This window comes from Chiloscyllium plagiosum, unplaced genomic scaffold (assembly GCF_037043375.1).
Source record: "Chiloscyllium plagiosum isolate Xiang-an unplaced genomic scaffold, Cpla_swu_hap1 HiC_scaffold_16, whole genome shotgun sequence".
Classification (NCBI taxonomy): domain Eukaryota; kingdom Metazoa; phylum Chordata; class Chondrichthyes; order Orectolobiformes; family Hemiscylliidae; genus Chiloscyllium; species Chiloscyllium plagiosum.
Window position 1 is genome coordinate 70,536,844 of NW_028270154.1, and position 71,817 is coordinate 70,608,660.

The window sequence follows — 71,817 nt, forward strand, 5'->3', positions numbered from 1 at the left end:
GCCTGTTTGTAACTAACCTCGACCCTTTCTAGTCTAATATCTCCTACCTAATTCTTCTCCTCTGCAATATTCTCCTTTTTCTGAGTGAAAACTGATGAGAAATGTTCGTTTAGCACCTCTCCGATCTCCACAGGGTCCACACTCAACTTTCCATTTCTGTCTTTGACTGGCCCTATTCCTATCCTAATCATCCTTTTATTCCTCACATACCCATAGAAAGCTTTAGGGTTCTTCTTTATTCTATTTGCTAAAGACTGCTCGTGTCCTCTCTTTGCTCTTCTTAACTCTCTCTCTTTAAATCCTTCCTAGCTGATCTATAACTCTCCATCATCTCATCTGAACTATCTTGCCTCATCAACACGTAAGCCTCCTTCTTTTGCTTAACAAGAGATGCAATTTCTGTAGTAAACCACGGTTCCCTTACCTTATCATTTCCTCCCTGCCTGACAGGGACATACCTATCAAGGACATGCAATATCTGTTCCTTAAACCAGCTGCACATTTCGATTGTCTGCATCCCCTGCATTTTGCTACCCCATTCTGTGTATCCTAATTCTGCCTAATTGCATTATAATTGCCCTTGCCCCATCGATAACTCTTGACCTGTGGCATGTACCTATCCCTTTCCATCACTAAATTAAATGTAACTGAATTATGGTCAAGTGCTCACCTACAACTATACCAAACACCTGGCCAGGTTCATTACCAAGCACTAGATCCAGTGTAGCCTCCCCTCTTGTTGGCCCTTCGACATACTGTGTCTAGAAACCCTCCTGTACACATTGGACAAAAACTGATCCATCCGACATACTAGACTTATAGCATTTCCAGTCAATGTTGGGGAAGTTAAAATCCCCCATAAAGACCACCCTGTTCCTTTCACTCCTACCCAGAATAATTTTGCCAATCCTCTCTTCCACCTCCCTGGAACTCTGTGGAGGCCTATAAAAAAACTCCAAGCACTGTAAAAACCTATCTTATTCACTCATGACCTTTAAGGAAGGGAATCTGTCATCCTTCGGCAGTCTGGACTACAAAGCATCAGCAATATGGTTGACTCTTAAATGCCTTCTGTGTACTTAGGGATGGACAATAAACGCTGGCATATGAATTAATGAAAAAAAAAGCTCAAAGTGCAAAATCTTCATCCTAGTCTTTAAATTCCTGTACAATTTTGACCATCCCTGTCTCTCTACTCCCTCCCCTCCAGCCCTATCATGTTCCAAGAACACTCTATCTCCCTTCTCCTGTTTGTGTGAGGTGATGAATTTTGGGAGGACTAACAAGGGAAGGGATTACCTGATGAAAGGGTGGACCCAGAGGATCAGAGGAACCTTGGAGAACATGTTCACTGATCATTGAAGGCAGCGTGTCCTGTTTCTAACCTAAGCCCACCATACCACACCATGGGCGGCACGGTGGCACAGTGGTTAGCACTGCTGCCTCACAGCGCCAGAGACCCGGGTTCAATTCCCGCCTCAGGCGACTGACTGTGTGGAGTTTGCACATTCTCCCCGTGTCTGCGTGGGTTTCCTCCGGGTGCTCCGGTTTCCTCCCACAGTCCAAAGATGTGCAGGTCAGGTGAATTGGCCATGCTAAATTGCCAGTAGTGTTAGGTAAGGGGTAGATGTAGAGGTATGGGTGGGTTGCGCTTCGGCGGGTCGATGTGGACTTGTTGGGCCGAAGGGCCTGTTTCCACACTGTAAGTAATCTAATCTAATCTAATCTAACCTCAGTAGACGAGTCCTCATCAAAAATTCTTTCAGCCATCGTTATACTGTCCTTGATTAACAAGACCACACCTCCCCCTCTTTTACCGCCTTGCCTGTTCTTAATGAAACATCTAAACCCTGGAACCTGCAACATCCATTCCTCGCCCTGTTTTATCCATGTCTCCGAAATGGCCGCAACATCGAAGTCCCAGGTACCTATCCATGCTGCAAGCTCACCTATCTTACTTCAGATACTTCTGGCGTTGAAGTAGACACACTTCAAACCAGTCTGCTGTCTGCCAGCATATTCCTGTGACCCTGAATCCTGTCCCTGTCCTTCCTACACTCATCCTCCTGTGCACTGTAACTACACCTCAGGTTCCCATCCCCCTGCTGAGCTAGTTTAAACCCACCCGAATAGCACTGTCAAATTTCCCACCCACGATATTAGTACTCCTCTGGTTCAAGTGAAAACCATCCTGTTTGTACAAGTCCCACCTTCCCCAGAATGAGCCCCAATTATCCAAGTACCTGAAACCCTCTCTCCTGCACCATCCTTGCAGCCATGTGTTTAGCTGATATCTCTCCCTATTCTTTGCCTCGCTATCACGTGGCACGGATAACAAACCAGAGATAACAACTCTGTTTGTTCTAGCTCTCAGCTCCCTGAAATCCTGCCTTACATCCCTAAATCTCTTTCTACCTATGTCGTTAGTACCTACATGGACAACGACCTGAGGCTGGTCACTCTCTCCCTTCAGGACCCCAAAGATACGATTTGAGACATCATGGACCCTGGCACCCGGGAGGCAACACTCCAACCGCGAGTCTCCTTTGTTCCCAACAAACCTCCTATCTGAGCCTCTAACTATTGAGTCCCCAAAGACTAACACTCTCCTCCTTTCCGTCCTTCCCTTCTGTGCAACAGGGAGACGCTCGTTCCCCTCAACAGTATCCAAAACAGTATACATGTTTTTCAAGGGTTCCCTCCACTGACTGTTTTTTTTCCCCCTTTGAACAGTCACCCAGCTTTCTTCGTGCCTAGGAGAAACTACTTCCCTGTAACTCTTAACCTGTCACAGACTCTGCCTCCTGAATGATCCGAAGTTCATCCAGCTCCCGCTCCAGTTCCCTAACACAGTCTTGGAGGAGCGAGAGTTGGGTGCACTTCCTGCAGATGTACTTGGATGGGACACTAATGGCATCCCTCACCTCAAACTTCATGCAGGAGAAACATTGCTCTCCCTGGGGCACTGCCATTCCTGCTAGTCCCCTTATCATAAAGTGAAAAAGAAGAGACGCTTAGCTGATGTGTCCTAGTGTTTAAGATTAGAGGAGGTGGTTGGGTGGAGGCCCTACAAAGGTAGGATCTCGGGATGAGGAAACACTGACTTATGTAGCTGGATGGAAATAAAAATTTCCAATTTAGGTTAGATCCATCCATTTTGAATATGTCTTTTCTATCCCAAAATACATTCCAATTGTCCAAAAACCTGAATCCCTGAACAATATGCTAGCTGTTCAGCCATTGATTTAGCTCCTTTAACCTTTTGTTCCTTCCCTCATTTGAGTTTGTCATTGGGAGTAAATCAGAATTTACTACTTCCAAGGTTTTATTTTTTAATCTTCTACCTAACCTCTTAAATTGACTCTGTACCGCTTTAATCTTTTCCCTAAAATGTCATTCCTACTAAAGTGTACAATAATTTCCATATCCTGAATCTCATCTTTAATAATACACTTGAAATGCTCAGCAATGTCCTTAATCCCAACACTAGGAAAGCAGCAAAGCATTCTAAACTTACACTCACTGCCACAGAATCTCCTGCCTATGCACCTGACAGAAAGTCCCTTATAACAATAATTCTATTAAATATTGTCAAACGCTGCCTAACATAAGAATCATTCCGGGTCCAATAACTGACTGGCCCTTCCATTTTCCTCTGAGAGACAATCACCTTCAACTGTTCCAAAAACTGCATATCTGTTTGATAGAGGAATAGCCAACGGAGACTTTTGAACTACCTTCTTACCTTTCCTGACATTCACCCATCTATTTGATTAATCCTGCTGCGTAATAACTTTTCTAAATCTACTGGCCATCTTACTCTGTACCTTATATATGGCCTTAATAACATTAAGTCTGAAAAAAGGATGTTTCAATAAGACCTTAATATATTAAAATAAACTACTTTAATTATCTACAGAAAATAATGTTAAAGTGGAAATAAAATATATATATATATATATATATCAAACATATAAAACTTAAATAAAATCAACCACTTAGCTGATTAACTGAATAAAAATGATTCTGTTTCAATAAATTTCTCAAAGAAAAAAAATTTCGCCAAAGCTGACCAGGTCTAAGACACTCTGGAGTGAAAACACAGTTCTTTATTTTCAAAAAAAAACCTTCTAAAACATGTATAGATTTCTAAAATGTCTGAATTAAGAATAAAGTAAACCTCTGCTGAACTCTGTCGACTCTTAAAATGCTTGTTTTTAAAAAAGTCCATCTGAGAAAAATAAAACGCAATTCTTTTGTTTGGTGTTTGAAAGTTAAAAAACCAAAATGAAAAATGAAACTTATTATTAAATTATAATAACTAATAAAAATTGTAATAATAGTTTTACTAATGTTATGACGGAGGTAAACCCTTCTGCTAATTTAAACCAAACACACAGAAAAGCTCACCTCACCCCGTAATCTTTAACATATGAATGACAGAGAATTACCCAAATTCGGGTGTTTAAAGAAAAAATTAACAATTTATTCTTTAACTCTAAAAGAGAACATTAAACAACAACTATCTACACTGTAAGCCTCCTTTCTCTTAAAATTTGTTATCTACCTCCCACACTGTAACAATATACTGATCCAATAAAGCCCCTACAGAATTTACAGCAACTGAATTTTCAAAACCAGTTGTCGTCTTCGGGTGTTGAAGTTCCTCTATCTGTAGATTCCCCTTGGGTTGTCTTAGATCTTCTGCTGCATAGATTTTTCATATGAGAAAGGTACCTTTTAGAGAGAGGGTCTGCGGGGAGCCTATTGATGGCAAGAGATACTCTTTGTCTCTCTTGCTAACTGTTCAAAATGCCTGCCTTTTATACCCCAAAACATTGGACTGTCCGATTAGTTTGATGTTAAAACAGTAAAATTCTAATTCAATTGGGTTTTTGTATCTTAGGATATAATTTTAAACTGGTTGACAGGAGAAATTGTATGAATAGCCAAGAGGAAAAGGGAAGCGTACACAAGGTCTAGGCAGCTTAGAACAGAACGGGCCCTGGAGGAATATTGGAAGAGTAGGACAAGTCTTAAACAAGGAATCAAGCTGGCTAAAAGGGGTCCTGAAATAGCTTTGGCAAGCAGAATTAAGGAAAATCCCAAAGCATTTTATTCTTATATAAGAAGCAAGCGGGTAATTAGAGAAAGAATTGGCCCACTAAAAGATAACGAAGGAAGGCTGTGTGTCGAATCTGAGAGAATGGGTGAGATTCTGAATGATTACTTTGCATCAGTGCTCACTGAGGAGAGGAACATGATGAATCTTGAGATCAGAGATAGAAGTTTGATTAGTCTGGATTAGTTGGCATAAGTAGGGAAGATAGGAAATCATGTCTCACAAACTTGATTGAGCTTTTTGAAGAAGTAACAAAGAAGATTGATGAGGGCAGAGCAGTAGATGTGATCTATATGGACTTCAGTAAGGCGTTTGACAAGGTTCCCCATGGGAGACCGATTAGCAAGGTTGGATAGAACAGTAGCACAGAACAGGCCCTTCAGCCCACGATGTTGTGCCGACCATTGACCTCATGTATGCACCCTATAGAACATAGATCTCATGGAATATAGGGAGAACTAGCCATTTGGATACAGAACTGGCTCAAAGGTAGAAGACGGAGGGTGGTGGTGGAGGGTTGTTTTTCAGACTGGAGGCCTGTGACCAGTGGAGTGCCACAAGGACCGGTGCTGGGTCCTCTACTTTTTGTCATTTACATAAATGATTTGGATGCGAGCATAAGAGGTACAGTTAGTAAGTTTGCAGATGACACCAAAATTGGAGGTGTAGTGGACAGCGAAGAGGGTTACCTATGATTACAACAGGATCTGGACCAGATGGGCTGAGAAGTGGTAGATGGAGTTTAATTCAGATAAATGCAAGGTGCTGCATTTTGGGAAAGCAAATCTTAGCAGGACTTATACACTTAATGGTAAGGTGCTAGGGAGTGTTTGCTGACCAAAGAGACATTGGAGTGCAGGTTCATAGCTCCTTGAAAGTGGAATCGCAGGTAGACAGGATAGTGAAGAAGGCGTTTGGTATGCTTTCCTTTATTGGTCAAAGCGTATTGAGTACAGGAGTTGGGAAGTCATGTTGCGGCTGTACAGGACATTGGTTAGGCCACTGTTGGAATATTGCGTGCAGTTCTGGTCTCCTTCCTATCGGAAAGATGTTGTGAAACTTGAAAGGGTTCAGAAAAGATTTACAAGGATGTTGCCAGGGTTGAAGGATCTGAGCTACAGGGAGAGGCTGAACAGGGTGGGGCTGTTTTACCTGGAGCGTCGGAGGCTGAGGGGTGACCTTATAGAGGTTTACAAAATTATGAGAGGCATGGATAGAATAAATAGACAAAGTCTTTTCCCTGGGGTGGGGCAGTCCAGAACTAGAGGGCATAGGTTTAGGGTGAGAGGGGGAAGATATAAAAGAGACCTAAGGGGCAACGTTTTCACACAGAGGGCGGTAACTGTATGGAATGAGCTGCCAGAGGATGTGGTGGAGGGTGGTACAATTGCAACATTTAAGAGGCATTTGGATGGGTATATGAATAGGAAGGGTTTGGAGGGATATGGGCCGGTTGCTGGCAGGTGGGACTAGATTGGGTTGGGATGTCTGGTCGGCATGGACGGGTTGGACCAAAAGGTCTGTTTCCATGCTGTACATCTCTATGACTCTATGTGTTAGGTATGCTAGAGGTTATTTAGGTAGACAAATTCCCAGGGCCGGATGGGATCTATCCCAGGTCGCTGAGGGAGGCGAGTGAGGAAATAGTTGGGGCCCTGACAGATATCTTTGTGGCATCCTTAAGTACAGGGGAGGTGCCGGAGGACTGGAAGGTTGCTCATGTTGTCCCCCTGTATGAGAAGGGTAGTAGGGATATTTCGGGTAACTACAGACCAGTGAGCCTGACGTCACTGGTGAGGAAGTTGCTGGAGGGGGTACTGAAAGATAGGATCTATTTATATTTAGAAAAGAATGAGCTTATCAGTGATAGGCAACATGGTTTTGTGCGGGGGAGATCGTGCCTTACCGACTTAATAGAGTTCTTCGAGGAAGTGACCAAGTTGTTAGATGAGGGAAGGGCTGTTGATGTCATATACATGGACTTTAGTAAGGCGTTTGATAAGGTTGCCCATTGTAGACTAATGGAGAAAGTGAAGTCACATGGTGTGCAGGGTGTTCTAGCTCGGTGGATAAAGAACTGGTAGAGCAACAGGAGACAGAGAGTAGTAGTTGAAGGGAGTTTCTCGAAATGGAGAAAGATGACCAGTGGTGTTCCACAGGCGTCAGTATTGTGGCCACTGTTGTTTGTAATATACATAAATGTTCTAGAAGAGGGCACTGTTGGTATGATCAGCAAGTTTGCAGATGACACAAAGATTGGTGGAGTAGCAGAAAGCATAAGGGACTGTCAGAGAATACAGGAGGATATAGCTAGACTGGAGAGTTGGGCGGAAAAGTGGCAGATGGCTTTCAATCCAGACAAATGTGAGGTGATGCATTTAGGCAAGTCTAATTGTAGAGCGAATTATACAATTAATGGAAGAGCCTTGGGAAAAGTTGATGGGCAGAGAGATCTGAGAGTGCAGGTCCATTGTACCCTGAAGGTTGCTGCACAGGTGGGTAGAGTGGTCAAGAAGACATATAGTATGCTTGCCTTCATTGGATGGGGTATTGAGTCTAAGAGCTAGCAAGTCATGTTACAATTGTACAAGACATTGGTTCGGCCGCATTTAGAATACTGTGTACAGTTCTGGTCGCCACATTACCAAAAGGTTTTGGAGAGGGTGCAGAGAGGGTTTACGAGGATGTTGCCTGGTATGGAAGATGCTAGCTATGAAGAGAGGTTGAGTAGGTTAGGTTTATTTTCACTAGAAAAATGGAGATTGAGGGGGGACCTGATTGAGGTTTACAAAATCATGAAGGGTATAGACAGGGTGGATAGAGACAAGCTTTTTCCCAGGGTGAAGGATTCAGTAACGAGAGGCCATGCTTTCCAGGTGAGAGGTGGAAAGTTTAAGGGGGATACATACGGCAAGTACTTCACGCAGAGGGTGGTGGGCGTCTGGAATGCGTTGCCAGCAGAGGTGGTATAGGCAGGCATGGTAGATTCATTTAAGATGCGTCTGGACAGATGCATGAGTAGGTGGGGAGCACAGGGATACAAATGCTTAGGAATTGACGGTCAGGTTTAGACAGTACATTTGGATCGGCTCAGACTTGGAGGGCCAAAGGGCCTGTTCCTGGGCTGTAAATTTTCTTTCTTTGTTCTTTGGTTGAATTTGAATTGTTGTGTAAACAGCGCCAGAGACCCGGGTTCAATTCCCGCCTCAGGCGACTGACTGTGTGGAGTTTGCACGTTCTCCCCGTGTCTGCGTGGGTTTCCTCCGGGTGCTCCGGTTTCCTCCCACAGTCCAAAGATGTGCAGGTCAGGTGAATTGGCCATGCTAAATTGCCCGTAGTGTTAGGTAAGGGGTAAATGTAGCGGTAGGGGTATGGGTGGGTTGCGCTTCGGCGGGTCGGTGTGGACTTGTTGGGCTGAAGGGCCTGTTTCCACATTGTAATGTAATGTAATGTAATCTAAAAAAAAACTCGGTATCTGAGTTACAGCTCAAATATTACATCTTCAAATTATCCAGTACACTTTGTGCCTGCAGTCAGCCACATGACAGACTTGCCAGCTTTTCAACTTTAACTCTATCTTAAAGGTACAGTACACACCATCAACTCCACAACACTAAGCCTGCAATCCCAGGAGCAGGTGCAAGATCCATGCTGCTCCCCTGCAAGAGTATTTCTGGAGATCTAAAAGGTAAGAGAGATTGGACTACTGGAAAATGAGGCTGGAGAAGTATGGGGAACAAAACAATGGTGGAACTGAATAAGTACTGTGCATCAGGTTTCGCAGTGGAAGACACCAGCAGCACACCAGAACTTCAAAAGAGTGAGTGTAGTAGCCATCACAGAGGAGAAGGTGCTGGGGAAGCTGAAAGATCTGAAAGTGGATAAATCACTTGGAGCGGAAGGACTATGCCCCAGGGTTCTGAAGGAGATATCTAAGGAGATTACAGAGGCAATGATGGTGATCTCTCAGGGATAACTGGAGTCAGGAAGGGTCCCAGAGCTCTGAAAAATGGCTTATGTCAAAGCTTGTTTGGGAAGGATGGGCGGTAGAAGACAGAACTGTAGGCCGAATAGCCCGATCTTGATCATTGGTAAGATTTTAGAGTCCCTTATTAAGGATGAGATTGAAGAGTACTTGAAAGTGAATGATAAAATAAGGCTTTCATCAAGGGAAGATCATACCTGATAAATCCATTAGAATTATTTGAGGTGGTAATGAATAATGAATAAGGAAAGCCAGTGGACATGATCTTTTTGGATTTCCAAACGGCCTTTGACAAATGCTGAACAGGAGGATGCTAAATAAGAGAAGAGATCATGGTATTAGGGGCAATGTACTGGATAGAGGATTGGCTGACTGGTAGAAGAGTAGGAATAAATGGGTTTTTTGAGGATGGCAGCTGGTGACTAGTGGGATTCTGTAGGGGTCCATGTTGGGACCACAACAATTCACATTGTCCATTAATGATCGAGATGAAGGAACTGAGGGCAATGTTGCTAAATTTGAGAGGGTGATGTACTATCATTGAGTGTGAGAGACTGATGTAACTAACTCAATGAGTGTCATAGACTAACTTTCTGTCACTGTAACACAGTGAGCATCAGTGATTGATGTATAGTGTGAGAGATTGATATAGATTAGATTGTGGAAACAGGCCCTTCGGCCCAACAAGTCCATACCGACCCACCGAAGTGCAACCCACCCAGACCTATTCCCCTACATTACGGGCAGTTTAGCATGGCCAATTCACCTAACCTGCACATTTTTTGGACTTTTGGAGGAAACCGGAGCACCGGGAGGAAACCCACGCAGACACGGGGAGAATATGCAAACTCCACACAGACAGTCGCCTGAGGTGGGAATTGAACCTGAATCTCTGGTGCTGTGAGGCAGCAGTGCTAACCACTGTGCCACCATGCCACCCATACTATAACTGTAAAACACAGTGAGTATTACAGATTCCCCAAAGCCTGTCCGCCATCTAGCAGTGACAGCAGTGTGTTCTATCTATAAGACACACTACAGAAATTCACCAAAGATCCTTAGACAACGCCTTCCAAATTCACAACCTCTTCCATCTAGAAGGACAAGGGCAGCAGATACATGGGAATACCACCAAGTTCCCCTCCAACACGCTCACTTTGCTGACCTGGAAATATATCGCCCATGCCTTTGCTGTCGCTGAGTCAAATTCCTGGAATTACTTCCTTAGGGACATTGTAGGTCAACCTCCATGAAGGACTGCAACTCCAGAAGGCACCCACCACTGCCTCGTCAAAAACAATGGGGGACAAGCTGCTCCAGCCAGTGATGCCTAAGTCCCATGAGTGAGTAGTAAAATTCCTCAATACGCGCTATGTAATCTTTTCCAATCTCATTAATAACCCCCATACAACCACCTCCATCCCCACATAGTCCTGTACGACCAGCTCTGTTCACCTCCCCTCTGCTCCTGTACAACCAAATTGTTTTGCTTGGAGCAAAGGAAATTGAGGGGAAAGTCATTGGAAGTTCCTGAGATAATGACAGGTTTAGATAAGGTAACAATAAGAAATGGTAGTGATGCATCTGTGGATTGTACAGGAATTTGTCAACACAGAATGTAAAGTCTGAAATGCTGTGAGAATCTACAGTGAGTGGCAACAGCTACAGTGAGTGGCAATGTCCTGGAATTTTTGCCTGGCAGCAGAATGGAGGAAAAGAAACATTAATAATTTGAAAGGGAATTTGAATAGGGTCTTTGGTGAACTTAAGTCGCATAGTTGCAGTGGTTGACTGGAGGAGTGGAACTACATTGCTGTACAGGGATTGCTCAAGTTCTGAAGGCTTACAAGAGCCAAAACATTAACTCTGCTTTCCCACTCCAGATGCTGCCAGGTTTGCTGAGTTTCTTCAGCAGTTTCTGGTTTTGTTACTCTACAGAGAGCCAGTATGCAAGTGATAGACTTAATAAGGCCATAAGACATAGAAGCAGAAATTAGGCCATTCAGCCCATCGGGTCTGCTTCGCCATTCAATCATTGCTGATAAATTTCTTAACCCCATTCACCCACTTCCTCTCCGTAACCCTCGATCCCCTTGACAATCAAGAACCTATCTATCTCAGTCTTAAATATACTCAATGATCTGGCCTTCATAGCCTTCTACGGCAGTGAATTCCATAGATTCACAATTGTAGGCTGAAGACGTTTCTCCTTATCTCTATTCTAAAAGGTCTTCCCTTTACTCCGAGGCTGTGCCCTCGAGTCCCAGTCTCTCCTCCCAATGGAAACATCTTCCCAATATCTACTCTGTCCAGGCCACTCAGTATTTTGTAAGTTTCAATTAGATCCCCCCTTATCCTTCTAAACTCGAACGAATATAGATTCAAAGTCCTCAAACGTGCCTCATATGTTAAGCTTTTCATTCCTGGGACCATTCTTGTGAACCTACTCTGAACATGTTCCAGGGCCAGTACACCCTTCCTATACGGTCCAAAATTGCAATCAGTACTCCAAATGTGGCCTGACCAAAGCCTTCTCGAGCCTCAGAAGGACATCCCTGCTTTTATATTCAAGTCCTCTCAAAATAAATGCCAACATTGCATTTGCCTTCCGAATAACTGACTGAACTGGAACTCTCAAGTCTCTTTGCATTTCACACTTCTGAAACTTTACCCCATTTAGAAAACAGTTCATGCTTCTATTCTTCTTACCAAAGTGCATGACCTCACACTTTCCCACATTGCACTGCATCTGCCACTTCTTTGCCCATTCTCCTAACCTGTCCAAATATTTCTGCAGCCTCCCTGCCTCCTCAATACTACCTGTCCTTCTACCTATCTTTCTATTGTTTGCAAGTTTGGTCAGAATGCCCTCAATTCCTTTAACTTGATCATTAATGTATAGAGTGAAAAGTTGCCCCAACACTGACCTGTGTGGAACACTACTTGTCACTGGCTGTCATGCTAAGAAAGACCCTCTTATTCCCACTCTGCTTTCTGCCAGACAGCCATTCTTCTATCCATGGTAACACCTTGCCTCTAACAGCATGAGCTCTTACCTTACTCAACAGCCTCCTGTAACATCTTATCAAAGGCCTTCATAATTACCTCCTCAGCACCATGAATGACTGTATCAGTGTGTTGTAAAGTTGAAATACATTGAGAATGTTTGTGTCTTAGCCAGACACGAGGTGTGTCCTCAGATTGACCTGAGCTGAGACTTTCCCTAACCTTGTATGTAGGCTGCCTTTTTAAAAATGATCAGCAGTCCAGTTTTATGTTTAAACCAGGAGCAAGTTTAGCATATTCACAACTATTCTGGAAGATATTTAATCCAAAAGTGAGAAACCTATTTGCTAAAATACAAATGCACAGGTTTAAAACAAATTATAAAGATAAAAGTGAGATCAGTCTCCACTATACTTGCAAACCTGGTTTGCTTGCAGATTCACTTTCTAGACTGAAAGGTTCAAAAACTTGGAGGCTGCTTTGTTTCACTTTTGCGGGTCAGCAGACTGTTGTTCTTTGTACAAAAACAGAAAATGCTGGAGAATCTCAGTAGGCCTGGCAGCATCTCTATTGAGAAAACAGAGCTAGAAAACGCTCACCAGAGTCAAAATGTTAACTCTTGTTTTCTGCCCTCAGGTGGTGCCAGACCAGCAGATCTCCAGCATGTGTAGTTCTTTGTTTAATTTTTTTTTGTTGATTTTTGTTCTGGAAGCCTCTCTGTGTCTCCCTTTGGTGTTTCAAAATCTGTCTCCCATATGCTCATGGTATTCAGATGATTCTCCTCAAAATGGCTGTTTTTCCGGCCACCTTTATCACAATAAACCAACATTGTTACATTCATTTTGAATCATTGCAGCACAAAGGTAAGAGAGTTCAAAGAACTGAAATGTATCATAGAATTCCTACAGTGTGGAAAGAGGCCATTCAGTCCATCGAGTCTGCACTAACGCTCCAATGAGTGTCCCACCCAGACCCAGCCCCCACCCTATTGCTGTAATCCCACATTTACCATGGAGAACCCACGTACCCTGGACATCCCTGGGGCAATTTATATGCCAATCTTCCTAAAGTATTCTTTAAACTGTGGGAGGAAATCAGAACACCCAGCGGGATCCCATGCAGATGCTGGGAGAGCAGTCACCCGAGGCTGGAATCAAACCCAAGTCCCTAGCACTGAGACAGTAGTGCTAACCACTGAGCCACAATGCCACCCTAAGTCGAAACACAAGCTAGTGCAAACATCCAACCAGTCAGTTGCAGTGGAATTCCCTCATGCTGCCCCTCCTATCTTCTGTTCAATGCTGCTGCAGGTTTTGTTGTTTCACACTTATGAGAGATCAGTGGTAGTCTTGGAAGTCTTGAATTATTCAATAACTTTGTGATTGATTCTTAAGATAGTTTGAGTGGCTGAAATTGAATCCATAAGAGAAGGTACGTTGCTTTAATGAGGCAATGTAAGGCTCCCTTTGTCCATTTAAAGACAGATTAGCTTTCTTTACAAAACATGTATATTATAACTACACCATCATCCTTGTTCATGATGTTCAAGATGAATCTGGTTTAATTAGAGCATGTATTTAATTAGAGGTTTTATTTGAGCATTTTACATGGTGGAAATGTCTTTGTAATTCATTTATACCATTGTGTCTTAACAATGTGCCTTCTTTAAAACTTCTTCAGGAACAAGCAGCGCACCAGATGATGTTAAGAGGATCTATCTTCAAAGTGAGTTCACCATTTAATTAATTATTCATTATGACTTCTTTGGGTTTGATTGTGCCAGATAGTTTGGATCAAAGTCTGTCTTCTGATTGTTTATTTGTGTCTTGGCACAGTGGACAGATTGTATTGATCAGTCCATCAGCTGAGGTAACAGTGAGACTTACTGAAGGCAGTTTATTGGGCGTGAAGTATATTGACTTTCATAAGGTGCTCAGTAAAGTGCCACATCATAAACTTGCTAGAATAATTGAAGCCTGTGCAATAACAAGGAATTGGTCCAAGCCACTAAAATGAGAGAAATATGAAGGCTGCGGGAAAGGGCAGGTGATTGGGAGTAACTGAGTTGATCTTGCAGGTGGACAGCACGGATGGAGTGAATGGCCACTTGCTGTGTTATAACCATTCTTAGACGGTTGGTTACCAGCCTGTCAGTCAGGCATTTCAGACCTTGATATCGGATTACATTATGAAATGGTGTTCCTCCTCACTGGGAATCAAGTCCCACTATTCCCAGAGTTTTCATAAAAATTATGATTTCATCAAACTGTACAAAATGTCCCCAGTTTAGTTGTCAATTTAAACAAAGTCCCTCTGATTGAACAAAGCAGCCATATAAGCAACACTTAGGATGAATTTCAGTAATTTGCTTTTAAAAATGCAGCAATCCCATCACACTGCTTGGTTTCCATACTTCAGTCCACAATCAAAAATACAGAAAAGTAAAAAGATATGATACTTACCACCATTCAGTGAGACTAGTCTGACTGTTCTCCTGGCTCCGGACATGTTAGTCTGAGTGTATTTTATACTGCTCTGTTAGACTGCCTGTTCAGGATTAGTCTGGTTGGACCACCTGTTCGGGATCAGACTGGTTGGTCTGACTGCCTGTTCAGCATTATACTTGTCGGTCTGATTGCAGGTTCATGACTGGATCTCGACTGTTATGGTTATGTTGATTATGACTGGTTATGACTGGTTATGTTGATATTCCTTCAGGTAATCCATCAGCAAGTGAGACATCGAGTCACTGATGCCTCTTCTCTTATATTGGAGAGATGTGAGTACACTGATTTTCTTTACTCAATATTTAATTTGCATTCAGACCTGCTTCCACTACCCTCTCCCTCCCTCCATTTCCCCCAACTACCCGTCTCTCCACCCTCTCTCCTACCCCTCTATAGTTCCACCATCTCTGCTAGGTGATATAGAATGTGCATACCATTGAAGTGGAGGTGCTGGTATTGGACTGGGGTGGATAAAGTTAAAAATCACTCAACACTAGGTTATAGTGCAACCAGGGTTATTTGAAAGTACAAGCTTTCAGAGTGCTGCTTCCCCGTCAGATAGCTAGTGTGGCAGGATCTTGGGACCAGAATTTATAAGTAATAGATCAACTGATGCAATGTTTTAGACAAACCAGGTAGCTGTTAAGTCTTTAATCACTTAGAATGGGGATGCAGGTTTCGATGGATTCATATGTAAATCCCAGAATTTCTTTCAAGTCACTGCCCCAAGATAACTTTAAGTTCTATCAGTGGTGACGTCTCAGTTCAGACAATGCATTAAAGATGTGAGGTTAGAGTCTGCCTATATCCCAACCTGGAGTCAGACTGGTTTTATTTCCAAAGTAGGAATTCATAAAATCTCACACAGACTGATTGATTGCCTACAGATTGTGTGCTTTTTGAACAAAATAGAATTTATCTGCAAATACAAATTCACCCCATAGACTTTTATATATGTGTGTGTGTGTGTATGAGAGAGAGAGAGAGGGGGGGTCTCTGCGAGAGTGTGGGTGTGTAAGTGTGTGTAGTGCAGTAGAGTCACTTATAGTGTGATATGAACCCAAGATCCCGGTTGAGGCCATCCTCATGGGTACTGTACTTGGCTATCAGCCTCTGATGGCAACCCTGCGTTGTTGCATATCCCAAAGTCCACCTTGGAGGACAGTCACCTGAAGATCCAAGGCCAAATGTCCTTGACCACTATTTTGTTCGAAACACACACAGTCGGGAGACAATCAGTCAACGTGGCATTTATAAATTCCTACTTTGGAAATAAAACCAGCCTGATTCCAGGTTAGGATACAGACAGACTCTAACCTCACACCTTTAATACATTGACTAAGCTGAGATATCACCTTCTTTACCCACTGTTAGAACCTTAAGTTATCTTGGAGCTGTGACTTGAAAGAAATTCTGGGATTTACATATGAATCCATCGAAACCTGCATCCCCATTCTAAGTGATTAAAGACTTAACAGCTGTCTAGTAAGATGCTTTTGACTGTATGCCAGTCAAATAGTTGAACAAACTGCATTTGGACAAATTTCTACCCACCTTTTTAAAAGTTGTTCATGGGATGTAAGTGTTGCTGGCTAGACCAGCATTTATTGTACATCCTTAATTGCCTAGACAGAAATTAAGTGTCAACCCAACTGCTGTGGATCTTGCATCATGTAGACTGGACTTGGTAAAGATGGCACATTTACTTTCCTAAAGGATGTTCGTGAACCAGATGTTTTTATGACAATTGACACTTGTTACATGTTGCTGTTTTGTCAGCTCTATTCCAGATTTCTGTTTAATTCAAATTTCACTATCTGTCATTGTGAGTCTAATGACAGTACCACTATGCTACCACCGACCCATCTGTTATTTCTCACTTAATAATTCCCAATATCTGTATATGAAATGGAATTCAATTTTGTAACATTGTGCATTTATGGTGTCTTTAAAGTAAAGCTTACTGCAAATCCTCTTGCAAGGATGCCTACCTTGAAGTTCTCCTCCACTCTCCACAAGAATCTCAGTGAGTCTCTACTCTTTGCCACCTTCCCCCACCCTCCTCTCTGACCTATACCTTCATCTCCACCCCCTTTCACCTATTGTACTCTTTGCTACTTTCTCCCCACCCTCATCCCCCATTTATCTCTCCACCCTAGGGGCTCCCTGCCTCCATTCCTGATGGAGGGCTTTTGCCTGAAACGTCGATTTTCCTGCTTCTCGGGTGCTGCCTGACCTGCTGTGCTTTTCCAGCACCACTCTAATCTAGACAGTCTAGGTTTATTTAATACATGGCATCAGTTGTATGACACTTTGATCTTTTACTTACAAATTCTGTGTCCTATGTACCTGTCGCACTAGCTACCGGACGGAGGAACAGCACTTCAAAAGTTTGTATTTTCAAATAACCCTGTTGCACTATAATCTGGTGTTGTATGATTTCAACTCTTACCGTTGGAGTCCTGCTGTCTGCTTAGTACCCATCAGGACAAAATTGTAAGAATACCAAATCTTAAACAGGAGCAACTATTCCAATTGCTCATGAAATGGGTACAATTGATTGAAAAAATGCCTCTGATTGAGTTGTTGCCATGCACAAAGCCCAAGAAACTATAATCCCTATTAACATTTCACAAAAGCACAATGCTTGGGGTTGGCGGTGGGTGAGGATCCATTTCGCACTGCTTGAGTATATCCTCTTGCCCCACCTGTTCGATCTTATTCTCCAATCCGATGCTTTGTGAAGGTATTAGCATTGGCCCCAGCTATGCCTGCCTCTTTGTCAGCTACATCAAACAGTTCCTCTTCAGTGCATTCACAAGCACTGATGCCCAACACTTCTGCCGTTGCATCGATGACTGCATCGGTGTTGCATCCTGCACCCAGGCTGAACTACAGCAATTCATCGACTTTGTCAACAACTTCCACCCACCCTTAAATTAATGTGGTATATCTCGGACACCTCCCTTCCCTTTCTTGACCTCTTTGTTTCCATCTCCAGTGAATATACACAGACAGACATCTACTATAAATCCACAGACTCCCATAACTATTTGGACTACACCTCCTCCCACCTAGTATCCTGCAAGAACTCCAACCCAATATCCCAATTCCTTTGTCTCTGTTGCATCTGCTTTGCCAAGGAGACATTCCACTCCAAAGCATCCCAGATGTCCACCTATTTTCGACAACGTGCTTTCTTCCCTCTGTCATCCAGACAGCCTCCACTGCACCGTCTCCATTCCCCGTACCACTGCTCTAAACCACCCCCCAAATGCAGTGAAGACAGGATTCTTCTTGTCCTCACCTTCCACTCCATCAGTCTCTGCATCCAACAGATCCTTTGTACTTTCATTCTCTGCACCCGTAAGCACTTCCACAAACTCCAACTAGACCACACGACCAAGAACATCTTCCCCTCCCCTTTCTGCCTTCCGCAAGCACTGTTTCCTTTGTCACTGCTTGGTTCATGCCACTCTCCCCGGCAACCCTCCCCATACCCCTGGCATCTTCCCCTGCCAACATAAAAAATGCAAAACCTGCCAGCACACCAGCCCTGTCACCTCCATTCAGGGTCGCAAACAGTTCTTCCAGGTGCGACAGAGGTTCATCTGCCAATCTACTTTACTGTATCTGGTGCTCCCAAACTGGTCTTCTCTACATCGGGGAGACAAAACATAAACTCGGCATGTTTCGCTGAGCATCTCAGCCAGGTCCACAGGGGCTGACCGAACCTTCCAGTTACTGCCCATTTCAATTCCCCTTCCCATTTCCTCTCAGACATGACATCCTCAGCCTCCTTGAGGAGAAAGTGAGGTCTGCAGATGCTGGAGATCAGAGATGGAAATGTGTTGCTGGAAAAGCGCAGCAGGTCAGGCAGCATCTAGGGAACAGGAGAATCGACGTTTCGGGCATTAGCCTGAAGAAGGCTTCAGGATTCCTGAAGAAGGGCTAATGCCCGAAACGTCGATTCTCCTGTTCCCTAGATGCTGCCTGACCTGCTGCGCTTTTCCAGCAACACATTTCCATCTCATCCTCAGCCGCCTCCATTGGCACAGTGAATGAGACCTCAAATTGGAGGAACAACACCTCATCTTCTGTCTGGGCAGTCTACAGCCCGTAGGACTAAACATTGAGTTCTCCAATTTCAAATAATCTCCCTTTCCATCCCTGACACCCTTCCCATCTCCTCCCCCTCCCTTCCACTCCTCTGACCGACCCTTCCTTCCAACCACCAAACGGATTAATTCCTTCCATCAACCAACCAGGTCGTACCTTCTACCTGTGTTTATCTGTCACTACCTCACCGTTCTGCCCCTCTCCCACCCTCTTTTTATCTGCAGGTCTCCTTACCCCCCCACCCCCAGATCTGATGAAGGGTTATACCTGAAACGTTAATTTCTCGATCTCCTAATGCTACCTGGCATGCTGTGTTCTTCCAACCTCCTGCTTGTCTACTTGTGAAGATATTACAACATGGTTTCTGATGCACACTGGGATTGCTTAGAGAGTGTTGGCATTCTGCATGTTTCTTTCTCTCCAGCCCTGAACCGGGTTCAGCTGCTTGGCCGAGTTGGGCAGGACCCTGTGATGCGACAGGTGGATGGCAAGAATCCTGTGACAATTTTCTCCTTGGCAACCAATGAAATGTGGCGGTCAGGGGACAGTGATACATTTGCATCAGGTAATGGTACTGGACAGCAAAGACTTAGCAATGCTGTCTGAATATATGCTGCTGAGAAGTTGTTTGAAGTTTTATTTATTCCTGTGCTGTGAGCGTCTCTAGCCCAGCATCATTGCAAATCACTAACTGCCCTTGAGAAGATGCTACAGTGAGTTTCACAATGTCCAACTTGTGAATCTCAGTGGCCAACCATTATAACATGTTATTTGACTGGATTTGTTAAAATATCAGAAAAATATTAACATCTTAGCACACGCTTTTCTCCACCGTGTTTCATGTCCCTTTTTCAAGTTACCCTCATCTTTCTTGATTAGTGATTTCCATTCTATGAACATGCTCATGTCAGTACTTTAGACTAGAATTACATTCTTGCATCAGTGATTGAATTCTGGTGCATTATTTTACAAAACAAGTATACATTCACGACATGTGGGCATTGTTGGTGTGATCTGCGTTTATTGCCCATTCCTAATTGCCCAGAGGGCAGTCAAGAGTCAATCGCATTGATGTCACATGTAGGCCAGACTGAGTTATGGTGGCAGTTTCTTTCCCTAATGGACATTAGTAAACCAGATCGATTTTTTTCCAACAATCAGCAATAGTTCCATGGTCATCGTTAGATCTTTAATTGCAGATTTTAATTGAATTAAATTCCACTACCTGTCATGACAGGATTTTAAACTGAGTTCCCAGGGTGGTGAAGAAGGCATATGGGATATTTACGTTCATTATCTGAAGACAGAAAAACTGCAGATACTGAAATCCAAGGTAGACAAGCAGGAGGCTGGAAGAACACAGTAAGCCACGCAGCATCAGGAGGTGGAGATGTTAACGTTTCAGGTGTAACCCTTCTTCAGTTAGGGTATAGAGTGTAGCGGTTTGGAGGTGTTGTCACAACTGTATAAAACATTGGTAAGACCACAGATGGAGCATTATATGCAGTTTGGGGTCACCACACTATTGGAAAGACATGATTACACTGAAGAAGGTACAGACGAGTTATGAAAAGACAGTGGATAGGCTGGATTTGTTTTCCTTGGAGCAAAAAAGGCAGAGATGCGGATTGAGATATATAAAATTATGAGGCATAGACAGAGTTAGTTGTGAGAATCTCTTCCCCGTGTCTAAGACCAGAGTGCACGAATTTAAGGTAAGGAGTAAATGGTTTAGAGGAGATCTGAGGAAATAATCTTTTCACCTAGAGGTTGGTAAATATATGAAAGATGCTGCCTGAGAGGGTGGTGGAGGCAGATACTCTCGCAACATGTACGAAGCATCTGGGTGAATACTTAAAGTGCAGGCTCTGCACCAAGTGCAACTAAATGGGATTAGAGTTTTGTTGTTTATTGGTCGGCATAGATATGGTGAGCCGAGGTTTCCGTGTTGTTTAATGGAATTAAAAAAGCAATTGTCATTAATTGTCATTAAAATGGCAATTGCCATTAAAATACCACTTGGTTCACTAATGTCCATTAGGGAAGTATATCAAAGGAGTTGTAATCTAACGCATGCTACATATCTATGGCCCTTTGGGACAAATTGAGAGTTTCCAAAACATGAACCGCCTATAAAAATAGGAGGTGCTGGAGGTCTTAAAATATATAAAGGGTGATAAATCCCCAGGACTTGAATCATGTGCACCTTAGGTCATCATGTGAAGCTAGAGAAGAAATTACGGGACCACTGACAGTGACATTTATATCATTGACAGCCATGAGTGAGGTGCCTGAAGTCTGGAGGATGGCTAACGTTTTTTCATTATTTAAGAAATGCTGCAAAGAAAGCCAGGGAGCTACACACTGGTGAGCCTAGTATGTCAGTAATGTAAGGGTTCTTATAGATAAGGCTGATGTACTCAGGGCATGTTTAAGAACATGGGATTGGGAATTGATAGCTATTACAGAAACTTACATGAGAGATGGACAAGACTGGCAGCTCAATGTTCCAGATTTTAGAAGCCATAGCAATGATAAGAAAGGAGGCAAGAAAGGAAGGTGGGAGTGGCGATTTTGATTTAAGGACATTACTGTTGTAACTAGAGATATTTCTGAAAAATGGTCCAGTGAAAATACAAGAGGGGGAAAAAAGAAATAAGAAAGGAAAGATCGTCTTGATGGGATTGTACTGTAGGCCCCTCCTCATAGTCAGCAGGAAATTGAGAAACAAATGGGCAGCATGGGTGGCTCAAGGGTTGGCTCTGCTGTCTCACAACACCACAGACCTGGGTTCGATTCCCGCCTTGGGCCACTCTGCGTGGAGTTTCCACATTCTCCCCATGTCTGCGTGGGTTTCTAGCGGGTGCTCAGGTTTACTCTCCTGTCCAAACCTGTGCAGATCAGGTAAATTGGCCATACTAAATTGCCCATAGTGTTAGGTCCATTAGTCAGGAGTAAATATAGGGTAATAGGTAGCGGAATGGGTCTGGGTGGGTTACTCTTCGGGGGGTCGGTGTGGACTTGTTGGGACAAATAGCCTGTTTCTACACTGTAGGGAATTAATCTAATCACTCTATGTAAGCATAATAAGGTTGTAATAATGGGGGTTTTAATTTTCCACACATTGGCAACCTGGGGTAGATATCATCAAGCCCTGGCGACCTATCCACCTTCCTGATCATTAAGAGAACCAACATCTTTCTTTGTCTCAAAGTGCCCAAGATTATTAGCGTGCTGTACACCAATCTCCATATCCATCTGGGTGAATACCAATGCAAAGTACTCATTTAGGATCTCCCACATCCTCTGCCTCAAAGCACAAGTTTCCTCCTTTATCATTGAGTGGTCCTACCTTCTCCTTAGTTATCCTCTTGCTTTTAATCTTTGTATAGAATACCTTGTGATTCTCTTTAACCTACTTGCCAAAGTCAGTTCATGGCCCCTTCTTGCTCTCTAATTCCCTGTCTGAGTTCTTTCCTGCTTTCCTTGTATCCCTATCCGATTTTAGCTTCCGAAACCTTATGTACGCTTCTTTTTCCATTTTGACTAAAATCACAACCTCCTTTGTTATCCAAGGGTCCCTTACCTTGCCATTCTTGTCTTTTCTCCTTACTGCAACATGCTGATCCTGAACATTGACCAGTAGGTCAGGGAACCTGAGTTCAAATCCTTCGTGGCAGAAATTTCGTGTGAATGGAATTCAATTTTTGAAAGTCTGGATTTAGAAGTTAATGAATATGTTGTCGATTGTCAGGAAAATATCCATCTGGTTCACTAATATCCTGCAGAGAAGGAAATCTGCTCTCCTGATCTGCTCACCTGACTGATGTTTGGGGTTGAAAAATAAAATGCTGCCCTAGCCAGTGATGTCCTCATCCTGTGAATGAATAAAAGAAGTTTCTTAGTTTCTCACATTCTCACACCAACAACACAGGTAAAAAGGGGAGCACAGGACAAGATCCTACAAGCTGAGTTTATGGAGTTAGGAGTTAAACTGAAAAGTAGGACCTCAAAGATAGTAATCATAGGATTACCAGTGCCACATGCTAGCCAGAGCAGGAATGGCAGGATAGCTAAGATAAATTTGTGGCTTGCAGGATTGTGCAAGAGGGAGGCATTAAACTTCCTGGAACAATGGAACCAGTTCTGGTGAAGGTGGGACCAGTACAAACCCGTCTGCACCGGGACAGGTGGGACCAGTACAAACCGGTCTGCACCGGGACAGGTGGGACCAGTACAAGCCGGTCTGCGCCTGGACAGGTGGCACCAGTACAAACGGGTCTGTGCCTGGACTGGTGGCACCAGTACAAACTGGTCTGCGCCTGGACTGGTGGCACCAGTACAAACGAGTCTGCGCCTGGAATGGTGGCACCAGTACAAACGGGTCTGCGCCTGGACTGGTGGCACCAGTACAAACGAGTCTGCGCCTGGACAGGTGGCACCAGTAGATTAGATTAGATTACAGTGTGGAAACAGGCCCTTCGGCCCAACAAGTCCACACCGACCCGCCGAAGCGCAACCCACCCATACCCCTACATTGACCCCTTACCTAACACTACGGGCAATTTAGTATGGCCAATTCACCTGCCCCTGCACATCTTTGGACTGTGGGAGGAAACCGGAGCACCCGGAGGAAACCCACGCAGACACGGGGAGAACGTGCAAACTCCACACAGTCAGTCGCCTGAGGCGGGAATTGAACCGGGTCTCAGGCGCTGTGAGGCAGCAGTGCTAACCACTGTGCCACCGTGCTGCCAGTACAAACGGGTCTGCGCCTGGACAGGTGGCACCAGTACACACTGGTCTGCGCCTGGACAGGTGGCACCAGTACACGCCGGTCTGCACCTGGACAGGTGGGACCAGTATAAACCCGTCTGCACCTGGACAGGTGGCACCAGTACAAGCCGGTCTGCGCCTGGACAGGTGGTACCAGTACAAGCCGGTCTGCGCCTGGACAGGTGGCACCAGTACAAGCTGGTCTGCGCCTGGACAGGTGGCACCAGTACAAGCCGGTCTGCACCTGGACAGGTGGTACCAGTACAAGCTGGTCTGCGCCTGGACAGGTGGGACTAGTACAAACCGGTCTGCGCCTGGACAGATGGTACCAGTATAAATCGGTCTGCACCCGGACAGGACTGGAACCGAAGTCCTCGGGGGAATGTTTGCCAGTGCTGTTGGGGAGGGTTTAAACCACTATGGCAGGGCGATGGGAACCAGTGCATGAAGTCAGAGGGAAGTGAAGTGAGGACTGATACAAAGGACAGTAAGGGGGGAAAAGTGAAAGTGGAAGGCAGAGAAACCAAAGACAAAAATAATAAAGGGCTACGTTTCACAATGATTCTAAATGTCAAAAATATCAGCATACAGGCTCTGTCTCTCAATGCAAGGAACATTTGTAATAAGATGGATGAATTAACTGCACAAACAGTTATTAATTGGGATCACGGAGACCTGTCTCCAGGGTGACCACGGATGGGAACTCAATGTCTGAGGGTTTCCCATTTTCAGGAAAGACAGACAGGAAAGTGAGGTGGGGTACTGTTGCTGATTAAGGAGGAGATTAACACAATAGTAAGGAAGGGCATTAGCCGGGACAATGGAGAATCTGTATGGAAGGAGCTGCAGAACACCAAAGGGAAAATGATGTTAATGGGAGTTGTGTACAAACCAGCAAAGAGTAGTTTTGAGGTTGGGGATGGCATCAAACAAGACTTAGAGATGTGTACTATAAGGCTTTAGCAGTTATGGGTGATTTCAATCTACATGTTGATTGGACTAACCAAACTTGTTGCAATGCAATGGAGGAGGATTTTGTGGAATGTATGAGGGTTGGCTTCCTCAACCAATATGTCAAGAAACCAACTGGAGAAAAGTCATCCTAGACTGGGTATTGTGTAACAAGAGAGGATAAATTTGCAATATTACAGTGCAAGATCTTTTGGGGAAGGGTGACCATAACATGGTAGAATTCTTCAGTAAGATATAGAGACTCAATTAAATCTGAGACTAGAGTCTTGAACTTAAAGAAAGCTAACTTTGGTGGTATGAGGCATGCATTGGCTGAGATAAACTGGTTTAAGGGATTGACGGTGGATAGGCAATGGCAGACATTTATAGAACACATGGATGAACTTCAACAATTGGACATGCCTGTCTGGCGTAAGAGTAAAACAGGGAAGGTGACCCAACCATGGCTAACAAGGGATATCAGGAACAGTGGTAAAGCCAAAGAGGAGGCATATAAATTGGCCAGAAGAAGCAGCTAACACAATGACTGGAAGAAATTAAAAATTCAGCAGAGGAAGACAAAGGGTTTAATTCAGAAAAGAGAAATAGAATATGAAAATAAGCTTGCAAGAAACGTAAAATCTGACTGCAAAAGCTTCGAAAGATATGTGAGGAGAAAAAGACTGGTGAAGACAAATGTGGGTCCCTTGCAGTTAGAATCAGATGAATCCATAATGGCCAACAAAGAGATGGCAGACCAGTTGAACAAATACTTTGTATCTATCTTGACTGAGGAAGTAACCTTCAGGAAATGCAAGGGGACAGAGGGTCAAGTATGAAGGAGGAGCTGAGGAAATCCTTATAAGTCAGGAAATGGTATTTGGGAGATTGATGGGATTAAAAACCAATAAGTTCCCAGAGCCCGATGCTTTGCATCTGAGAGTATTTCAAGAAGTGGCCGTAGAAATAGTTGGTGGTCATTTTCCAGCATTGTGTAGACTCTGGAAGAGTTCCAATGGACTGGAGGGTAGCTCAAAAAAAGGAGACAGAGAGAAAAATGACGAATTGTAGGCCAGTTAGCCTGACATCAATGGTGGCGTCAATCATTAAGGATATAATAGCTGAGCATTTAGAAAATGGTGACAAAATCGGTCCTAGTCAGTTAAAGGGAAATCAAGCTTGACAAATCGACTGGAATTTTTTGAGAATGTGGCCTGTAGAGTCTACAAGAGTGAATCTGTATATCTGGACTTTCAGTGGAGAAAATGCCTGTCAACAACTGCCTTCTTAACCCTTTCCTTTAAATCCATTGACTCCCCATATCTCTACCCCGCCTGTCCCAGCGCTCCATCTATTTCCTATCACCTCCTTTCCTTTGAACTAACCATTCTACACGAAGCCCGCTTGCAGAAGCGATTGACAAGAATGAGAAACTTTGGTTATGAGGATGGATTGAAAAGGAGAGCTGTCCTCTGAGGAGCAAAGAAGCATGAGCAAAGATTTGATGGAGCGAGTTGATCAGGGTAGATGGAAAGAAGTTCCTGCTCAGAAAAGGAACAAGAACGAGAGGGCATAGATTTTAAAAATGATATGTGATGAAGTAAGGGCGATGTGAGAGAATTTTTTTTCCCCAGATCTGCCTTAAAGGAACCAATTAGGCGGGTCTTTCACTGAGCGGGAACCTTCATGAGAATCGGCACGATTCTGAGACTTAAATTATGACCAGTTTGAGAATCAGCTCAGTATGACGATGTGTATCAGTCTGTACATTGAAGAACCGCGTACTAAAATTCTTAATGAATTATTGCAGGTGACATCAGTCAGAAGACAACGTGGCACCGAGTTTCTATATTCCGACCCGGTTTGAGGGACTTGGCTTATCAGTACGTGAAGAAAGGGTAGGTGCAGTCACATTACACTTGGTCATTTGGTCTCACTTCCCTGGTGAGCTGAGGTTGATTATCAGATGTTGGAAGGTGTATAGAGTCTGCTTGCCACTAAGCAATCACAGAACAATCATAGTGTAGAAGTAGGTTACTCGGCTTATTGTGTTTCTACTGGCTGTTTGCACGAGCTACTCCCCCAGTCCCAAGTCTTCCCTCTGGCCTTGCAGATTTTTTTCTTTTCAATGAGTTGCCCCATCAATTTTGAATGCATCTCTTGTGCACCACACTCTCAGTTCAGATCTGGAACACTCAGTAGAAAACCTCTTTCCTGGTGCTGCTGTCACTTCTTATGGGACGTGTGCCAGTGTTGGGAGCGCTGTCTCATTGATTAGTCAAGCAACGCCCTGCAATAGCCATGCTCACGGAATCATACCTCACACCTAATGCAGACAACACCATTACTATCCATTACCACTGGAAGGACAAAGCCAGCAAAGGCGGAGGAACAGAGATGTACAGCCAGGAGGAAGCTGCCATGGGAGTTCTCAACATTGACTTCACATTCCATGAAGTCTCATGGCATTGGGCCAAATACAAGAACGAAACCTCTTGATCTTACACCCAGCTGAAGAATCATTTTGAACAACACTTCGAGGGAACACTAAGGGAGGCAAGGGCACAAAATGTTCTCTGGTGGAGACCTTCAGAGTCCACCCAAGGCAGCAGCACTACTGACCAAGCCGCTCGAATTTGAAAGCACATGGCTACTAGACTACGGAGCTATTGAGGGAGCCAGCAGAAAAGAAAAGCATACCATGATTTAATGTAGAGTGCAGGTGGGCATATCAGGAGCAGAATCAAGCATACCTAAAATCTCAGGTGTCAAAACTGGCGAAGTTACAACACAGCTCAGCCAAACAATGAAAGCAACAGAAGTTAGGGATTCCCCAGTGAAGGTCAGACATCTCAGCTCCAGCACATCTCTGAAGGAATTTCTCAGGATAATGTCCTAGGGCCAACTATCTTCAGCTGCTTCATCAATGACCTTCACTCCATCATAAGGTTTAAAGTGGGATGTTCATCAATGATTGCATCATTCATGACTCCTCAGTTATGGAAGAAGTCCATATCCAAATGTGGAAAGACCTGGACGATATTTAGGTTTGCTGGAAAAGCGCAGCAGGTTAGGTAGCATCCAAGGAGCAGGAGAATCGACATTTCGGGCATGAGCCCTTCTTCAGGAATGAGGAGAGTGTGCCAAGCAGGTGACGATAAAAGGTAGGGAGGAGGGACTTGGCGGAGGGGCGTTGGAAATGCGATAGGTGGAAGGAGGTTAAGGTGAGGGTGATAGGCCGGAGTGGGGGTGGGGGCGGAGAGGTCAAGAAGAAGATTGCAGGTTAGGAAGATGGTGCTGAGTTCGAGGGTTGGGACTGAGACAAGGTGGGGGGAGGGGAAATGAGGAAACTGAAGAAATCGGAGTTCATCCCTTGTGGTTGGAGGGTTCCTAGGCGGAAGATGCGCTCTTCCTCCAGCCATCGTGTTGCTATGGTCTGGCGATGGAGGAGTCCAAGGACCTGCATGTCCTTGGTGGAGTGGGAGGGGGAGTTGAAGTGTTGAGCCACGGGGTGGTTGGGTTGGTTGGTCGGGGTGTCCCAGAGGTGTTCTCTGAAACGTTCCGCAAGTAGGCGGCCTGTCTCCCCAAGAAAGAGGAGGCCACATCAGGTGCAGTGGATGCAGTAAATGATGTGTGTGGAGGTGCAGGTGAATTTGTGGCGGATATGGAAGGATCCCTTGGGGCCTTGGAGGGAAGTAAGGGGGGAGGTGTGGGCGCAAGTTTTGCATTTTTTGCGGATGCAGGGGAAGGTGCCGGGAGTGGAGGTTGCGTTGGTGGGGGGTGTGGACCTGACAAGGGAGTCACGGAGGGAGTGGTCTTTTCGGAACTCTGATAGGGGAGGGGAGGGAAATAGGTGGCGGAAATGACGATGGATGATACAATGTATATGGAGGTTGGTGGGGTGGTAGGTGAGGACCAGTGGGGTTCTATCCTGGTGGTGATTGGAGAGGCGGGGCTGAAGGGTGGAGGAGCGGGAAGTGGAGCAGATGCGGTGGAGAGCATCGTCGATCACGTCTGGGGGGAAATTGTGGTCTTTGAAGAAGGAGGCTATCTGGGTTGTTCGGTATTGGAACTGGGAGCAGATGCGGCGGAGACGAAGGAATTGGGAATATGGGATGGCGTTTTTACAGGAGGCAGGGTGGGAGGAGGTGTGGTCTAGGTAGCTGTGGGAGTCGGTCGGTTTATAGTAAATGTCCGTGTTGATTCGGTCGCCCGAGATAGAAATGGAGAGGGCTAGGAAGGGGAGGGAGGAGTCTGAGACGGTCCAGGCAAAATTGAGGTCGGGATGGAAGGTGTTGGTAAAGTGGATGAACTGTTCAACCTCCTCGTGGGAGCACGAGGCAGCACCGATACAATCATCGATGTAGCGGAGGAAAAGGTGGGGGGTGGTGCCAGTGTAGCTGCGGAAGATGGACTGTTCCACATATCCTACGAAGAAGCAGGCATAACTGGGGCCCATGCGGGTGCCCATGGCTACTCCTTTGGTTTAGAGGAAGTGGGAGGATTGGAAAGAGAAGTTGTTCAGAGTGAGGACCAGTTCAGTCAGTCGAAGGAGGGTGTCAGTGGAAGGATACTGGTTGGTACGGCGGGAAAGGAAGAAGTGGAGGGCTTTGAGTCCTTCGTGATGGGGGATGGAGGTGTACATGGACTGGATGTCCATGGTGAAGAAAAGGCGTTGGGGACCGGGGAAGCGAAAATCATGGAGGAGGTGGAGGGCGTGGGTGGTGTCCTGAACGTAGGTGAGGAGTTCTTGGACTAAAGGGGACCGGACCATGTTGAGGTATGCAGAGATGAGTACAGTGGGGCAGGCGATCGCCAAGAAGACCATCGCCGACTGATTTGCAGCCTCCGCGGGGGTCCACGGCTATTGGGAACAACACCGTTTCTGCTGTCGCCACAGCCGCTGTCGCCACAGCCACTTGCGCCCCCTGGGTTGCCATTGCTCATTCTGCCCACTCTTGGCCTCCTCACCCCTCCCTCTTTCCCTCTATCTCTCTGCATATGTTGCTCCCAGCCTCTCACTATCTGCCTGCTCCAAGCCTTGCACTGTCTCTCCTGACTCAGCTCCAAGTCTCATTCTCTTACCTTGACTGTGGGCATGAGTCAGACACACTCATCATCTTGTTACATACTCAAAAAATTCTCATCAGTTTATCAGTCACGTTTTCCCTTTCAGGGCCAGGTTGATTCTATCTTATTGTGTTCTGATTTCTGAAATGCCGTTCTAATACCAGCTCATTATTGGATTCTAGCAGTTTTCCAATGACTGATGTTAAAGTAACTGGCCAAACGTTTCCTATGTTCTCTCCATCCTTGCGTGAAGGTATTACATTTACAGTTTTCCAATTCACTGGAACCTTCCCAGAATGTAGGGCATTTTGAGAACTATTGATTCCAATGCCTCTCTAGCCCATTTCTTTAAGACTTTAGGAAATCAGCCATTTCATCAGGAGAACTTGTCAGTCATTGAGTTTCCCATGACTTGTTCTGTAGTGATTGTGATTACTTAGCTCCCTTCGTCCCTTTTGTTTCTTGATTTTCTACAAGTTTTGGGATTCTTTTTGTGATGTCTGCTTTGAAGACTGACGCAAAATACTTATTCAAAGCCTTTGTTGTTTTCTCAATTTCCCCTTATTAATTCCTCAACCAAAACCTCTAAAGGACTCCACGCTCACTTTAGCCACTTTTATCCTTTTTATACACTTGAAGAAGCTATTACTTTTTTTTTGTTTATGTTTCTTGCTAGGTTACTCTCATACTCCAATTTCTCCCTTTTTTCACTCCTTATTTGCTGTTTTCCATCATTTTCCCAATCCTTTGGCCAACCACTGACCTTTGCAACATTGTATATCTTTAATGTTCACCTTGATTTAGCCACATTTGATTCATCTTTGGTATATACATTTTGATTTTTCAAGCCAAGATAATTTCTCATTTTGGTACTGATATCATCATTTATTAACAAAGCTACCTCACCTCCTCTTCATTGTTTCCGGTTCTTCTGAAATGCCAGGTACCTTAAATAAGGAGATTCCAGCCATGATCTCTTTGCCATGACACAGATGTGGTTGAGTCAAAAGAAACAGGTTTTTAATCAGAAACAGAATGATGGATAATGGTGGAAAGGCAGGAATGTGGAGTTAAAAAGTTACCAGATGAGTCAAAATTGAATGGCAGGATAGAATCAGTGGGCTGAATAGGATACTGCTGTTCCTAGGTCTTGTGTGTCAGGTGTCATTGGGTAGTGTACTAAAAATCACAACTTGAGGGATAGTAGAGCTTGATGAGTTAAAGTTTGTGAGAAGTATGCAGAGTTTCCCAATTTACCTACCATTTACACCAAGGTTGACAGAAAGAATGGACCAGGTTTTTGAACTTAGGAGGAATTGCTTTTTTTTACAAATAGATTGCAATTACAGGGAAACAATAATGAACTGTCCATTTAAGACTAACCCATTTTTAAGTCTCCCTCTGTACAAACAGACGCAAAGAAACATCGGTGTCATGGATGGAAAGGAAGTCTGGGAATTTGCAGATCAGAATGCTGCTTCTCGATCTTCCTTATCATCTCCAGATGCTTTTGTTTGCTTGCAGGAGGCACAGAGTGACTGGTTTGCACTTCTAAATGTCTCGGTGTTATTCCTTTAAAATTACATGTTACAACAACTGATGAGGGAAGAAAAAACTAGCTATCTTCAGATTTGAGATGCTTTTTAATGCAGAGCAAGAACAGGCAGCTGCCTCCTTCCTGGATGTCTGATGGCTTCTAAATCAAACATTCACAGACGCAAACCATTCAGTTATTCGTGAGTCAAACATGTGGTAGTTGGCAAGAAAAAGACCTTTGTCATCAATAACAAGTCACTAGTGTGCAGACCAATCAATGATCTGTTCCATTCCTACACTCCCCCCTGGGTCCAGCTTGTAGAGATTGTGACTTTGAACTGCATGCACAGAGAAACAGCTGCACTTACAATAAGTGCAGCAATCCTTCAACTAGCCTTGGACTGGAAAACAATCTTTTTCTCATTTCAAACCAACATAACAAAGATAAAAAGAAATGGTATTTGCAGTTATAAGCATCATTTCTATTTGGACTCGGAATTCATTTATCTTGTTACTCAATCAGTGAATGTTCAGATGAGGAGCCTTTAATTTTGTCTTTTTGTAATTTTTCCCAAACTGACCATACTTACTCATACCCCCTTCTGTCTGTACGCTGTGTCCTTTCCTGTAGCACTCTGGTTACCATAATGCATACACTCAGCACTGTTAGATTGCCCTTTCTCTTTAGCTTTCCTGTTCACTGTGCCATCCCACCCCCCACATCCCCCTCGATCATTTACCCACTCCACCATCCACACAGCCCTCTCTGCATTCTGTTCTACCATTTGCCAGGTCTCAGCATGGTCTGTGAGCCATACATTCAATTCTGTGAACTTTATTTCCACTTTGCCAATTTGCCAGGGTTGAGTTAGTAATCTAGAAGTTATTTACCTTTTGAAGTTCTACTGATTAGTTTAGCCCCTAGCTGTCTGTACCTAATCGTAGAACCTCATTTTTACAACCGACCCCTTTGTTGCACTCCCCTGGACCATGACCACTTTAATCATTTCTCAGCCACTGCCAGTTCCTCTCGGGCTCCGGGGAAACGTCCACAACCCTTGCGCTGGACAGACCACATAGCCTTGGATAGCGATGTTCAGCCAAAGCTCTGAATAATAAGTTGCCTGTTAAGACAAAGCACTCAATAAAAAGTTTCCTTTCCAAATAGAGCTCTGATAATTCCTAAACCCAGCTGGGGGATTTTCCCCATTGGAGATTTGTTGAAGAACACCATCTTTAACTCCAGCATTTGAGTCAACAGAAATAAGTTGACAAGTAGTCTCATGCTCAGGAGATCCGTGCTGCTGCTTCTGGAATTATTTATCATTTTCGTTTACTGAACAGGGCCAGAATTTATGTAGAGGGGAAACTAGACTATGGTGAATATGTGGACAAGAGCAATGTTCGAAGACAAGCAACGACAGTGGTGGCAGGTAAGTCTCTCCCTGTGACCTGGCTTTAATCTCTTACACGAGGTAAAAAAGAACAGAAATGGCAAATGGGTTTTCAAAGGGCAAGTCATGTTACTTCATGACAAGTCCGGAAATCTTGTGAATGTTGAGGTGCTAAATCATGGGATCTTACAGCAATGAAGGAGAATGTTCTTTGAAAGCATTGTCCAATAATTCTCCATACTCTGTCTTTTCTCCACAGTTCTGCAGATTTTTATCCTATTCTTTTTGAAAATATACATTGTTTTGTTTTTATGACTATTTGATGTAATATATTTAATTTTTTCTGCAACAGTCTGACTCATAGAATGCTTGCAGTGCAGAGGTGGCCTTTCAACCCATTGTGTCTCTGCTGGCTCTCTAAAAGATCAATTCAGTTCTTGCCCCTCCTTAGGCTTCTCGCCTGTATCCCTGCACATTCTTGCTCTTCAGATAAAAACCCTGAAGCCTGGTTTAGGACTCAGTGCCTTCAGTTCCTAACCACTTGAGTGAGCCTGCCTCCATTATATCTTCAGACAGTACATTTAAGATCCCAACCACTGAAGTGCACCCATCTCCACAGGACTTTGGGAGAAAGTGAGGACTGCAGATGCTGGAGATCGGAGTCAAACAGTGTGGTGCTGGAAAAGCACAGCCAGTCAGGCAGCATCCAAGGAGCAGGAGAGTTGATGTTTTGAGCAGAAGTTCTTCATGAGGATGAAGAGCCTTTGCTCAAAACATCGACACTCCTGCTCCTGACTGGCTATGCTTTTCTAGCACCACACTTTTCAACTCCGCAGGACATTGCAGACCCAACCATTCGTGTGAACCTGCCTCCATCATACACGCTCATGCCGTGCAATCCAGACCCTAACCACTCCTTGCAGAAGTTCTCCTCATGTCCATTTTGTTTCTCTTGTCAGTTGCTTTAACTCTGTGGTCTATAGATGAGAGTTGCTGGCCAGTCCAAACCACATCACTGTTCAGTGTGTTAAGACGGACCCGCAGGGTCCCGTCTTTGCGTGTTCTTTTGGAAGGAGAGACTCACACTGGCAACTGTGATTAGACGCAGACAGCAGTTTATTCACAGAATCTTAACTGATACAACGAATCTACAAGCATGCATTCGTTGGAGAAGGCGTTCTGCCTTCCCGTTCAAAGTTGACACAATTATACTTCGCGCTGCCTGGAGTCCCCGGTCAGTTCGCCTTCCCCATTGGTCCATTCATCTGCGCGCGCTGGGGATCCGTCCTCCTATTGGCCGCATCGAAGTGCCTGTCCAGCTCCTGCTGTGCTTGACAATGGCTCAGCCATCCCTGGGAGCGGTTCCGATCCCGTATTCAATAGTCCATTGTGTCAAGGAATTACTATGCGTCTGACAGGCTAGCCATTTTCAATAGTTTTAGTTTAACTAAATTGTCAATTACACTTATCAACTTTAGACTTAAATAGAGCCATTCACACTCACTAGTTACAGGTTCCCATAGAGCAATTCACACTTGTCTAACAGTTACAGATTCCGACCAGTTTCTTTATTAATCCCGAGTTTCGATGGGGCAATTGATACTGGCTGGTATTTACAGGCTCCAAGATTTAATTAACATTATGCATATCCCTTACAAGCTCCAGCAGTCATGCAATCGCCTGCAGCAGCTCGCTTGGCTGTTGTTAACCATTTCAGGGCTGGAAGTGTCACCCTCCCTAGCCCTACATTAAACACCGCAGTGAAATCTCCCCAACATTCCCTCCCTTGGCCTCTACTGAGGCCACACCAACCCATGTAAACAGTAACGAACGTAAGAGGGCCGGAAGGGGGAAAGTAAACCACATAGGGTGCCACGTCTGCTGTCCAAGAAAAGAAGTGCAAATGCCCATCCGCTACGGTGGCGTGTGGTTTGTCTCGTGTTTCCTTGTACAACAAGCGAGAAGGTGTAAGGGCATACTGCCCGCAGTCAGGTATACGCCAGTGACCGGAAACCCAATGGAACAGTGTACTGTGCCCCGGCCTTCCTGCCGGCCAGAATGGTTCACAGGCCTGCAGGCCCGTCCAGGCGTCTGATGTGTGTACTGCAGGCCATGTGGTTGGAGGCAATCTCCTCCCAGTGCACAGCGCAATTGCACCTGTGCCAGGCTGACCCGTGCCCGAGGAGAGTCTTCTGCCACTGGACAACCTCCAGTCAGTAACGGACAGCAACCTCCATCCAGGTGCCGCTGAGGACAGAGCCGGGCAGTGGCAACCCGGTCAAAACCCACGTAGAGCCTCCGATTGCAGGGTAGTAGTTACTGGTGTGACCAGCAGTTGGATCCCGGGGCATACAGTACTTCTCGGCCCTTGACTGCAGCGTACAGTATAGGTTAAAGTGCTGCCAATGTAGGTGGGCAAAACTAACACAGAAGGGGTTTATTATATTCTTCGAACAGCAGATGCTACATTGAGGGAGAAGGAATAGTATTGGGTAGAAGTAGGGGAAAAACGAAAACATAAGCACACCTATTGGAACCCCGTACCCTACGGAAATAGATGACCCTCAAATAGGCCTGTCACCGTGAGCAGTGTGAATTGCCGTACATTAATAATAATCCCCCGTCTACCGGGAACGGCCATGCGCGCAAACTGTAGCATCTGTATCTATCCAAGAGAGAGAAAAAAATAATCATTATAAACCGCAAGCATCGAGAAAAATCATTATAAACCACAGGCACCAGTAGACAAATCATTATAAACCGCAAGCATCGAGAAAAAAATCATTATAAACCACAGGCACCATTAGACAAATCATTATAAACCGCAAGCATCGAAAAAAAAATCATTATAAACCACAGGCACCATTAGACAAATCATTATAAACCGCAAGCATCGAAAAAAAAATCATTATAAACCACAGGCACCATTAGACAAATCATTATAAACCGCAAGCATCGAGAAAAAAATCATTATAAACCACAGGCACCATTAGACAAATCATTATAAACCGCAAGCACCGAGACAAGCAATCACCCCCACGCAGAGGCAATCCGGCTGTCAGCTGGGTAAGCTTTCTAGGATTTAAGTACTCGAATCAGCAGGAGATCCCCCCAGCCCGCCAGCTGTGTAAATATATTAAAGGCACTTGAAAAGTGATTACCTAGAACTCTAGCAATTTCACCACAGGCCGTTGGCTGTGTAAACAGCAAGGACCCTTTGAGGTAAAAGCTGGGTGAGTTTCCGATTTAAACGGACAGATGACCCAGCGCTGGGTCTGTGGAAGACAGCACCCACATCCGGATGAAAGTGAGGGAATCGGGCACTAGGGTTAACTGTACATCTGAGCGGCTGGAGGCACCAGCTCCAGCGCGGCGGTCTTTGCCCCCACCTGCTCTAGAATCTTCCCAAACTGTTCTAAGATATGTGTAGCCGTCTTGGAGGCCTGCCCTTCGACTTTCATCTTTAGGGAACCAGTTCTTAACCCGCCACAGCTTGAGACTATTCTCTAGGTTTCGGACCTTTCGTTTAGCCTCCATAGCAGTATTATTCTCCCTTAACTGGGTCCTGATCTCCCCCAATATCTCCCCTGTTGGTGGCTGCGAGTCGGGGTTTTTCGGGACTGGGGTGGACTCGTCAGTGTACGCATCAGTGGGTAAAGTAACAGTCGCGGCTAAATAGTCTAGCTCGGGGGTGCCCACCCCGCGGGGGGCTTGCCTAGCACAATTGTTTGGAGAGCCGAATAATGTGGCGACCTGTAGAGACCGTCCAGAATCTTGATCATTAATGTGGGATTTTTAAATGTTTCTCTCAATCTTGTCAGGATAATTCCCTTTTGTTCTGGTGCTTGGGCAATCACCAGGTCCAACCTTTCCTTATGCAGGGCTACGCTATCCAGCAGTAACTGACTGTGAATAGGCATGTCCCCACCGTCCCTGCAGTGCCACCAGGGCACTCCGGGACATGCTGTCCTGAGGTGAGTCAACTTAGGTGGTCCGAAAATTCAGGTCCCCCATGTCGGATCTCCCCTGAAGGGAACCGCTTCAAAAACAGTACGTCTTTCAAAACCTGACCTTCGCGTGGCAGATCTCTGCTCTTAACAACCGGTCTAAGGCAGACGTCTGTACGGTTACACCCTCTTCATAAGAAGAGCTCCGACCTCTGTCACCCCGGGTATGTTCGGTGGTCACAACAAATATACAAACCAAAAGTCCGTCAGGTTTAAGTGCTCAGTAACATGGATCCAGGAAGTCGAATATGGTCAGCGCTCAGGTAGGAAATGTCAGGTAATCGTCAGGCAGAACTATCTGCAAAATCGGGCAAAACAGATATGCGCTCCGGCTCCGAAAGCCACGCTAGAGATTCAGGGAAAAAAAAAACACACGCGCTCCGGCTCCGAAAGCCACGCTAGTGATTCACACTCTGGGTAAAAATATATATGCGCTCCGGCTCCGAAAGCCACGCTAGAGATTCAGGGAAAAAAAACACACGCGCTCCGGCTCCGAAAGCCACGCTAGTGATTCACACTCTGGGTAAAAATATATATGCGCTCCGGCTCCGAAAGCCACGCTAGAGATTCAGGGAAAAAAAACACACGCGCTCCGGCTCCGAAAGCCACGCTAGTGATTCACACTCTGGGTAAAAATATATATGCGCTCCGGCTCCGAAAGCCACGCTAGAGATTCAGGGAAAAAAAACACACGCGCTCCGGCTCCGAAAGCCACGCTAGTGATTCACACTCTGGGTAAAAATATATATGCGCTCCGGCTCCGAAAGCCACGCTAGAGATTCAGGGAAAAAAAAACACACGCGCTCCGGCTCCGAAAGCCACGCTAGTGATTCACACTCTGGGTAAAAATATACATGCGCTCCGGCTCCGAAAGCCACGCTAGAGATTCAGGGAAAAAAAAAACACACGCGCTCCGGCTCCGAAAGCCACGCTAGTGATTCACACTCTGGGTACGTCAAAAGGTTAGTAAAAGCTTACCAGTCAGGACTCTGCGATGCTGCTGTCAAATTGATCAGGTTTTTTTGGGTTGGTGAGGGTCGGAGAGCAGACAAGAAACTAACTGAGAGTAAATCTAACTACTGGAAGCCTTGGATTTAACAGGCGCTTCCCCACCTTTAGAAAACTTCGGCCGAAGGTTGTCTGCTCCCTGATCCGCCAACGTTGCCAACTTGCCGTTGTCTCTTTCCCTTCCCGCGTCAGGCTCACCAAATGTTAAGACGGACCCGCAGGGTCCCGTCTTTGCGTGTTCTTTTGGAAGGAGAGACTCACACTGGCAACTGTGATTAGACGCAGACAGCAGTTTATTCACAGAATCTTAACTGATACAACGAATCTACAAGCATGCATTCGTTGGAGAAGGCGTTCTGCCTTCCCGTTCAAAGTTGACACAATTATACTTCGCGCTGCCTGGAGTCCCCGGTCAGTTCGCCTTCCCCATTGGTCCATTCATCTGCGCACGCTGGGGATCCGTCCTCCTATTGGCCGCATCGAAGTGCCTGTCCAGCTCCTGCTGTGCTTGACAATGGCTCAGCCATCCCTGGGAGCGGTTCCGATCCCGTATTCAATAGTCCATTGTGTCAAGGAATTACTATGCGTCTGACAGGCTAGCCATTTTCAATAGTTTTAGTTTAACTAAATTGTCAATTACACTTATCAACTTTAGACTTAAATAGAGCCATTCACACTCACTAGTTACAGGTTCCGATAGAGCAATTCACACTTGTCTAACAGTTACAGATTCCGACCAGTTTCTTTATTAATCCCGAGTTTCGATGGGGCAATTGATACTGGCTGGTATTTACAGGCTCCAAGATTTAATTAACATTATGCATATCCCTTACAAGCTCCAGCAGTCATGCAATCGCCTGCAGCAGCTCGCTTGGCTGTTGTTAACCATTTCAGGGCTGGAAGTGTCACCCTCCCTAGCCCTACATTAAACACCGCAGTGAAATCTCCCCAACAAGTGCTAGGCATTGCTGGGACAATATGTGGCAATCCATGAGGAAATCAGCATGGGTCCCCCAAAGGCATGCAAGGTGCAGCTTTTTGGACAGGGATGTGTTTGGAATTGTCTGGGTAGGAGGTTGGGACTAGTATTGGAAGCTAGGTCAACATTGGATACATTTGTCAGGGGGTGCCTCTAATACCCACCTTGTATCCTGTGAATACCCACCTTGTATCCTCCTTGCCTTCTCAGCAGTGAGCAAATGGTGAGGAATAGGTTTTGCCACTCTCACCCATCTGTCATTGCGAATGGGATTAAATATCGGATGTGGACAGTGGTTGGCCATCTAAGGCGCACAGTGGGCATAAGGTCAAGCAACAAGGGAAGGGATGCCAAACAGTGATTGCACAGGTCCCTATTGAAGCTAAACTGTCTCACAGATGTACAACTGACTATTCGGATCTGCATTTAATAATGATCTAAAATGTGAAATAATCTAAAGTTTAGAATATACCATAAAATCAAAGTAATGTGTTACTATTCACCAAATTTCCTTGTTGAACCTATTTGTTATTTTCCTTTACAGATAATATAATATTTCTAAGCGACTCTGGCAAGGATAAAGTCTAGCCAGCGCCTTCCCCAATGGTGGTTTTTGATTGTTTTTCTGTATCTTTGTTTATGAGTGTGAATTAGACTCCAGCAATGGGCCATAGCAATGTTACTTTCTGAATGGATCATGTAATTTTGATAATTGTTCAATGTGCTAAGATTAAAATAAAGTAATGGCTGATCATAGTAACCTGTCTGTTGCCTTCAGTCACATACTGAGGTAATGAAGGAGCAGTGCTCCAAAAGCTAATGCTTCCAATTAAACCTGTTGGACTATAACCTGGTGTTGTGTGATTTTTAAGGTAATATCAGTAGCTCATGGCTGCAGTTTACAGCTGTTATTGTCAAAGAAGTGAAGGAGCTGTCAATGTCACTGGGACTTCTTTCTGTGTTGATTGAGGCTCTATTGGTAACACTGTATCTGAGTGGGAAAGTTGTCAATTTATATGTCACTTCAGAGACTCGATTCATTGTTTCAGACTAGTGCCTCAGTGCGGTGCTAAATATGCTGTCAGGACTATCACCTTTCAACAAGATGTTAAACTGAGGCCTTGTCTTCCCTCTCATAGCAACAGTTCTGTTGAAGCTGGTTCTCCACAGTATCATGGTCAGGTAAAGAATACAGTTGGTAACAAGCTCAATGTTGAAGGTCCAGGAGAGAGAGAAGGAAAAGTAAATATAAGAGATAGATAGAGCATGGGCAGTGACTAGTAACAAGTATAAAAGGGAATCCCAAAAGACTTCTTTCAGTATATAAATATAAATAGTAAAAGGGTAGAAAAAGGAGGAGTAGGACAATTTAAGACCTGAAAAGCGATTTCCATGTAGCAACAGGACATTTCAAGGACACACTCAGAGTCAGCTCCAGGCATCTGGCATCAGGAACAAAGATCCCATTGAGAACCACACCCCGTCCTTGCTACCAACTACCTATCCCCACTGTCCCCTTCATTCATCATCCGAGAACACTCTTCCTATCACTGCTTACCAATGCCTGGCCCCCTCCTTGATCTGTGGTTTTGAATGGCAGAAGTAATAGCAGTGACCACCATCTTCACTGCTCATTTGTACAGAGAGCTGCCAGCCACTGGGACCCTCAACATTCCTATCGGAAGGATGTTGTGAAACTTGAAAGGGTTCAGATATGATTTACAAGGATGTCGCCAGGGTTGGAGGATGTGAGCTATGGGAAGAGGCTGAATAGGCTGGAGCTGATTTCTCCGGAGGGTCAGAGGCTGAGGGGTGACCTTATGAGAGGTTTATAAAATCATGAGGGTCATGGATAAGATAAATAGATGAGGTTTTTTCCCTATGGCGGGGGGTGAAAGAGTCCAGAACTGGAGGGCATAGGTTTAGGGTGAGAGGGGAAAGAGGTAAAAGGGACCTATGAGGCAACTTTTTCACACACACGGTGGTAGCTGTATGGAATAAGCTACCCGAGGAAGTGGTGGAGGCTGGTATGATTACAAAATTTAAAAGGCATCTGGATGAGTATATGAATAGGAAGGGTTTAGAGGGATATGGGCCATGTATTGGCAAATAAGATATCTGGTTAGGATATCTGGTCAGCATGGATGAGTTGGACTGAAGGGTCTGTTTCCGGACTGTACTTCTCTATGACTCCATGATCGATCCAACAGAGGGTGGCAGAAAGGTGTCACTGAGGAGCAATCTGGGAGGAGTTGGCTCAGTCACCATGACTGAATAGTGGATCGTAGAAGAATCTATTGTCAAGGAACAGTAATGTTCCAGTCAGGAGGAACGAAAAGGATGGCAAGGTAAGGGACCTTTGGATAACAAGGGTCAGAAGAAAAAAAGAATATATAAAGTTTAGGAAACGGACAGGCCCATGAGGAATATAAAACAACAAAGAATTCAAGCAGGGAGAGCAAGGAGGAGCCATAAAATGACCATGGCAACTCAGGTTAAAAAGAATCCCAAGTATACACATCAAAAACCAGAGGATAAGGGGGAAGGTGGTACCATGCAAAGATATAGAAGCGAACTCGTGCTTGGTGGCTGAGGATGTGGGTGAGATCCTAAATGAGTACTTGGTGTCAGTATTCACCCAGGAGAAAGATGTGGAGGATGGTGACATTAGTGTGGAGTATACTAATATGATGGGGCATTTTGAGATCAGGAAAGAAATGTTGGGTCTCTTGAAGAGCATTAATGTGGGTAAGTCCCCAGGGCCTGATGGTATCTACCGCAGGTTATTGAGAGGAGATTGCTGGGGCCTTAACCAAGATCATGGTTAGCCACTGGAGAGGTCCCAGAGGAGTCGCTAATCTTGTTCCTCTGTTCAAGAAGGTAAATAAGGATAATCCAGGAAACTATGAACTGATGAATAGTGAGAGCCATGGAGAGCCATGGTCTAATTAATGATAGCATGACTTTGTGCAGGGCTAATCATGTCTTACTAACTTGATTGATCACCTTCGGTTACGTCCTTGAAAAATACAATGAGGGAAGAGCAGTGGATGTTGTCTACGTGGATTTTAGTAAGGCTTTCGACAATGTCCCTCATGATAGGCTCATCCAGAAGATTAAGATGCATGGGATCCACGGTGACTTGACCACATGGATTCAGAACTAGCTTATCCATAGAAGGCAGAGGGTAGTGGTGGGGAGGGTGTTTTTCTGGCTGAAGGTCCGTGACTAGTGGTGTTCCACAAGGATCCATGTGGCATCTCTGCTGCTTGTGATATATATATATAAATGATTTGGCTCTATGCATAGATCGGTGGGTTAGTAAGTTTGCAGACGACACAGAGATCTGTGGAGTTGTGGACAGTGTGGAAGGTTGTCAAAGTACACAGTGGGAAATAGATCAGTTGCAGATATGGGCAGAGAAATGGCAGATGGAGTTTAAGCTGGGCAAGTGTGATGTGCTGCACTCTGGGAAATCAAATGTTAAGGAAAAGTATACAGTGAATGCAAGCATTGAGATGCAGAGAGATCTTGGGATTCAAGTCCATCGCTCCTTGATGGTGGCCACCACAAGTAGATAGGGTGTTAAAGAAACATATGGCATGCTTGCGTTTGTTGATCAGGGCATTAGGTACAATAGTCAGGATGTCATGTTGAAGCTTTATAACTCTTTGGTTAGGCCACGCTTAGAGTATTGCATTCAATTCTGGTCACCACTTTATAGGAAGGATGTGGAAGCTTTGGAGAGATTTACAAGGAAGCTGCCTAGATTAGAGGGTATGAGCTATAACGAGAGGGTAGAAAAACTTGAGTTAGTTTCTCTGGAACAGCAGAAGCTGAGAGGAGACTTGGTGGAAAAGTATGAAATGCATAGGTAGGGTTGGCAGTCAAATTTTTTTTTCCCTCAGAGTCGAAATGTTTATTACAGGGGACATGGATTTAAAATGAGGGGAAAGTTCAAAGGAGATGTGAGGGGCATGCTTTTTTTTACACAGTATGTGGTTGGAATGTGAAACATGCTGTCAGGGATGATGATGGGGGCAGATACAGGCATTTAAGGGGCTTTTACATTAGCACATGAATATGCAAGGAATGGACGGCTATGGACTAAAGGCAAGTGGAAGGGATCAGTTTGATTTGGTATTATGTTCAGCACAATGCTGTGGGCTGCAGGGCCCATTCCAGAGGACTGTTCTCTATGTTTTATGGTGGAGAGAGCCTGCCACTGGTTTGTTAATTGCTCAGGTGGCACAAAATGCTGAGGCCTTCTCAAATAGAGGTGATTATGGTCTCTCGCTGGCTCGCCAATCAGTGGCTAATTGACGAAAGTTGTGACTGACACTCCCTGTGACTGACAGACCTTGTAATTGTCTCCTCCAGTGACTAACATTCCCAGAGACTGAAATTCCCTTTCAGTCGTCCTTGGAAACCTGTCACCCCCAAGCATGGAACCTGCTGATATTGTCAGTAATTGAGATTTCCAGTGACTGGAAATTACATTCCTAATTACTTACACAGGCAGTGATTGGCTTTCCAGGTGACTGGTTCTCAGAGTCCCCATTTCTCTCTGTGAGTGGACCTCAGAGTGAGTGAATCTCAGGTTGCTAATTATCCTTTTAGTCTCTTTCACCGGTATTACCACATCTTAAACATGGCTTTTAAGTTTTTCTCAACCTCTACCTCTGCCCGAGTAGACATTTATTGTCATTTCACAAATTGTATTTGATGCTATGTGTATTGCTCCTTGTGATTAGCAGCTAATTGCATTTGATCCCCACTATCTGACCGACTCTGCTGCTTTTCTTCGTTTGCTGTTTTTCAACATTTCTTTTCAGTGTCTGCTGGTGACTACATAGTGTTCAGCACCATTCACAACTCCTTAGGTAATTATACGATCTATGTTCAAATGCAGCAAGACCTGGACAATATTCAGGCTTGGGCTGACAAGTGGCAAGTAGCATTCGCACCATACAAGTGTCAGGCTATAACTACCAGCAACAAGAGAAAATCGAAACATCCCCTATTGACATCCAGTAGCACTTCCGTCACTGAATCCCCCACTAATACAGTGGCAAAAAGAGCAGGTCAGAAGCTGGAAATTCTGTGGCAAATAGCTCACCTCCTTGACTCCCAAAGCCCCATCAACATGGTGAGATTTGTGGCTTACAGACTGTTATCAGTATTAACTGTGGTTTTAAAGTCTGTTTTGTGAGACATTCTGAACTAAATAAGAAACCAAGACTCTAGAGTTTTGAAAATCAAGTTTGGGTTTGTGGTCTAACATTGAATCTCTCTTGTGACATTAGGATTATGAGTGATTCAGTTGAATCAATGATGAATTTACAGCTAAGTTCGATGTCCTACAGAAGAGGTTCTAGGAGAATGAGAAACTCTTAGTCAAATTGACATTGCCGCATCAAAATTAGTAGGGGGAGAGACCAAAAATGGCTTGTTTTGGAACAGAGCTAAAAGTGAAGGAAAAGTAATTTTCTCTCCAGGCCACTCAACATTCTGACTTGGAAATATATCACCTTTCCCTTAATGTTCCTTGCTCAAAATCTTCAAACTCCCTCCCTATTAACATTGTGGGTGTACCTACAGCAAACAGACAGTGATTCAAGAAAGCAGCTCACTACGATCTTCCCTGGGGAAATAAGAATGGCCATTAAAATGGCTATATTAAAAAATGTTAAAAAGTCACTAGAAACATGCATCATCTATAAGAACTGAGACAACGAGAGTTTTAACATTCAACTACTGCTCGTCTGCACTGCACATTTACACCATGTTAGGCCTGACAGGATATGCAGTCATCAAAAAATGCTATTAACTAGTTTGAAAGAGCGACACAAGCAAAAATTGGGTGCTGATGATAGCAAGAGATGGAAGAGAAGCAGCTTAGTTTACAGTGCTCAGTGTGGGATTCCACAGACAGTACTTTAATTTCAACTTTGTAAACCTGTAATCATTAATTGAAATTTACACAATATAAATGTTTATATTTTAAACTATATAATGTTTAAATAAGTTACATTGTCCAGCATAATCTAGAATTATAGAGGTTGTTAAATTAGAATACTGTTGGGTCAGGAACAGACACTGCTTGACGAGGATTACAACAACCTGAGTGAAAGATTGGAGTAAGTTACGGAGTGGATTCCAGAATAGCTGAGGATACAGTTTCTTTTCCAGTGTGGCTGGAAAATAGGATTTCACTAATGGGCACATAATGGGCCACATCAGAACTAGGCTGTACCCCTGTAAATAACAGCCACACATTAGAAATGGTGTCTACTCATCTCAGGATGACAGAGGTATTTCTGTCTGTTCAGAAGTATTTGTGAATAAACTATTTCAATCACATCAGTGCATATTAGGAAGTTTGTGGTCATGTGTTAAGAAAGTTTATTAATCAGATGTCTGGTCCTTACTGGGAAAGGATGAAGTTCTGTGAATAACTAATTTGAAAAATTGAGCTACAGGCTGCTCCAAAATACCAAACATTGCTCAAAATGTCAATGTCTATTCTTCAAAAAGGAATCTACAACTGAGACTGGGAGAGGCCGAAATGAAAGCAGTAGGGGAAAAGATGATGTGATTCCGGGATAGGACACTGTTGGAATATTGTGTGCAATTCTGGTCTTCCTATTGGAAAGATGTTGTGAAACTTGAAAGGTTTCAGAAAAGATTTACAAGGATGTTGCCAGGGTTGGAGGATCTGAGCTACAGGGAGAGGCTGCACAGGCTGGGATGTTTTCCCTGGAGCGTCAGAGGGGTGACCTTATAGAAGTTTACAAAATTATGAGGGGCATGGATAGGATAAATAGACAAAGTCTTTTCCGTGGGGTGGGGGAGTCCAGAACTAGAGGGCATAGGTTTAGGGTGAGAGGGGGAAGATATAAAAGAGACATAAGGGGCAACGTTTTCACGTGTATGGAATGAGCTGCCAGAGGATGTGGTGGAGGGTGGTACAATTGCAACATTTAAGAGGCATTTAGATGGGTATATGAATAGGAAGGGTTTGGAGGGATATGGGCCGGTTGCTGGCAGGTGGGACTAGATTGGGTTGGGACATCTGGTCGGCATGGATGGGTTGGACCGAAGGGTCTGTTTCCATGCTGTACATCTCTATGACTGTATTCTGCATTTAATATGTAATTGGTTGCAAATATGTATTCCATGAGCTTTTTCTCTTAAAAGTCAATTTGCAACCAAATATCGCAGAGGAACTGTGGGCCAGTGTACTCAGGAGCAGCAAATACAGTGTTGTGTGGAACCAACTTGGTACTTCCTCTTGCTACTTTGATGTACCTCACCAGTTCTTTTCTGTCTTGCGCAACTATCATTGGCCACCCCAAACCTCTTTCCTGGTGAATGCAACAATTTCTGACATTCCGGATGGCTTAGTTCAACGTGGACAACATAATAGGGATGAGGGACGGTCCCTGTCCAGTGCTGAGATAAGCCCTAGATTGTAGAAACCTTCAAGGGAAATGCAGACTAAGCAGTACTGGCAGAGACTGTATGGAGCAAATGAAGCTGTGGTGAGCGAAAGCAGCAGCCAACACAAATCCAGCCCCTAAGTCAAGCTAGAGATTGAGAACCAAGAGATTCGACAGCCCTAAAGTCCAGTGTATTTTCACTTCCAGAGATGCACTGCAAGGAGTCTGCGAAAAGTGTCTTGCAGTCAGCATTGCAGTGAAGCAGTTTGTATCAGGATAAAGCAGTTCAGGAAGAATGTCCTGCCATCATCATCATGGACAGTCTATTCAGGAAGAGTATGCTGCAGACAGCATCGTGGTGAAGCTCTCCAGGAAAAGTGTTCTGGAGTTAGTATTACATTGAAGCACTCCAGGAAGAATGTTTTGGAGTTAGTATCACAGTAAAGCACTCCAGGAAGAGTGTTTTGGAGTTAGTATCACAGGAAAGCACTTCAGGAAAAGTGTTTTGGTGTTAGTATCACAGTAAAGCACTTCAGGAAAAGTGTTTTGGAGTTAGTATCACAGGGAAGCACTCCATGTAGAATGTTTTGGAGTTAGTATCACAGTGAAGCACTCCAGGAAAGGTTTTAGGGTTAGTATCACAGTGAAATACTCCAGGAAGAGTGTTTTGGAGCTAGTATCACAATGAAACACTCCAGGAAGAGTGTTTTGGAGTTAGTATCACAGTGGAGCAGTCCAGGAAGAGTGTTTTGGAGTTAGTATCACAGTGAAGCACTCTGGGAACAGCGTTTTGGAGTTAGTATCACAGTGAAGCACTCTGGGAAAAGCGATTTGGAGTTAGTATCACAGTGAAGCACTCCAGGAAAAGTGTTCTGGAGTTAGTATCACAGTGATGCACTTCAGGAAAAGTGTTTTGGAGCTAGTATCACAGTGAAGCACTCCAGGAAAAATGTTTTGGAGTTAGTATCAGAGTGAAGCACTCCAGGAACAGTGTTTTGGAGTTAGTATCACAGTGATGCACTTCAGGAAAAGTGTTTTGGAGCTAGTATCACAGTGAAGCACTCCAGGAAGAATGTTTTGGAGTTAGTATCACAGTGAAGCACTCCAGGAAGACTGTTTTGGTGTTAGTATCACAGTAAAGCACTCCAGGAAAAGTGTTTTGGAGTTAGTATCACAGTGAAGCACGCTGGGAACACCGTTTTCGGGTTAGTATCACAATGAAGCACTCCAGGAAAAGTGTTTTGGTGCAAGTATCACATTGAAGCACTCCAGGAAAAGTGTTCTGGAATTAGTATCACAATGATGCACTCCAAGGAAAAGTGTTTTGGAGCTAGTATCACAGTGACGCACTCCAGGAAAAGTGTTTTGGAGTTAGTATCACAGTGAAGCACTCAAGGAAAAGTGTTTAAGGTTAGTATCACAGTGAAGCACTCCAGGAAAATTGTTCAGGAGGTAGTATCACAGTGAAGCACTCCAGGAAAAGTGTTCTGGAGTGAGTATCACAGTGATGCACTCCAGGAAAAGTGTTTGAGGTTTAGTATCACAGTGAAGCACTCCAAGGAAAAGTGTTTTGGAGCTAGTATCACAATGACGCACTCCAGGAAAAGTGTTTTTGAGTTAGTATCACAGTGAAGCACTCAAGGAAAAGTGTTTTACGGTTAGTATCACAGTGAAGCACTCCAGGAAAAGTGTCTTAGGGTTAGTATCACAGTGACGCACTCCAGGAAAATGGTCTGCAATTACTATCACAGTGAAACACTCTCGGAAAAGTGTTCTGGAATTAGTATCACAGTGTAGCACTCCAGGAAAGGTGTTTTGGAGCTAGTATCACAGTGAAGCACTCCAAGAACAGTGTTTTGGAGTTAGTATCACAGGGAAGCACTCCAGGAAGAATGTTTTTGAGTTAGTATCACAGTGAAGCACTCAAGGAAAAGTGTTTTACGGTTAGTATCACAGTGAAGCACTCCAGGAAATGTGTTTTGGAGCTAGTATCACAGTGAAGCACTCCAGGAAAAATGTCTTAGGGTTAGTATCACAGTGACGCACTCCAGGAAAATGTTCTGCAATTACTATCACAGTGAAACAATCTAGGAAAAGTGTTCTGGAATTAGTTTCACAGTGAAGCACTCCAGGAAAGGTGTTTTAGAGTTAGTATCACAGGGAAGCACTCCAGGAAGAATGTTTTGGAGTTAGTATCACAGTGAAGCACTCCAGGAAGACTGTTTTGGTGTTAGTATCACAGTAACGCACTCCAGGAAAAGTGTTTTGGAGTTAGTATCACAGTGAAGCACTCGGGGAACACCGTTTTCGAGTTAGTATCACATTTAAGCACTGCAGGAAAAGTATTTTGGAGTTAGTATCACGGTGAAGCACTCTGGGACAAGTGTTTTGGAGTTAGTATGACAGTGAAGCATTCCAGGAAAAGTGTTTTGGAGCTAGTATCACAGTGAAGCACTCCAGGAAAAATGTTTTGGAGTTAGTATCAGAGTGAAGCACTCCAGAAACAGTGTTTTGGAGTTAGTATCACAGGAAGCACTCCAGGAAGAATGTTTTGGAGTTAGTATCACAGTAAAGCACTCCAGGAAAAGTGTTTTGGAGTTAGTATCACAGTGAAGCACTCTGGGAACAGCGTTTTCGAGTTAGTATCACGGTGAAGCACTCCAGGAAAAGTATTTTGGAGTTTGTATCATGGTGAAGCACTCTGGGAAAAGTGTTTTGGAGTTAGTATCACATTGAAGCACTCCAGGAAAAGCGTTTTCGTTTTAGTCTCACAGTTAAGCACTCAAGGAAAAGTGTTCTGGAATTAGTATCACAGTGAAGCACTCCAGGAAAAGTGTTTTGGAGTTAGTATCAGAGTAAAACACTCCAGGTAAAGTGTTTTAGGGTTAGTATCACAGTGAAACACTCCAGGAAAAGTGTTCTGGGGGGAGTATCACAGTGAAGCACTCCAGGAAAAGTGTTCTGGAGTTCGTATCACAGTGAAGCACTCCAGGAAAAGTGTTCTGGAGTGAGTATCACAGTAAAATACTCCAGGAAAAGTGTTTTAGGTTTAGTATCACAGTGAAGCACTCGAAGGAAAAGTGTTTTGGAGCTAGTATCACAGTGAAACACTCCAGGAAAAGTGTTTTGGAGTTAGTATCACACTGAAGCACTCAAAGAAAAGTGTTTTACGGTTAGTATTACAGTGAAGCACTCCAGGAAAAGTGTTTTGGAGCTCGGATGACAGTGAAGCACTCCAGGAAAAGTGTCTGAGGGTTAGTATCACAGTGACGCACTCCAGGAAAATGTTCTGCAATTACTATCACATTGATGCACTCCAGGAAAAGTGTTCTGGAATTAGTATCACAGTGATGCATGCCAGGAAAAGTGTTTTGGATCTAGTATCGCAGTGGAGCACTCCAGAAAAGTGTTTTGGAGTTAGTATCACAGTGGAGCACTCCAGGAAAAATGTTTTGGAGTTTGTATCACTGTGAAGCACTCCAGGAACAGTGTTTTGGAGTTAGTATCACAGGGAAGCACTCCAGGAAGAATGTTTTGGAGTTAGTATCACAGTGAAGCACTCCAGGAAAAGTGTTTTGGAGTTAGTATCACACTGAAGCACTCAAGGAAAAGTGTTTTGCGCTTAGTATCACAGTGAAGCACTCCAGGAAAAGTGTTTTGGAGCTAGTATCACAGTGACGCACTCCAGGAAAATGTTCTGCAATTATTATCACAGTGATGCACTCCAGGAAAAGTGTTCTGGAATTAGTATCACAGTGATGCACGCCAGGAAAAGTGTTTTGGAGCTAGTATTGCAGTGAAGCACTCAAGGAAAAGTGTTTTAGGGTTAGTATCACAGTGAAGCACTCCAGGAAGAGTGTTTTACGGTTAGTATCACAGTGAAATATTCCAGAAAAACGTTTTAGATTAGATTAGATTAGGTTAGATTTCTTACAGTGTGAAAACAGGCCCTTCGGCCCAACAAGTCCACACCACCCCGCCGAAGCGCAACACACCCATACTCCTACATTTACCCCTTACCTAACACTACAGGCAATTTAGCATGCCAATTCACCTGACCTGCCCATCTTTGGACTGTGGGAGGAAACCGGAGCACCTGAAGGAAACCCACGCAGACACGGGGAGAATGTGCAAACTCCACACAGTCAGTCGCCTGAGTCGGGAATTGAACCCAGGTCTCTGGCGCTGTGAGGCAGCAGTGCTAACCACTGTGCCACCGTTAGGGTTAGTCTCACAGTGAAGCACACCAGGAAAAGTGTTCTGGAATTAGTATCAGAGTGAAGCACTCCAGGAAAAGTGTTCTGGAGTTAGTATCACAGTGAAGCACTCCAGGAAAAGTGTTTTAGGGTTAGTAATGAAGCACTCCAGGAAAGGTTTTAGGGTTAGTATCACAGTGAAATACTCCAGGAAGAGTGTTTTGGAGTTAGTATCACAATGAAGCACTCCAGGAAGCGTGTTTTGGAGTTAGTATCATAGGGAGGCAGACCAGGAAGAATGTTTTGGAGTTAGTATCACAGTGAAGCACTCTGGGAACAGCGTTTTCGAGTTAGTATCACAGTGAAGCACTCCAGGAAAAGTGTTTTAGGGTTACTCTCACTGTGAAGAACTCCAGGAAAAGTGTTTTGGAGTTAGTATCACGGGGAGGACTCGAGGAAAAGTGTTTCGGAGTTAGTATCACTGTAAAACACTCCAGGAAAAGTGTTTTAGGGTTAGTATCACAGTGAAGCACTCCAGGTAAATTGTTCTGGAATCAGTATCACAGTGAAGCACTCCAGGAAAAGTGTTTTGGAGCTAGTATCGCAGGGAAGCAGTCCAGGAAAAGTGTTTTGGAGTTAGTATCACAGTGAAGCACTCCAGGAAAAGTGTTTTAGGATTAGTATCACAGTGAAGCACTCCAGGAAAAGTTTTTTTGAATTAGAATCACAGTGATGCACTCCAGGAAAAGTGTTTTGGAGCTAGTATCACAGTGAAGCACTCAAGGAAAAGTGTTTTAGGGTTAGTCTCACAGTGAAGCACTCTAGGAAAAGTGTTCTGGAATTAGTATCACAGTGATGCACTCCAGGAAAAGTGTTTTGGAGTTAGTATCACAGTGAAGCGCTCAAGGAAATGTATTTTAGGGTTAGTATCACAGTGAAGCACTCCAGGAAAGGTTTTAGGGTTAGTATCACAGTGAAATACTCCAGGAAGAGTGTTTTGGAGTTAGTATCACAATGAAGCACTGCAGGAAGAGTGTTTTGGAGTTATTATCACAGTGGAGCAGTCCAGGAACAGCGCTTTCGAGTTAGTATCACAGTGAAGCATTCCAGGAAAAGTGTTTTAGGGTTACTCTCACTGTGAAGCACTCCAGGAAAAGTGTTTTGGAGTTAGTATCACGGGGAGCACTCCAGGAAAAGTGTTTTGGAGCTAGTATCACAGTGAAGCACTCCAGGAAAAGTGTTTTAGGGTTAGTATCACAGTGAAGCACTCCAGGAAAAGTGTTTTAGCGCTTGTATCACAGTGAAGCATTCCAGGAAAAGTGTTCTGGAATTAGTGTCACAGTGATGCACTCCGGGAAATGTGTTTTAGGATTAGTATCACAGTGAAGCACTCCAGGAAAGGTTTTAGGGTTAGTATCACAGTGAAATACTCCAGGAAGAGTGTTTTGGAGTTAGTATCACATTGAAGCACTCCAGGAAGAATGTTTTGTAGTATCACAGTAAAGCACTCCAGGAAGAGTGTTTTGGAGTTAGTATCACAGGAAAGCACTTCAGGAAAAGTGTAATGGTGTTAGTATCACAGTGATGCACTTCAGGAAAAGTGTTTTGGAGCTAGTATCACAGTGAAGCACTCCAGGAAAGGTTTTAGGGTTAGTATCACAGTGAAATACTCCAGGAAGAGTGTTTTGGAGCTAGTATCACAATGAAACACTCCAGGAAGAGTGTTTTGGAGTTAGTATCACAGTGGAGCAGTCCAGGAAGAGTGTTTTGGAGTTAGTATCACAGTGAAGCACTCTGGGAACAGCGTTTTGGAGTTAGTATCACAGTGAAGCACTCCAGGAAAAGCGATTTGGAGTTAGTATCACAGTGAAGCACTCCAGGAAAAGTGTTCTGGAGTTAGTATCACAGTGATGCACTTCAGGAAAAGTGTTTTGGAGCTAGTATCACAGTGAAGCACTCCAGGAAAAATGTTTTGGAGTTAGTATCAGAGTGAAGCACTCCAGGAACAGTGTTTTGGAGTTAGTATCACAGTGATGCACTTCAGGAAAAGTGTTTTGGAGCTAGTATCACAGTGAAGCACTCCAGGAAGAATGTTTTGGAGTTAGTATCACAGTGAAGCACTCAAGGAAGACTGTTTTGGTGTTAGTATCACAGTAAAGCACTCCAGGAAAAGTGTTTTGGAGTTAGTATCACAGTGAAGCACGCTGGGAACACCGTTTTCGGGTTAGTATCACAATGAAGCACTCCAGGAAAAGTGTTTTGGTGTAAGTATCACATTGAAGCACTCCAGGAAAAGTGTTCTGGAATTAGTATCACAATGATGCACTCCAAGGAAAAGTGTTTTGGAGCTAGTATCACAGTGACGCACTCCAGGAAAAGTGTTTTGGAGTTAGTATCACAGTGAAGCACTCAAGGAAAAGTGTTTACGGTTAGTATCACAGTGAAGCACTCCAGGAAAATTGTTCTGGAGGTAGTATCACAGTGAAGCACTCCAGGAAAAGTGTTCTGGAGTGAGTATCACAGTGATGCACTCCAGGAAAAGTGTTTGAGGTTTAGTATCACAGTGAAGCACTCCAAGGAAAAGTGTTTTGGAGCTAGTATCACAATGACGCACTCCAGGAAAAGTGTTTTTGAGTTAGTATCACAGTGAAGCACTAAAGGAAAAGTGTTTTACGGTTAGTATCACAGTGAAGCACTCCAGGAAAAGTGTCTTAGGGTTAGTATCACAGTGACGCACTCCAGGAAAATGGTCTGCAATTACTATCACAGTGAAACACTCTCGGAAAAGTGTTCTGGAATTAGTATCACAGTGTAGCACTCCAGGAAAGGTGTTTTGGAGCTAGTATCACAGTGAAGCACTCCAAGAACAGTGTTTTGGAGTTAGTATCACAGGGAAGCACTCCAGGAAGAATGTTTTTGAGTTAGTATCACAGTGAAGCACTCAAGGAAAAGCGTTTTACGGTTAGTATCACAGTGAAGCACTCCAGGAAATGTGTTTTGGAGCTAGTATCACAGTGAAGCACTCCAGGAAAAATGTCTTAGGGTTAGTATCACAGTGACGCACTCCAGGAAAATGTTCTGCAATTACTATCACAGTGAAACAATCTAGGAAAAGTGTTCTGGAATTAGTTTCACAGTGAAGCACTCCAGGAAAGGTGTTTTAGAGTTAGTATCACAGGGAAGCACTCCAGGAAAAATGTTTTGGAGTTAGTATCAGAGTGAAGCACTCCAGGAAAAGTGTTTTGGAGTTAGTATCACAGGGAAGCACTCCAGGAAAAGTGTTTTGGAGCTAGTATCACAGTGAAGCACTCAAGGAAAAGTGTTTTAGGGTTAGTCTCACAGTGAAGCACTCTAGGAAAAGTGTTCTGGAATTAGTATCACAGTGATGCACTCCAGGAAAAGTGTTTTGGAGTTAGTATCACAGTGAAGCGCTCAAGGAAAAATGTTTTGGAGTTAGTATCAGAGTGAAGCACTCCAGGAAAAGTGTTTTGGAGTTAGTATCACAGGGAAGCACTCCAGGAAAAGTGTTTTGGAGCTAGTATCACAGTGAAGCACTCAAGGAAAAGTGTTTTAGGGTTAGTCTCACAGTGAAGCACTCTAGGAAAAGTGTTCTGGAATTAGTATCACAGTGATGCACTCCAGGAAATGTGTTTTGGAGTTAGTATCACAGTGAAGCGCTCAAGGAAATGTATTTTAGGGTTAGTATCACAGTGAAGCACTCCAGGAAAGGTTTTAGGGTTAGTATCACAGTGAAATACTCCAGGAAGAGTGTTTTGGAGTTAGTATCTCAATGAAGCACTGCAGGAAGAGTGTTTTGGAGTTTTTATCACAGTGGAGCAGTCCAGGAACAGCGCTTTCGAGTTAGTATCACAGTGAAGCATTCCAGGAAAAGTGTTTTAGGGTTACTCTCACTGTGAAGCACTCCAGGAAAAGTGTTTTGGAGTTAGTATCACGGGGAGCACTCCAGGAAAAGTGTTTTGGAGCTAGTATCACAGTGAAGCACTCCAGGAAAAGTGTTTTAGGGTTAGTATCACAGTGAAGCACTCCAGGAAAAGTGTTTTAGCGCTTGTATTACAGTGAAGCATTCCAGGAAAAGTGTTCTGGAATTAGTGTCACAGTGATGCACTCCGGGAAATGTGTTTTAGGATTAGTATCACAGTGAAGCACTCCAGGAAAGGTTTTAGGGTTAGTATCACAGTGAAATACTCCAGGAAGAGTGTTTTGGAGCTAGTATCCCAATGAAACACTCCAGGAAGAGTGTTTTGGTGTTAGTATCACAGTGGAGCAGTCCAGGAAGAGTGTTTTGGAGTTAATATCACAGTGAAGCACTCTGGGAACAGCGTTTTGGAGTTAGTATCACAGTGAAGCACACCAGGAAAAATGTTTCAGGGTTAGTCTCACCGTGAAGCACTCCAGGAAGACTGTGTTGGTGTTAGTATCACAGTAAAGCACTCCAGGAAAAGTGTTTTGGAGTTAGTATCACAGTGAAGCACTCTGGGAACACCGTTTTCGAGTTAGTATCACAGTGAAGCACTCCAGGAAAAGTGTTTTGGAGTTAGTATCACAGTGAAACACTCTGGGAACACCGTTTTCGAGTTAGTATCACAGTGAAGCACTCCAGGAAAAGTGTTTTGGATTTAGTATCACAGTGATGCACTTCAGGAAAAGTGTTTTGGAGGTAGTATCACGGTGAAGCACACCAGGAAAAGTGTTCTGGAGTTAGTATCACAGTGATGCACTTCAGGAAAAGTGTTTTGGAGCTAGTATCACAGTGAAGCACTCCAGGAAAAATGTTTTGGAGTTAGTATCAGAGTGAAGCACTCCAGGAAAAGTGTTTTGGAGTTAGTATCACAGGGAAGCACTCCAGGAAAAGTGTTTTGGAGCTAGTATCACAGTGAAGCACTCAAGGAAAAGTGTTTTAGGGTTAGTCTCACAGTGAAGCACTCTAGGAAAAGTGTTCTGGAATTAGTATCACAGTGATGCACTCCAGGAAAAGTGTTTTGGAGTTAGTATCACAGTGAAGCGCTCAAGGAAATGTATTTTAGGGTTAGTATCACAGTGAAGCACTCCAGGAAAGGTTTTAGGGTTAGTATCACAGTGAAATACTCCAGGAAGAGTGTTTTGGAGTTAGTATCACAATGAAGCACTGCAGGAAGAGTGTTTTGGAGTTATTATCACAGTGGAGCAGTCCAGGAACAGCGCTTTCGAGTTAGTATCACAGTGAAGCATTCCAGGAAAAGTGTTTTAGGGTTACTCTCACTGTGAAGCACTCCAGGAAAAGTGTTTTGGAGTTAGTATCACGGGGAGCACTCCAGGAGAAGTGTTTTGGAGCTAGTATCACAGTGAAGCACTCCAGGAAAAGTGTTTTAGGGTTAGTATCACAGTGAAGCACTCCAGGAAAAGTGTTTTAGCGCTTGTATCACAGTGAAGCATTCCAGGAAAAGTGTTCTGGAATTAGTGTCACAGTGATGCACTCCGGGAAATGTGTTTTAGGATTAGTATCACAGTGAAGCACTCCAGGAAAGGTTTTAGGGTTAGTATCACAGTGAAATACTCCAGGAAGAGTGTTTTGGAGTTAGTATCACATTGAAGCACTCCAGGAAGAATGTTTTGTAGTATCACAGTAAAGCACTCCAGGAAGAGTGTTTTGGAGTTAGTATCACAGGAAAGCACTTCAGGAAAAGTGTTTTGGTGTTAGTATCACAGTAAAGCACTTCAGGAAAAGTGTTTTGGAGTTAGTATCACAGGGAAGCACTCCATGTAGAATCTTTTGGAGTTAGTATCACAGTGAAGCACTCCAGGAAGAGTGTTTTGGTGTTCGTATCACAGTAAAGCACTCCAGGAAAAGTGTTTTAGCGCTAGTATCAGAGTGAAGCATTCCAGGAAAAGTGTTCTGGAATTAGTGTCACAGTGATGCACTCCGGGAAAAGTGTTTTGGAGTTCGTATCACAGTGAAGCACTCAAGGAAATGTGTTTTGGAGTTAGTATCACAGTGAAGCACTCCAGGAAAGGTTTTAGGGTTAGTATCACAGTGAAATACTCCAGGAAGAGTGTTTTGGAGCTAGTATCCCAATGAAACACTCCAGGAAGAGTGTTTTGGTGTTAGTATCACAGTGGAGCAGTCCAGGAAGAGTGTTTTGGAGTTAATATCACAGTGAAGCACTCTGGGAACAGCGTTTTGGAGTTAGTATCACAGTGAAGCACACCAGGAAAAATGTTTTAGGGTTAGTCTCACCGTGAAGCACTCCAGGAAGACTGTGTTGGTGTTAGTATCACAGTAAAGCACTCCAGGAAAAGTGTTTTGGAGTTAGTATCACAGTGAAGCACTCTGGGAACACCGTTTTCGAGTTAGTATCACAGTGAAGCACTCCAGGAAAAGTGTTTTGGAGTTAGTATCACAGTGAAGCACTCTGGGAACACCGTTTTCGAGTTAGTATCACAGTGAAGCACTCCAGGAAAAGTGTTTTGGAGTTAGTATCACAGTGATGCACTTCAGGAAAAGTGTTTTGGAGCTAGTATCACAGTGAAGCACTCTGGGAACACCGTTTTCGAGTTAGTATCACAGTGAAGCACTCCAGGAAAAGTGTTTTGGAGTTAGTATCACAGTGAAGCACTCCAGGAAAAGTGTTTTGGAGTTAGTATCACAGTGATGCACTTCAGGAAAAGTGTTTTGGAGGTAGTATCACGGTGAAGCACACCAGGAAAAGTGTTCTGGAGTTAGTATCACAGTGATGCACTTCAGGAGAAGTGTTTTGGAGCTAGTATCACAGTGAAGCACTCCAGGAAAAGTGTTTTGGAGTTAGTATCACAGGGAAGCACTCCAGGAAAAGTGTTTTGGAGTTAGTATCACAGTGAAGCACTCCAGGTAAAGTGTTTTAGCGTTAGTATCACAGTGACACACTCAAGGAAAAGTGTTTTAGGGTTAGTACCACAGTGAAGCACTCCAGGAAAAGTGTTTTCGGGTAGTGTCACAGTGAAGCACACCAGGAAAAGTGTTCTGGAGTTAGTATCACAGTGATGCACTTCAGGAAAAGTGTTTTGGAGCTAGTATCACAGTGAAGAACTCCAGGAAGAATGTTTTGGAGTTAGTATCACAGTGAAGCACTCCAGGAAGACTGTTTTGGTGTTAGTATCACAGTAAAGCACTCCAGGAAGAGTGTTTTGGAGTTAGTATCACAGGAAAGCACTTCAGGAAAAGTGTTTTGTTGTTAGTATCACAGTAAAGCACTTCGGGAAAAGTGTTTTGGAGTTAGTATCACAGGGAAGCACTCCATGTAGAATGTTTTGGAGTTAGTATCACAGTGAAGCACTCCAGGAAGAGTGTTTTGGTGTTAGTATCACAGTAAAGCACTTCAGGAAAAGTGTTTTGGAGTTAGTATCACAGTGAAGCACTCTGGGAACAGCGTTTTCGAGTTAGTATCACAGTGAAGCACTCCAGGAAAAGCGTTTTAGGATGACTCTCACAGTGAAGCACTCAAGGAAAAGTGTTTTAGGGTTAGTATCACAGTAAAGCACTCCAGGAAAAGTGTTTTAGCGCTAGTATCAGAGTGAAGCATTCCAGGAAAAGTGTTCTGGAATTAGTGTCACAGTGATGCACTCCGGGAAAAGTGTTTTGGAGTTAGTATCACAGTGAAGCACTCAAGGAAATGTGTTTTGGAGTTAGTATCACAGTGAAGCACTCCAGGAAAGGTTTTAGGGTTAGTATCACAGTGAAATACTCCAGGAAGAGTGTTTTGGAGCTAGTATCCCAATGAAACACTCCAGGAAGAGTGTTTTGGTGTTAGTATCACAGTGGAGCAGTCCAGGAAGAGTGTTTTGGAGTTAATATCACAGTGAAGCACTCTGGGAACAGCGTTTTGGAGTTAGTATCACAGTGAAGCACACCAGGAAAAATGTTTCAGGGTTAGTCTCACCGTGAAGCACTCCAGGAAGACTGTGTTGGTGTTAGTATCACAGTAAAGCACTCCAGGAAAAGTGTTTTGGAGTTAGTATCACAGTGAAGCACTCTGGGAACACCGTTTTCGAGTTAGTATCACAGTGAAGCACTCCAGGAAAAGTGTTTTGGAGTTAGTATCACAGTGAAACACTCTGGGAACACCGTTTTCGAGTTAGTATCACAGTGAAGCACTCCAGGAAAAGTGTTTTGGATTTAGTATCACAGTGATGCACTTCAGGAAAAGTGTTTTGGAGGTAGTATCACGGTGAAGCACACCAGGAAAAGTGTTCTGGAGTTAGTATCACAGTGATGCACTTCAGGAAAAGTGTTTTGGAGCTAGTATCACAGTGAAGCACTCCAGGAAAAATGTTTTGGAGTTAGTATCAGAGTGAAGCACTCCAGGAAAAGTGTTTTGGAGTTAGTATCACAGGGAAGCACTCCAGGAAAAGTGTTTTGGAGCTAGTATCACAGTGAAGCACTCAAGGAAAAGTGTTTTAGGGTTAGTCTCACAGTGAAGCACTCTAGGAAAAGTGTTCTGGAATTAGTATCACAGTGATGCACTCCAGGAAAAGTGTTTTGGAGTTAGTATCACAGTGAAGCGCTCAAGGAAATGTATTTTAGGGTTAGTATCACAGTGAAGCACTCCAGGAAAGGTTTTAGGGTTAGTATCACAGTGAAATACTCCAGGAAGAGTGTTTTGGAGTTAGTATCACAATGAAGCACTGCAGGAAGAGTGTTTTGGAGTTATTATCACAGTGGAGCAGTCCAGGAACAGCGCTTTCGAGTTAGTATCACAGTGAAGCATTCCAGGAAAAGTGTTTTAGGGTTACTCTCACTGTGAAGCACTCCAGGAAAAGTGTTTTGGAGTTAGTATCACGGGGAGCACTCCAGGAAAAGTGTTTTGGAGCTAGTATCACAGTGAAGCACTCCAGGAAAAGTGTTTTAGGGTTAGTATCCCAGTGAAGCACTCCAGGAAAAGTGTTTTAGCGCTTGTATCACAGTGAAGCATTCCAGGAAAAGTGTTCTGGAATTAGTGTCACAGTGATGCACTCCGGGAAATGTGTTTTAGGATTAGTATCACAGTGAAGCACTCCAGGAAAGGTTTTAGGGTTAGTATCACAGTGAAATACTCCAGGAAGAGTGTTTTGGAGTTAGTATCACATTGAAGCACTCCAGGAAGAATGTTTTGTAGTATCACAGTAAAGCACTCCAGGAAGAGTGTTTTGGAGTTAGTATCACAGGAAAGCACTTCAGGAAAAGTGTTTTGGTGTTAGTATCACAGTAAAGCACTTCAGGAAAAGTGTTTTGGAGTTAGTATCACAGGGAAGCACTCCATGTAGAATCTTTTGGAGTTAGTATCACAGTGAAGCACTCCAGGAAGAGTGTTTTGGTGTTCGTATCACAGTAAAGCACTTCAGGAAAAGTGTTTTGGAGTTAGTATCACGGTGAAGCACTCTGGGAACAGCGTTTTCGAGTTAGTATCACAGTGAAGCACTCCAGGAAAAGCGTTTTAGGATGACTCTCACAGAGAAGCACTCCAGGAAAAGTGTTTTGGAGCTAGTATCACAGTGAAGCACTCCAGGAAAAGTGTTTTAGGGTTAGTATCACAGTGAAGCACTCCAGGAAAAGTGTTTTAGCGCTTGTATCACAGTGAAGCATTCCAGGAAAAGTGTTCTGGAATTAGTGTCACAGTGATGCACTCCGGGAAATGTGTTTTAGGATTAGTATCACAGTGAAGCACTCCAGGAAAGGTTTTAGGGTTAGTATCACAGTGAAATACTCCAGGAAGAGTGTTTTGGAGTTAGTATCACATTGAAGCACTCCAGGAAGAATGTTTTGTAGTATCACAGGAAAGCACTCCAGGAAGAGTGTTTTGGTGTTCGTATCACAGTAAAGCACTTCAGGAAAAGTGTTTTGGAGTTAGTATCACGGTGAAGCACTCTGGGAACAGCGTTTTCGAGTTAGTATCACAGTGAAGCACTCCAGGAAAAGCGTTTTAGGATGACTCTCACAGAGAAGCACTCCAGGAAAAGTATTTTGGAGTTAGTATCACAGTGAAGCACTCAAGGAAAAGTGTTTTAGGGTTAGTATCACAGTAAAGCACTCCAGGAAAAGTGTTTTAGCGCTAGTATCAGAGTGAAGCATTCCAGGAAAAGTGTTCTGGAATTAGTGTCACAGTGATGCACTCCGGGAAAAGTGTTTTGGAGTTAGTATCACAGTGAAGCACTCAAGGAAAGGTTTTAGGGTTAGTATCACAGTGAAATACTCCAGGAAGAGTGTTTTGGAGCTAGTATCACAATGAAACACTCCAGGAAGAGTGTTTTGGTGTTAGTATCACAGTGGAGCAGTCCAGGAAGAGTGTTTTGGAGTTAATATCACAGTGAAGCACTCTGGGAACAGCGTTTTGGAGTTAGTATCACAGTGAAGCACACCAGGAAAAATGTTTTAGGGTTAGTCTCACCGTGAAGCACTCCAGGAAGACTGTGTTGGTGTTAGTATCACAGTAAAGCACTCCAGGAAAAGTGTTTTGGAGTTAGTATCACAGTGAAGCACTCTGGGAACACCGTTTTCGAGTTAGTATCACAGTGAAGCACTCCAGGAAAAGTGTTTTGGAGTTAGTATCACAGTGAAGCACTCTGGGAACACCGTTTTCGAGTTAGTATCACAGTGAAGCACTCCAGGAAAAGTGTTTTGGAGTTAGTATCACAGTGATGCACTTCAGGAAAAGTGTTTTGGAGCTAGTATCACAGTGAAGCACTCTGGGAACACCGTTTCCGAGTTAGTATCACAGTGAAGCACTCCAGGAAAAGTGTTTTGGAGTTAGTATCAGAGTGAAGCACTCCAGGAAAAGTGTTTTGGAGTTAGTATCACAGTGATGCACTTCAGGAAAAGTGTTTTGGAGGTAGTATCACGGTGAAGCACACCAGGAAAAGTGGTCTGGAGTTAGTATCACAGTGATGCACTTCAGGAGAAGTGTTTTGGAGCTAGTATCACAGTGAAGCACTCCAGGAAAAGTGTTTTGGAGTTAGTATCACAGGGAAGCACTCCAGGAAAAGTGTTTTGGAGTTAGTATCACAGTGAAGAACGCTGGGAACACCGTTTTCGGGTTAGTATCACAATGAAGCACTCCAGGAAAAGTGTTTTGGTGTAAGTATCACATTGAAGCACTCCAGGAAAAGTGTTCTGGAATTAGTATCGCAGTGATGCACTCCAGGAAAAGTGTTTTGGAGCTAGTATCACAGTGAAGCACTCCAGGAAGAATGTTTTGGTGTTAGTATCACAGTGAAGCACTCCAGGAAGACTGTTTTGGAGTTAGTATCACAGTGATGCACTTCAGGAAAAGTGTTTTGGAGCTAGTATCACAGTGAAGAACTCCAGGAAGAATGTTTTGGAGTTAGTCTCACAGTGAAGCACTCTAGGAAAAGTGTTCTGGAATTAGTATCACAGTGATGCACTCCAGGAAAAGTGTTTTGGAGTTAGTATCACAGTGAAGCGCTCAAGGAAATGTATTTTAGGGTTAGTATCACAGTGAAGCACTCCAGGAAAGGTTTTAGGGTTAGTATCACAGTGAAATACTCCAGGAAGAGTGTTTTGGAGTTAGTATCACAATGAAGCACTGCAGGAAGAGTGTTTTGGAGTTATTATCACAGTGGAGCAGTCCAGGAACAGCGCTTTCGAGTTAGTATCACAGTGAAGCATTCCAGGAAAAGTGTTTTAGGGTTACTCTCACTGTGAAGCACTCCAGGAAAAGTGTTTTGGAGTTAGTATCACGGGGAGCACTCCAGGAAAAGTGTTTTGGAGCTAGTATCACAGTGAAGCACTCCAGGAAAAGTGTTTTAGGGTTAGTATCACAGTGAAGCACTCCAGGAAAAGTGTTTTAGCGCTTGTATCACAGTGAAGCATTCCAGGAAAAGTGTTCTGGAATTAGTGTCACAGTGATGCACTCCGGGAAATGTGTTTTAGGATTAGTATCACAGTGAAGCACTCCAGGAAAGGTTTTAGGGTTAGTATCACAGTGAAATACTCCAGGAAGAGTGTTTTGGAGTTAGTATCACATTGAAGCACTCCAGGAAGAATGTTTTGTAGTATCACAGTAAAGCACTCCAGGAAGAGTGTTTTGGAGTTAGTATCACAGGAAAGCACTTCAGGAAAAGTGTTTTGGTGTTAGTATCACAGTAAAGCACTTCAGGAAAAGTGTTTTGGAGTTAGTATCACAGGGAAGCACTCCATGTAGAATCTTTTGGAGTTAGTATCACAGTGAAGCACTCCAGGAAGAGTGTTTTGGTGTTCGTATCACAGTAAAGCACTTCAGGAAAAGTGTTTTGGAGTTAGTATCACGGTGAAGCACTCTGGGAACAGCGTTTTCGAGTTAGTATCACAGTGAAGCACTCCAGGAAAAGCGTTTTAGGATGACTCTCACAGAGAAGCACTCCAGGAAAAGTGTTTTGGAGCTAGTATCACAGTGAAGCACTCCAGGAAAAGTGTTTTAGGGTTAGTATCACAGTGAAGCACTCCAGGAAAAGTGTTTTAGCGCTTGTATCACAGTGAAGCATTCCCGGAAAAGTGTTCTGGAATTAGTGTCACAGTGATGCATTCCGGGAAATGTGTTTTAGGATTAGTATCACAGTGAAGCACTCCAGGAAAGGTTTTAGGGTTAGTATCACAGTGAAATACTCCAGGAAGAGTGTTTTGGAGTTAGTATCACATTGAAGCACTCCAGGAAGAGTGTTTTGTAGTATCACAGTAAAGCACTCCAGGAAGAGTGTTTTGGAGTTAGTATCACAGGAAAGCACTTCAGGAAAAGTGTTTTGGAGTTAGTATCACAGGGAAGCACTCCATGTAGAATCTTTTGGAGTTAGTATCACAGTGAAGCACTCCAGGAAGAGTGTTTTGGTGTTCGTATCACAGTAAAGCACTTCAGGAAAAGTGTTTTGGAGTTAGTATCACGGTGAAGCACTCTGGGAACAGCGTTTTCGAGTTAGTATCACAGTGAAGCACTCCAGGAAAAGCGTTTTAGGATGACTCTCACAGAGAAGCACTCCAGGAAAAGTATTTTGGAGTTAGTATCACAGTGAAGCACTCAAGGAAAAGTGTTTTAGGGTTAGTATCACAGTAAAGCACTCCAGGAAAAGTGTTTTAGCGCTAGTATCAGAGTGAAGCATTCCAGGAAAAGTGTTCTGGAATTAGTGTCACAGTGATGCACTCCGGGAAAAGTGTTTTGGAGTTCGTATCACAGTGAAGCACTCAAGGAAATGTGTTTTGGAGTTAGTATCACAGTGAAGCACTCCAGGAAAGGTTTTAGGGTTAGTATCACAGTGAAATACTCCAGGAAGAGTGTTTTGGAGCTAGTATCACAATGAAACACTCCAGGAAGAGTGTTTTGGTGTTAGTATCACAGTGGAGCAGTCCAGGAAGAGTGTTTTGGAGTTAATATCACAGTGAAGCACTCTGGGAACAGCGTTTTGGAGTTAGTATCACAGTGAAGCACACCAGGAAAAATGTTTTAGGGTTAGTCTCACCGTGAAGCACTCCAGGAAGACTGTGTTGGTGTTAGTATCACAGTAAAGCACTCCAGGAAAAGTGTTTTGGAGTTAGTATCACAGTGAAGCACTCTGGGAACACCGTTTTCGAGTTAGTATCACAGTGAAGCACTCCAGGAAAAGTGTTTTGGAGTTAGTATCACAGTGAAGCACTCTGGGAACACCGTTTTCGAGTTAGTATCACAGTGAAGCACTCCAGGAAAAGTGTTTTGGAGTTAGTATCACAGTGATGCACTTCAGGAAAAGTGTTTTGGAGCTAGTATCACAGTGAAGCACTCCAGGAAAAGTGTTTTGGAGTTAGTATCACAGTGATGCACTTCAGGAAAAGTGTTTTGGAGGTAGTATCACGGTGAAGCACACCAGGAAAAGTGTTCTGGAGTTAGTATCACAGTGATGCACTTCAGGAGAAGTGTTTTGGAGCTAGTATCACAGTGAAGCACTCCAGGAAAAGTGTTTTGGAGTTAGTATCACAGGGAAGCACTCCAGGAAAAGTGTTTTGGAGTTAGTATCACAGTGAAGAACGCTGGGAACACCGTTTTCGGGTTAGTATCACAATGAAGCACTCCAGGAAAAGTGTTTTGGTGTAAGTATCACATTGAAGCACTCCAGGAAAAGTGTTCTGGAATTAGTATCGCCGTGATGCACTCCAGGAAAAGTGTTTTGGAGCTAGTATCACAGTGAAGCACTCCAGGAAGAATGTTTTGGTGTTAGTATCACAGTGAAGCACTCCAGGAAAAGTGTTTTGGAGTTAGTATCACAGTGATGCACTTCAGGAAAAGTGTTTTGGAGCTAGTATCACAGTGAAGAACTCCAGGAAGAATGTTTTGGAGTTAGTATCACAGTGAAGCACTCCAGGAAGACTGTTTTGGTGTTAGTATCACAGTAAAGCACTCCAGGAAGAGTGTTTTGGAGTTAGTATCACAGGAAAGCACTTCAGGAAAAGTGTTTTGGTGTTAGTATCACAGTAAAGCACTTCAGGAAAAGTGTTTTGGAGTTAGTATCACAGGGAAGCACTCCATGTAGAATGTTTTGGAGTTAGTATCACAGTGAAGCACTCCAGGAAGAGTGTTTTGGTGTTAGTATCACAGTAAAGCACTTCAGGAAAAGTGTTTTGGAGTTAGTATCACAGTGAAGCACTCTGGGAACAGCGTTTTCGAGTTAGTATCACAGTGAAGCACTCCAGGAAAAGCGTTTTAGGATGACTCTCACAGTGAAGCACTCAAGGAAACGTGTTTTAGGGTTAGTATCACAGTAAAGCACTCCAGGAAAAGTGTTTTAGCGCTAGTATCAGAGTGAAGCATTCCAGGAAAAGTGTTCTGGAATTAGTGTCACAGTGATGCACTCCGGGAAACGTGTTTTGGAGTTAGTATCACAGTGAAGCACTCAAGGAAATGTGTTTTGGAGTTAGTATCACAGTGAAGCACTCCAGGAAAGGTTTTAGGGTTAGTATCACAGTGAAATACTCCAGGAAGAGTGTTTTGGAGCTAGTATCCCAATGAAACACTCCAGGAAGAGTGTTTTGGTGTTAGTATCACAGTGGAGCAGTCCAGGAAGAGTGTTTTGGAGTTAATATCACAGTGAAGCACTCTGGGAACAGCGTTTTGGAGTTAGTATCACAGTGAAGCACAGCAGGAAAAATGTTTCAGGGTTAGTCTCACCGTGAAGCACTCCAGGAAGACTGTGTTGGTGTTAGTATCACAGTAAAGCACTCCAGGAAAAGTGTTTTGGAGTTAGTATCACAGTGAAGCACTCTGGGAACACCGTTTTCGAGTTAGTATCACAGTGAAGCACTCCAGGAAAAGTGTTTTGGAGTTAGTATCACAGTGAAACACTCTGGGAACACCGTTTTCGAGTTAGTATCACAGTGAAGCACTCCAGGAAAAGTGTTTTGGATTTAGTATCACAGTGATGCACTTCAGGAAAAGTGTTTTGGAGGTAGTATCACGGTGAAGCACACCAGGAAAAGTGTTCTGGAGTTAGTATCACAGTGATGCACTTCAGGAAAAGTGTTTTGGAGCTAGTATCACAGTGAAGCACTCCAGGAAAAATGTTTTGGAGTTAGTATCAGAGTGAAGCACTCCAGGAAAAGTGTTTTGGAGTTAGTATCACAGGGAAGCACTCCAGGAAAAGTGTTTTGGAGTTAGTATCACAGTGAAGAATGCTGGGAACACCGTTTTCGGGTTAGTATCACAATGAAGCACTCCAGGAAAAGTGTTTTGGTGAAAGTATCACATTGAAGCACTCCAGGAAAAGTGTTTTGGAGTTAGTATCACAGTGATGCACTTCAGGAAAAGTGTTTTGGAGCTAGTATCACAGTGAAGCACTCCAGGAAGAATGTTTTGGAGTTAGTATCACAGTGAAGCACTCCAGGAAGACTGTTTTGGTGTTAGTATCACAGTAAAGCACTCCAGGAAAAGTGTTTTGGAGTTAGTATCACAGTGAAGCACGCTGGGAACACCGTTTTCGGGTTAGTATCACAATGAAGCACTCCAGGAAAAGTGTTTTGGTGTAAGTATCACATTGAAGCACTCCAGGAAAAGTGTTCTGGAATTAGTATCGCAGTGATGCACTCCAGGAAAAGTGTTTTGGAGTTAGTATCACAGTGAAGCACTCAAGGAAAAGTGTTTACGGTTAGTATCACAGTGAAGCACTCCAGGAAAAGTGTTCTGGAGTTAGTATCACAGTGATGCACTCAAGGAAAAGTGTTCTGGAGTGAGTATCACAGTGATGCACTCCAGGAAAAGTGTTTGAGGTTTAGTACCACAGTGAAGCACTCCAAGGAAAAGTGTTTTGGAGCTAGTATCACAATGACGCACTCCAGGAAAAGTGTTTTGGAGTTAGTATCACAGTGAAGCACTCAAGGAAAAGTGTTTTACGGTTAGTATCACAGTGAAGCACTCCAGGAAAATGGTCTGCAATTACTATCACAGTGAAACACTCTCGGAAAAGTGTTCTGGAATTAGGATCACAGTGTAGCACTCCAGGAAAGGTGTTTTGGAGCTCGTATCACAGTGAAGCACTCCAAGAACAGTGTTTTTGAGTTATTATCACAGTGAAGCACTCCAGGAAGAATGTTTTTGAGTTCGTATCACAGTAAAGCACTTCAGGAAAAGTGTTTTGGAGTTAGTATCACAGTGAAGCACTCTGGGAACAGCGTTTTCGAGTTAGTATCACAGTGAAGCACTCCAGGAAAAATGTCTTAGGGCTAGTATCACAGTTACGCACTCCAGGAAAATGTTCTGCAAGTACTATCACAGTGAAACAATCTCGGAAAAGTGTTCTGGAATTAGTATCACAGTGAAGCACTCCAGGAAAGGTGTTTTAGAGTTAGTATCACAGGGAAGCACTCCAGGAAGAATGTTTTGGAGTTAGTATCACAGTGAAGCACTCCAGGAAGACTGTTTTGGTGTTAGTATCACAGTAAAGCACTCCAGGAAAAGTGTTTTAGAGTTAGTATCACAGTGAAGCACTCCAGGAAGACTGTTTTGGTGTTAGTATCACATTTAAGCACTGCAGGAAAAGTATTTTGGAGTTAGTATCACGGTGAAGCACTCTGGGACAAGTGTTTTGGAGTTCGTATGACAGTGAAGCACTCCAGGAAAAGTGTTTTGGAGTTAGTATCAGAGTGAAGCACTCCAGAAACAGTGTTTTGGAGTTAGTATCACAGGGAAGCACTCCAGGAAGAATGTTTTGGAGTTAGTATCACAGTAAAGCACTCCAGGAAAAGTGTTTTGGAGTTAGTATCACAGTGAAGCACTCTGGGAACAGCGTTTTCGAGTTAGTATCACGGTGAAGCACTGCAGGAAAAGTATTTTGGAGTTAGTATCACGGTGAAGCACTCTGGGAAAAGTGTTTTGGAGTTAGTATCACATTGAAGCACTCCAGGAAAAGCGTTTTCGGGTTAGTCTCACAGTTAAGCACTCAAGGAAAAGTGTTCTGGAATTAGTATCACAGTGAAGCACTCCAGGAAAAGTGTTTTGGAGTTAGTATCAGAGTAAAACACTCCAGGTAAAGTGTTTTAGGGTTAGTATCACAGTGAAACACTCCAGGAAAAGTGTTCTGGGGGGAGTATCACAGTGAAGCACTCCAGGAAAAGTGTTCTGGAGTTCGTATCACAGTGAAGCACTCCAGGAAAAGTGTTCTGGAGTGAGTATCACAGTAAAATACTCCAGGAAAAGTGTTTTAGGTTTAGTATCACAGTGAAGCACTCGAAGGAAAAGTGTTTTGGAGCTAGTATCACAGTGAAACACTCCAGGAAAAGTGTTTTGGAGTTAGTATCACACTGAAGCACTCAAAGAAAAGTGTTTTACGGTTAGTATTACAGTGAAGCACTCCAGGAAAAGTGTTTTGGAGCTCGTATGACAGTGAAGCACTCCAGGAAAAGTGTCTTAGGGTTAGTATCACAGTGACGCACTCCAGGAAAATGTCCTGCAATTACTATCACAGTGATGCACTCCAGGAAAAGTGTTCTGGAGTTAGTATCACAGTGAAGCACTCCAGGAAAAGTGTTTTAGGGTTAGTATCACAGTGAAGCGCTCCAGGAAAGGTTTTAGGGTTAGTATCACAGTGAAATACTCCAGGAAGAGTGTTTTGGAGTTAGTATCACAATGAAGCACTCCAAGAAGAGTGTTTTGGAGTTAGTATCACAGGGAGGCAGACCAGGAAGAATGTTTTGGAGTTAGTATCACAGTGAATCACTCTGGGAACAGCGTTTTCGAGTTAGTATCACAGTGAAGCACTCCAGGAAAAATGTTTTAGGGTTACTCTCACTGTGAAGAACTCCAGGAAAAGTGTTTTGGAGTTAGTATCACGGGGAGCACTCGAGGAAAAGTGTTTCGGAGTTAGTATCACTGTAAAACACTCCAGGAAAAGTGTTTTAGGGTTAGTATCACAGTGAAGCACTCCAGGTAAATTGTTCTGGAATCAGTATCACAGTGAAGCACTCCAGGAAAAGTGTTTTGAAGCTAGTATCGCAGTGAAGCACTCCAGGAAAAGTGTTTTGGAGTTAGTATCACAGTGAAGCACTCCAGGAAAAGTGTTTTAGGATTAGTATCACAGTGAAGCACTCCAGGAAAAGTTTTTTGGAATTAGTATCACAGTGATGCACTCCAGGAAAAGTGTTTTGGAGCTAGTATCACAGTGAAGCACTCAAGGAAAAGTGTTTTAGGGTTAGTCTCACAGTGAAGCACTCTAGGAAAAGTGTTCTGGAATTAGTATCACAGTGATGCACTCCGGGAAAAGTGTTTTGGAGTTAGTATCACAGTGAAGCGCTCCAGGAAATGTGTTTTAGGGTAAGTATCACAGTGAAGCACTCCAGGAAAGGTTTTAGGGTTAGTATCACAGTGAAATACTCCAGGAAGAGTGTTTTGGAGTTAGTATCACAATGAAGCACTGCAGGAAGAGTGTTTTGGAGTTAGAATCACAGTGGAGCAGTCCAGGAACAGCGCTTTCGAGTTAGTATCACAGTGAAGCATTCCAGGAAAAGTGTTTTAGGGTTACTCTCACTGTGAAGCACTCCAGGAAAAGTGTTTTGGAGTTAGTATCACGGGGAGCACTCCAGGAAAAGTGTTTTGGAGCTAGTATCACAGTGATGCACTCCAGGAAAAGTGTTTTGGAGCGAGTAACACAGTGAAGCACTCCAGGAAAAGTGTTTTAAGGTTAGTATCACAGTGAAGCACTCCAGAAAAAGTGTTTTAAGGGTAGTATCACAGTGAAGCACTCCAGGAAAAGTGTTTTAGCGCTCGTATCACAGTGAAGCATTCCAGGAAAAGTGTTCTGGAATTAGTGTCACAGTGATGCACTCCGGGAAATGTGTTTGAGGATTAGTATCACAGTGAAGCACTCCAGGAAAGGTTTTAGATTTAGTATCACAGTGAAATACTCCAGGAAGAGTGTTTTGGAGTTAGTATCACAATGAAGCACTCCAGGAAGAGTGTTCTGGAGTTAGTATTACATTGAAGCACTCCAGGAAGAATGTTTTGAAGTATCACAGTAAAGCACTCCAGGAAGAGTGTTTTGGAGTTAGTATCACAGGAAAGCACTTCAGGAAAAGTGTTTTGGTGTTAGTATCACAGTAAAGCACTTCAGGAAAAGTGTTTTGGAGTTAGTATCACAGGGAAGCACTCCATGTAGAATGTTTTGGAGTTAGTATCACAGTGAAGCACTCCAGGAAGAGTGTTTTGGTGTTAGTATCACAGTAAAGCACTTCAGGAAAAGTGTTTTGGAGTTAGTATCACAGTGAAGCACTCTGGGAACAGCGTTTTCGAGTTAGTATCACAGTGAAGCACTCCAGGAAAAGCGTTTTAGGATTACTCTCACAGAGAAGCACTCCAGGAAAAGTATTTTGGAGTTAGTATCACAGTGAAGCACTCAAGGAAAAGTGTTTTAGGGTTAGTATCACAGTAAAGCACTCCAGGAAAAGTGTTTTAGCGCTAGTATCAGAGTGAAGCATTCCAGGAAAAGTGTTCTGGAATTAGTGTCACAGTGATGCACTCCGGGAAAAGTGTTTTGGAGTTAGTATCACAGTGAAGCACTCAAGGAAATGTGTTTTAGGGTTAGTATCACAGTGAAGCACTCCAGGCAAGGTTTTAGGGTTAGTATCACAGTGAAATACTCCAGGAAGAGTGTTTTGGAGCTAGTATCACAATGAAACACTCCAGGAAGAGTGTTTTGGAGTTAGTATCACAGTGGAGCAGTCCAGGAAGAGTGTTTTGGAGTTAGTATCACAGTGAAGCACTCTGGGAACAGCGTTTTGGAGTTAGTATCACAGTGAAGCACACCAGGAAAAATGTTTTAGGGTTAGTCTCACCGTGAAGCACTCCAGGAAGACTGTGTTGGTGTTAGTATCACAGTAAAGCACTCCAGGAAAAGTGTTTTGGAGTTAGTATCACAGTGAAGCACTCTGGGAACACCGTTTACGAGTTAGTATCACAGTGAAGCACTCCAGGAAAAGTGTTTTGGAGTTAGTATCACAGTGATGCACTTCAGGAAAAGCGTTTTGGAGGTAGTATCACGGTGAAGCACACCAGGAAAAGTGTTCTGGAGTTAGTATCACAGTGATGCACTTCAGGAAAAGTGTTTTGGAGCTAGTATCACAGTGAAGCACTCCAGGAAAAATGTTTTGGAGTTAGTATCAGAGTGAAGCACTGCAGGAAAAGTGTTTTGGAGTTAGTATCACAGGGAAGCACTCCAGGAAAAGTGTTTTGGAGTTAGTATCACAGTGAAGCACGCTGGGAACATCATTTTCGGGTTAGTATCACAATGAAGCACTCCAGGAAAAGTGTTTTGGTGTAAGTATCACATTGAAGCACTCCAGGAAAAGTGTTCTGGAATTAGTATCGCAGTGATGCACTCCAGGAAAAGTGTTTTGGAGCTAGTATCACAGTGAAGCACTCCAGGAAGAATGTTTTGGAGTTAGTATCACAGTGAAGCACTCCAGGAAGACTGTTTTGGTGTTAGTATCACAGTAAAGCACTCCAGGAAAAGTGTTTTGGAGTTAGTATCACAGTGAAGCACGCTGGGAACACCGTTTTCGGGTTAGTATCACAATGAAGCACTCCAGGAAAAGTGTTTTGGTGTAAGTATCACATTGAAGCACTCCAGGAAAAGTGTTCTGGAATTAGTATCGCAGTGATGCACTCCAGGAAAAGTGTTTACGGTGAGTATCACAGTGAAGCACTCCAGGAAAATTGTTCTGGAGGTAGTATCACAGTGAAGCACTCCAGGAAAAGTGTTCTGGAGTTAGTATCACAGTGATGCACTCAAGGAAAAGTGTTCTGGAGTGAGTATCACAGTGAAGCACTCCAGGAAAAGTGTTTGAGGTTCAGTATCACAGTGAAGCACTCCAAGGAAAAGTGTTTTGGAGCTAGTATCACAATGACGCACTCCAGGAAAAGTGTTTTGGAGTTAGTATCACAGTGAAGCACTCAAGGAAAAGTGTTTTACGGTTAGTATCACAGTGAAGCACTCCAGGAAAAGTGTCTTAGGGTTAGTATCACAGTGACGCACTCCAGGAAAATGGTCTGCAATTACTATCACAGTGAAACACTCTCGGAAAAGTGTTCTGGAATTAGTATCACACTGTAGCACTCCAGAAAAGGTGTTTTGGAGCTAGTATCACAGTGAAGCACTCCAAGAACAGTGTTTTGGAGTTAGTATCACAGGGAAGCACTCCAGGAAGAATGTTTTTGAGTTAGTATCACAGTGAAGCACTCAAGGAAAAGTGTTTTACGGTTAGTATCACA

General features: G+C 43.8%; 1 protein-coding gene across 1 annotated transcript; it reads left to right on the top strand.

Annotated features, from left to right (window-relative positions):
• The first annotated feature begins 8,689 nt into the window (after positions 1 to 8,689).
• On the top strand, positions 8,690 to 39,309 carry ssbp1 (single-stranded DNA binding protein 1). The gene is made up of 7 exons (XM_087995458.1): positions 8,690 to 8,810; positions 13,794 to 13,838; positions 14,832 to 14,892; positions 19,164 to 19,304; positions 26,277 to 26,364; positions 32,417 to 32,505; positions 39,005 to 39,309. The coding sequence occupies exons 2-7, from the start codon at positions 13,812 to 13,814 to the stop codon at positions 39,046 to 39,048; spliced, it is 450 nt and encodes a 149-aa protein (XP_087851584.1). The 5' UTR covers positions 8,690 to 8,810; positions 13,794 to 13,811; the 3' UTR covers positions 39,049 to 39,309.
• Positions 39,310 to 71,817: the final 32,508 nt, after the last annotated feature.

What these genes read in the sequence shown, in the direction of transcription:
- ssbp1 (XM_087995458.1), top strand. Translation starts at nt 13,812, where the DNA reads ATGATGTTAAGAGGATCTATCTTCAAA. An exon ending in TTCTCTTATATTGGAGAGAT is followed by an intron (nt 14,893 to 19,163) that starts GTGAGTACACTG and finishes CTTTCTCTCCAG; the next exon opens with CCCTGAACCGGGTTCAGCTG. An exon ending in AGCAACGACAGTGGTGGCAG is followed by an intron (nt 32,506 to 39,004) that starts GTAAGTCTCTCC and finishes TTTCCTTTACAG; the next exon opens with ATAATATAATATTTCTAAGC.